Raw genomic sequence first — 72,089 nt, forward strand, 5'->3', positions numbered from 1 at the left:
AATATTAATCTTTTAGAAATAAAAACTATTTTATTTAGATATTTGTTTATTTTTTAAGTTGGAAAAAACAATTAGTTAAAATCTTTATATTTTACTTTATTATTTGAATTGAAACACATTAATAATGTAAAAGAAAGAATTTTTGGGATCCATGTTTGGAAGCAAAATAATTACCATAAATAACATGATAACACAATGTTCGTTCCAAAAAGGTTATAAAACTGTTTGGTGGATGAAACGCCAAATTAAACATGCACTTAATTAGAGGTATAAAGTTATAAAGGTTTGCCAAATAGGATTGGTGTAGCTATTATAGAATTTAAATCTTCTAAATTTTAAATTTTACTTTAAAAGAAAAAATGTAATCTCTTACTATTTATTTTATAAGTGGGACTAAAAAAAATGAGAGAAAAATAATTTAAAGATAAAAGATTATATTTTTTCTTCTAAAGTAAAATTAAAAATTTAAAAGATTCAAATTTGTTATTATGTATGTAATTAGACTCTCAAAGGTCGTCTTAAATTTATTACTTGGTTTTAATAGAATGATAGATTAACTTAATTTTATTACTTAAAAAAGCTACAAATAAAATTCCCTCTACTTGAATGTATAAAATAATTTTACTATTAAATTTCTTGTTATTATTAAATTAGGGATAAATTACACTTAGTTATTATTAAATTAATATTTTTTTCTAGATATTACTTGTGTTTATGAATATTGAAAATTATTTTTGGTTTAATTTATTAAATATAAATATTATAATTTTTGAAAAACTATCTTTCAAAATTAGTTTTGATAATAAGTTAATCTTGAAAAGTAATTTTTTTTTTATCTAACCACAATTTTTTTTTTAAAAAAACTATCTTTTATAAATTAATCGTGAAAAGGAAAAACTTTATCTATCTAATAAAGTGTTATTGATTAGTATCACTTTTTAAATTGATCATAGTTACACTCCTATCTCTTTTAATTCTTTTATATGAAATGGCAAAATATTTCAGTCATTCTTTCTCAGATATCAAACCAATTATCTTCTATATATGTCTACATCCACTCCCATTTAATGGTAGATTAGTGAATCTAAGTATATATTATTTGCTTATATATATCATTGATTATATCACTAATTATATTGCTCATAAAATTTATTGCCACATGAAATGTGTTTTTTCCTTCTGTAAATATATAAAGTATGTATTCCAACTTTTGAAAACAATAAAATGTAAACACCAAGGCCTATTCATTCAAATTACTCCAGCTCATGGATCATTTGATTCAAAACTTTATTTTCTTAATAAGTAGCCATAATTTTTTATTTTTGTGATCAAATTAAAAGTTTTTTCCTTAACAATACGCCAATTCTGACTTGGATAAAATTAGTTAGTCAAAATCAAATTAGTTCTAATAAAGTTAAGAAGCCTCAGCCCAAAAAGTACAAATTTTATGATCTAATATTGAAATTAAGGCAAGACAATGAAGATCTAAAGTACGCAAAATGTCAACAAATAAAAAAAGTCGACTCGGTTAAGGTTAAGATTTGTGTATCTACAATTTCAACGTATAACGAACTGATCCGTTAATTATGCTAATATAACGAAGATGTGATTCTTTGAAAATCATAAACAAGAGTATTTAAATATTCTCATTCAAATAATGTTATCAAATTATTTTCTAAAGATTTAAGTTAATAAAAAAGAGTATATAAATAGTTATATTTTTAATATGTTTATTAAAAAAAATGGTTTAAACTTTTTGTATAGACTTTTTTTATTTTTTTATTTTTATGCTAAAATTCTTTTTTTTAGAATTTAATAATAATCAAATTCTAAACTTTTTAGTTATAAAAAGCTTTATATCCTATTATAAAATTATTTTTTTCAAAAATACTTATCACATAAGTATCCTTTCAATTCCTTGCCATACGAAACTCAAGCATATGGGAGTAATTAAGAAGATTTTAGTGTATAAGGATACGGTCATACCTAATATAATTTAGGGTTTTGTTAGACATATAATAAAAGAAAATATTTTATAAGAATTGTTACAAAAATTTATTTTTTTTATGTTTTCAATAGATTGAATATATAAAAAATATATTATAAAAAATAAAAAAGATTAAAAAAATTTTATTATTATATTTTTAAAATGTGCTTTTAGAGCATAGATGAGTTAAATAATTTTATAAAATTTAATTTAATCAGCTATTAGAAGATTACATGTGGTATATGTTAACTTATTAAAAAAGATTCAATACAATATTCTCTTTGACCCTATCATGAAGGAAAAATATAAAATAAAGTCTTATGGTTATTCAAAACTTAAAAGTGTTAATCACATATAATTGCAACTACTTTGTACATATGTAAAGTGTCTTCCTTTGAATTTGGAAGCATTTGAAGACAACAAATATATACAAAGGCACAGAGGGAAGAAAAGGAAAGTAGTTTTATTTGGGATTCCCAATCTAATGCCATAATAGAATGTTAAGGCTGTGTTTATTTATAGAGATAGAACATTGAGAGAAAAATATAGAGATATAAAATTGTGTTTGATAAAAGCGATATGAATAGAAATAATGTGTTCAGAATATTAAATTAGTATATTTTGTATTCATTCTGATAATAAATAATGTGTTCAGAATATTAAATTAGTATATTTTTTATTTTTTTATTATTTTTGTTAATTTTTTATAATTATATTTTTCATCTCAACTTTTTTGAATAAAAAAAATAAGAATAAATTGAATTTTATTCTAATTTATCACCAAATAAAATACAAGAAATTAAAATTTTATGTCTTTGTTTTTTATGTCTTATTCTCAAAAGCAAACTAGCTAATATTCATTCCTTTTATTTCTACTTAGAATAATTCTTTTATATTTTTTGACAGCTAAATTCAAATTCGAATCTTAAGCATAAACAAAATTCAAGATTTTCTGTTTTTCTAATTCAAAGTTATGCAAAATGTTAGATGTAACAAGTTTGAAAAAAAAAAAATGAAAACCTGACAGCTGTTATTTTCATTGTCAACCCTAACATTCTATTGGTGGCCAAATTTTGACAGGCAAAGATTCTCTTAAAGATATCGACCATTCATAAATAATCATTCACACACAAGGCATAATTTTGGGCTACTCAAACACCCTTTGCAATATAGCTTGCTATTTTACTATTATTATATAGTGGTTACTCTTACCAACATGTATTGTATTTTCGTAAAGATATAGTTAAACTGTGGATATATATTATATTAATTAATTTAATTAAATAACTAAAAAATAAATACTCAAATTAGTTTTAAAAAATTTTAGATTAAATATTTTAGTTTTTTACAAAATTTTATGTATTAAAGTCCTCGAGAATAATTTTCGTAGAATAGATTAGTTTTTTCGTCGTTTTTAATCAAATTTATAATATATACATGTTATATAAATAAGTCTCTAACAAATTTTATTACAAGCCAATTAAATTTCAAAAATATCATTATATATAAGATAAATAAGTCTTATTTTTAAATTACCTGTCTATCTTACAAGAATAATAATTCTTAAGAACCTTTGAAAAATAAAAATTTATTAGAGACTAATCTGATTTAAAATTGTTTGAAAACTAATATGAATGTTTATTCTATATGAAACTATTTAACGATTCTTAAAGTTATCTTTACATAAAAAATATTTAAAAAAAAATAGTTACCTTATTATATACAATTAATAAATTAATCTTACTAATGTGTGCATGCCCTTTAGAATTTTCCAATTACTCAAAAGCAATTCGAACACTATTATAAAAAATATGTAGTGCAGGAAGGGCCAGGATTCGGCTGCTAAAAATATTAGGTTAAATCAATTCATGTCCCTTGTACAACAGTGTTATATACGCCATCTTATTTACTATTACTATATATATATTATTCTTTTTTCATTGAAAAGTGTCTTTAATTTGTATTGTTCATCTTATATTATATCTTAATTAATTAATTATTGCATGGTGGAGAGTATACAATTCCTTGAATCAGCGTCCAATAGCTATCTTTATTAATTAATGTCTACTGTGTAATTTAAAAGTTTAGGAATTATTTTAGAACACTCATATGTTTATTATTATTATATATATACAAAGTGAGATTTGATGGTTTTAAATAATTGATTTTTTTCATAAAGGTTTTCTTTTATTAATAATAATAAATCTTACTTGTAAGTTGGCATGGTATATATATCCAACTAACAAAAAGTAAGTACAACAATTATTATTCTTTGAATAAATTACATTTTAATAATTTTATCAAAATTTATTGTTTAATATATACGTTATTTATATCTTAGAATTGAATATCATCGCATCATATATATTTCAGCCACAAAAAAATGTCATACTAATCCTATATAGTTTGTGAAAGATCAAAATAATATCTTACCATGCATATTCTTCAAATATTTAAAGTTACAACAGTTCAATCCAATTATTCATCATTTTTATTTTAAAAAATCAATAAAAAATTGAAGACATATATTGTTAAATTCCATGTTGAATCAAATTCTTTTATATACATATGTCAGCACATATCACTAATTAAATACGCTATTTTAACTTAAAATAACTCACCGTCTTGTTATATATCTAATTTTTTTTAACAACTAAGTCGAACGCAAGTTATTCTAAATACAATACAAATCAGTTTTATTAGTGAAAGCATAAATACATGTTTTAATTTCCAATCATTAACATAAATGTGAATGCTCATATTATTTTTTTTTCGTATTTTTTTTCTTGTATTATTTTTTTTCTTTGCGTATTTTTTTTGGTCATCATTTTTTTATTGTTATTATTATTACTGTATTTTTTTTCTTTTTTTTTTCGTTTTAGTAATTTTGTAGATTGATTTTTTTTATTTTTAGTTTTATTTTTTTTAAGAGAATAAAATAAGAAGAATTATAAGAAAATAAAATAAGAAAAAGAAGATGAAGAAAAAAATGAAAAATAAGAAGCAGCAGAAAATAAAGAGAAAAAAGAAGAAGTGTTTTAAATTATCAGAATTTATCAGAACAAATAACACCAAAATATTTTACTAATAATATATAAATTTATTAATTTTTACACTAAAATTTTGCTACAAAAGGACAAAAATATTTCTTTAATGCTATATTTTTTTCTTTTTCTTTTATTTTTTTGTTACTCTTATTTCTTCTTTTAGAAGTATTACTTAATATATTAGATAATAAATTATTTTTTAATAAGGAGGATTAGAAATGTGAATATTATATTAAATTAGGATAGAGCTCGTCGAAACGAGAATTTTGACACCGATTTCAAAGAAAACGGTCCAAAATTGGACCGAACGGGCTGAACCAATTAAACTGGACCCAAATCGGACTATCGGTCCAACCATACCTTCTCCTTCATTTTCTGCCGCACGAAGCTGAAAGCTTCTCCAGGGAGGAGAGAAACGAAACACACTGTAACTTTACGGTAAATTTCTAACTCTCGTAACTTCTCCGTCCGAGTTCCAATCGCCGTACCGTTTGTGGCCACGTATTCACCGCGTCGAGCTCTACGTTTCTACCAGAATAATTTTATAGGTAACTCGTTATTTCACACTCAGCTTTTATTTCCCCCAATTTTTGAGTTTTCAGAAGGAATGTTAAATTTTTTTGATTTTCGATGTTTTAGGATCCAATTAGCTTGAGAAAAATGTTCACTCTTGCTTATGTGAAGTTTAGGTAAGGTGAGGATATGATAATTCTATATTAATTTTATTGAATTTGAGCTTTGAGTATTAAATTGGGTATATATGTGTTATAAATGTGTATTAGGTTGTGAATAAATAATTGGAGCTTGAAATTGTGAATACTGAAACTTGGAGGAAGCTGATTAGTTGAGTTTTGAGAGGCTGCATTGGTTTTGAATAAATAGCTTTGGTTGTTACGTGAAAATCGGCCAAGGTATGGTTTAGGTTTCTTGCATTTAATATATAATGTTCTGTGAAAACTTAGGTTAGATGACCATAGGATAAGTTGGAATGCATGTGTATGTTTAATGTTTAGTAATTTATCAATGAATATATTTGGTTGAAGTTTACTAGATAATTAGTTATTAATTTTGGATGGTGAATGTTGTTATGTTAATTTGGAGAGAATTATGGTTGAATGTTATTGTTGATGAACATGGTTAGTTTGGTACTTGTTGATTAACTAATGATTTGGTAAATTATTGATTTGAGGTATAACTATTGTAGAGGTTGTTGTGATAATGAGGTATTTTGTGTTAGAAGTCTAGGATTAGTGAACTATGATCCTTAGTTGAATTTTGGTTGTTGGATTTGAATATTGTATAAGTATAATTGTTGATCTAAGGTACATTTATTATGGTGACTGTTATGATGATGAGGAAGAGTATGTTGAATTGAAAAGAAAGCAGGTTTGGACCCGAAAAGGGTGGCAAAGTCTGAGTTTTAGAGGAGATGCTGGCAAAATTTTATAAAAATTAGAGATTTTGTTTATATGATTATTTAAAAGATTTAGATTGAGAGGTTATATAGTTTGATTTAGAGTCATTAAGAAAATGAGCATGTTTGAAGTTTGATTCATTTAGAAAAGAATGAATTACGTTTTGAATTGGAACTATTAATGGACAGAATTGGAGGTGTGATAACGAAGGATAAGGATTGAATATGATTGACGTATAATGATGAATGAGATGCGATTGAGAATGATGTGGATGTTGATGAATTATAATTGAATTATTTATATGACTTATGAATTTGAATAATCTGAGATACAAGATTCCCTGGATCAAGTGTCGTAGCTTGCCACCACGTGTACCAGGTTGAAAACTCGATACTCTGTTGACCCTACGATGTAAGTGTGACCGGGCACTATATAAATTCCCGGGAATGTTACCCCCATTGAGCAATATTGATTATTTGAGAAAAAGCTATGCATAGACTCTTGGGGATGCACGTCGGGGGACAGTCTAAGGACAATTCAGACTTGTTGGGTTGGCTGGATAACCGACAGATGAGCCTCATCAGGCATAGGATAGGCATGCATTATATGCATATTACTTAAATTACTTGCTTGTGCTTTAATTGGGTGTGCCTATATATACTTGCCATGCTAAATGTGTATTTATTACCTGTAATAACTGTAACCTTCTTGTGTTTGCCTTATCTGTATATTTATCTGTGAAAATGCATGAAGGAGTTCGAGGTGGATGAATGGTAGTATGGGACTTAGATTTAAGGTTAAGTTAAGTTAGGATTAAATATTTTTAGAAAATCACCTTTTATGGCTCTTGTTTAATACTTTAAGCTCTATAATCTGAGTGTCGGCGTTCTAGGATTGCCTCTGGCATTCTCAGAACCTTATATATTATGTGTGTAGCACCTTTACCATACTGAAAACCTCCAGTTCTCATTCCATACTATGTTGTTGTTTTTCAGATGCAGGTCGAGAGACATCTCGTTAGGCGTCAGGACTCTTGAAGCAGAGTGGTTACTGGGTTATTTTGTCATGCTATGATGTATATATATATATATATGTACTTAGCTTTCTCTCCGCATAACTTGTTCTTTTTGACCCTCTTAGAGATTTATAGAGAGGCAGGATTATGCATATGCACTTTTGGGTTTTGGATATGCATGTATCTATGTGTAAATATTCTCCGGCCGGTCTTGACTTCGCAAGCTGAGTTAGGAGCTTGTTATTTTGTATCTTTGGCATTCTATTCCTACTTATGTTATCTTATGTTCAAAGTTATGGTTTTCTTAGCACGCAAGTTAACTCGTTCCTTGAGCGTTGCGCTTTTATTTTGCGATTTTATTTTCTCTATTCTTCAAGGCTCCTAGCATATTATAATTCTTCTGCTATTATATGTACTCATTTTATTTTAGAGGTCGTAATACCACACCACCTCTATTTTACGACTTAAGCGTAAAGCTTAGTGTGGTAAGGTGTTACCGTAGTAGTGATAACGATAATAAAAGAGAAAGATAAAAAAAAGAGAAGAAGAAGACAACGATAATGACAATAATGATAGCGATGTTGATATTGACGATGGTGATGAAAATGGAGAAGAATAAGAGTAAAAGGAATGAGAAAAAAGATATAGATCACATTGCACATGGTGGTTGAATAGGATATATGACTATATGATCTTTTTTTTCTTTGTTCTATTTCTGATTTTATTTGATAAGAGACAAAATGAAATTGTCTCTTACATAATCAATCTAAGAGAAGTCAAAACATCTTAATTCACTAAAAGAAAAGGGTAAAGTACTAAATTGGTCCCCTATGTTTGGGCGCAATTCTGTTTTAGTCCCTAAGGTTAAAGTGTCCTTTTTGAATTAAAAAAAGTTTCATTTAACTTCAATGTAGTCCCATCGTGAAGTCAAAGTTAAATAATTAACAAAATGTCCTACATGATAGTAGTACAAAAACATAGTCGATAATATGAAGAATAAGTATAAGCTCTAGAGACACAAAATTAACCGTGGATGCATCAATACATTTATTCATCATTTTTTTTACAATTTGAATGAAATATTTTCTATATAATTAAGGAGAATCATAAATAAATGTATTGATACATTTACGGTTGATTTTGTACCTCTAAAACTTATACTTATTCTCCATATTATCGACCTTGTTTTTGTATTGTTGTCATGTAGGACATTTCGTTAATTATTTAACTTTGACCTCATGGTGGGACTACATTGAAACTAAATGAAACTTTTTTGGATTCAAATAGGACACTTTAAACCTTAAGGACCAAAACAGGATTACGCCCAAACGTAGGGGACCAATTTAATACTTTACCCTAGCATGTTTGCTCTGTTCTTGTTTAATCATGAAAAGACAACAAAATTATCTCCTGTATTTCCAACATTGCAGATTCAATATACAACACTGAGATTCATCAAGTTTGAAGTAAAAGAACACAAATTTAAAAGAATAGGTGATAGATTCAACCCCTCATTCTCTAGGTTATAGAGAACCTTCAATACTTTTATATTATTATACTCAAATATCATTGTTAGATAAAAATTATTTTTAAATTAGATATCTAAATATAAAATTATTTTTATTATTTAAAAAAAATTAGTAAAAATTCACCTAAACAGATCCCAATATTGTTGATGTTGAAAATTTTTTACATACTCGGACTAAATGAATACTCTTACTCTATATCATTTGTTTTACTATTTTGATGTTAGTTTCTATTTTATATAAAAATTAATTAATTCATTAGCATAAGAGTTCCAATTTACTAGCTATTAAAATACCTAAAATTTTCTGGCTCACATTGATTACTAAAGCGCAATTGGTTCTCTGACTTTTTTTTCAATATATTTTTTTTGAATAATTATCTAATTCAATCTTTAAAAATTTTAAAAATTGATATTTTAATATCCAAAAAATTAATTATAAATTAGTTTTTATAATTTTTCTTCGTCAAACATATCAGTTCTCAGACTATTTTTCGACATGATTCATCAATAGAAATTATTGAGTTAACACGTTAACTCACACATGTAGCAGTTAAGTATCCACGTATACGAAGAGGACAACGTTAAATACTATATTACCGGTTACCTTCTGCTTGATAGATCTTTTATGTGTTTATATACTTGTTGCCATCACTAGAAGAGAAGATATAGACCTAAAATATATGTACACCCACTGCTAAAGATTAGAGCAACACTAACTATATATCAACACTGCATTCAACCAGTTAATTTGTAAAAATATTGGGGAAAGACAATATACATGAATCTGATTCCACCAAAGTTGAAGAGATCAATAGGCAGACAATAAAGAGAAGGAGAAAGGATTCATTTGAGTTAGAAGCTAGTAAAACTAATAGCACCAAAATAAAGAAAATATTTAGGGTCACTTGTAGCAAGTGTGGAGAGATTGACCACAACTATAAGACCTGCAAAGGACCTCCAGCAACAATAATTGAAAAACCAACTAATCCAAACAGAAAAATAACATTGAAAGCTAATTCTAGTTCTGAAACTTCAAACCACAATGTAGATGAGATCAATGTCTCTCAATCAGCTCCACAAACACTGGTAAAATCAAACCCGACCAAAATTGTGTTTTTTAAACTTTCATAGTGAGTAAACTGTCTTTTTTAAACATTTATAGGGACTATATTGAGCTTTCTAATAAGTTATGGAGACTGCATTGATATTTTTTTATTGAACTGCAATTTGAACTACTGTTTAGTCTCTTGTAGAATGTGAATGTGAATGTTAATGCTCATCAGGTTCTTTCAGAAATAGTAAATTCGGATCTAATACCTAATGTGGTAAGTTAAAAAAAACAGTAAATATATTGTTCTTCTAATACAAAAGTTTATATAATCTAATAAGTTGTTACTTGTTATATGCAGATAACTATGAGACCAAGGTCTCACAAATTTTTAAGCACCAATTTCATCTAGTGCTAGAATTAAGCAACCTATTATCAGGCCACATCAACCACTCCCCATTCAGTTGAGCATTCCACTAACGATTTCACCATTTACAACAATTGGAGGGGTCTCAGTTGAAACAATGGCAGCTGCCAGTAAAAGTACTGCATTAAGGATGTTCCAGTTTATTCCAAATCCTCGTTTCAAGCATTCGAGGAAAAGCTGACTAGTATTGCATGCTGAAGACATAACATTAGGTTTTTTAGTGTCTTAGTTTAAACTGTGTTTTCGTGTCTTAATGCTCTACTTTGCTATTATCATATTAGTTTTGGATGAGAGATTGTTGTGTAAAAAACTCTCAGTTTGGTTGTCATTAGGTTTTATGCTGTTGTATGCATGAAGAGTTTGTGTTTTGACACTTCCTAATATCTTATTAGTTTGCTACTATAACATGAATAATTTTTTGGTTTAATTACTCTGTTGGTCCTTATAGTTTTTCGAAATTTTTAATTAGGTCCATATACTTTTTTTTCATTTTAATTGAGTCCTTGCACTATTTTTTTTTTAATTGGGTCCCTATACTTTTTTTTCCTTTTATTTGGGTCTCTGCACCAATTTTTTTTAGTTGGGTCCCTATAAAATTAAACCAATTACTGATAAGAAAGATCTAATTGAAAAAAAATTTGGTGCAGGGACCCAATTAAAAAGAAAAAAAATATAGGGACCTAATTGAAAATTTCATGAAACTATAAAGACCAACAGAATAATTAAACCTAATTTTTTTGAAGACTTGTATGCTTAAGTTCTAAAATATATAATCTACTGTGGTTTACTTATTAGTATTAAAAATAATGGTGTGTTATATTGTTTTTATTTATTTTTCTCATAATGTTTGTGATTGTATATTTAGCCCGACCAACACTGTTTCTTCGTCCTTAGTCTCACTTGAATACCAAATCATTGCTCTTGATTCTAATAGCATCAACCAATTACTTGCTCTTGATTTTAATAAGCATACATATTGCAAAAACCTGCTTTAACTTACTACCATTTATTCCAAAAAAATTACAAATACATTTACAATTTCATCAAAATATTATTTAAATATTGAACTAAAAGTAAACTTACATATAATATATAATATATGTCTAACTCTAAATTTTTTACAAGGCAATAATTATCAGTTATGGCCAAAACTAACAATACCAGAACCATAAAAACAGACACTACATTAAAATATTTTCTTTTAAAATCAATCTTTGAAGCTACATCTTGATGAACCTTTAACATATCAATTTTATTCTGTAAATCTATCAATTTCTGTTCTAAACCATCATCATCAGTCTCGCAAATGGGTGACACATTATCAACCAATTCTGCACTAGACATGGCCTCCACAGCACCATCATTAAAACTGATGTCAAAAATCTAGTCAACCCATGTAAAGAACTTGCAATGAGGAATTTTTTTCTGTCCATCCCACAGACAGATTATTCAACACAATTTTTTTTCTGATTTTAATTAATTAGAATGGCAACAATTATTTACCTTATATAGTGGGCATCCAAAAAATAATTTGATCGAATTTTTGTAAGTTCTTAAAATGGAGACTATTACATACAAACTGTATGAGCATTTTGGGTGTTGCTCCTTCGTGATATCAATGTTCCTCAACTTGCTTACGTCACCATGTACAAGACCAGTATCACTGAAGTCACCGTGTCTCATTCCACGGTAATTCGAAGAAGACAAACTTTCTCTACTTAGCATCATCAAAACTAAACTTGGATATGTCAATTCTGCATATGACAAACTAGGGTTTCATGAGGACGACCTTCAATGATGAAGAACGAGAAAGGAGGAGTATTAATATGATGCCATTTTTTCAAAAAAAAAAAAATCAGTGACTATTTTGTCCTCCTCGCACACGTGAACACTTAACTGCCATGTGTGCAAGTTAATGTGCCAACTTAGTAATTTCTGTTGATGAGTCACACCAAAAAATAGCATGGGAATTGATATGTCTGACGGAAGAAAATTATGGGGACTGATATGTATATTAATTTTTTTGGGGGGTTAAAATGTCCACTTTTAAAATTTTTGGGGACTGAATTGGGTAATTACTCGATTTTTTTCACGGTATCTTTCAACCAGACAAGTTAAAGACTAATTCATCGCCTATTTAAACTTTATTTAAGGATCTGTTGTTGACCAATAGATTACTGCATACAAAAGACGGGATTCAAACCATCCAACACTTACTTAAGTGAATGAATAAGTTGACCACTCCACCAACTCAAATTAGTTATTTCTCTCCAATATCGTTGCTGGGTAATCATTTAAACTTTTTTATTATGTTTAGATGTTTTTTTTTTTTTGATAATTTACTATATATGTTTAGATTTGTAAAAGAAAAACACAAATTTAATTACCTAAAAAAATAAAAAAATTAGATGCTTTTACCTTGCAGGACTTTTTACATTATCCAAAATAAGAAAAAACTCTTTTTCCGCATAGCCAAAAAAACAAAGAAAATTCTCCTCTTAAAAGTTTCGATTTCTTTCTTTTTTATTTCAACTCCAAATATGGTTAATATTTATAATATTGATACAAAAAATCTTTTTACCTTTTAATTAGCGAAGACAATTAAAGTTTAGATGCACAATCAATTATTGAAATAGGTACAAGTACCTAAGTATTATATATATATTATGTTTAAAATGAACGTACGTACTACGTAATAATCCTAAAAGTTTAAAAATTTTGGTTCAATTACTTTTTATAAAAGCTGGATTTGAGAGAAATTTTGCCTCAATTCAGGTCAAAGTTATAATGGATTATAGCCAGGTGAGTCAAGCTCTATCTGCAAATTAAACATTTGCTTCTGCGTTTCATATATATATATATTGGATTTAATTTTTTTATTATTATCTATAACTCATTTACATATCTCATTCTATAGACTCATTGAAGTTGCGTGATTTTTGTATGCTTTTTACCATGATTTTTGTTGTTATTAACAGTGACCCTGATGCTAGGCTCATATAGGGTCTATAGCTATGATTTTGCATGGACCTTTGGTTATTTTTATTTTATTTTTGTTATATAATTCTATATATTCTCAATATTCCAAGCAGGGCGATATGATTGCGCTCATGGGTTGAATGTTTTACTTTCCCAGAACAAAAGTCAGTCAAAGTGATTATTTGTCAAAAATTGTAAAATGTGTCCATCAAACATTACACACACATATATTGTTGTTTATTTGCTTTTATAAAGCAGTTGCAAAATTTAAATAATGGACAAAATATATAATTCTATTTCTAATCCACATCATAAAGGTCCTTAGTGTCTCCTATTTTTTTTTTCTCTATCTTCTTTATGTCATAATCTTGCTTTCTATTTGAGTTTTCCTCATACAATGTTTATTTATGTATATGTGATGAAAATTTTGGTCACATACAAGGTGTTTATATACATAAGTAATTAAAAGCAATTCTATAACCAACAATCCAACAAAAATATGTAAAAAAATTAAAAAAAATCAATAATTATAATAAAAAATGTGTAATAAAATTCCAATAGCAAAACATTAAATTATTTTAGATTTTTTAAGGGTTTAGATATCAACATCATTGTTTATAATATAATATACAGAAGATATACTGTACAATTATTCTTAAAATCTCAATTTGAAAATTATTTTTTTTGTGTGGTGTGTAAGGGCCAAGGGCCACTTCATATAAAAAGATATTATTAATTTTTTTTAGTAATCAATTAATATTTGGATTTTAAAAAAACACACTAACTTTCTTTTTTCTGCCTTAATTAGCGCTCTTGATTGTTGCAATTAAGCCTTTTTATACTTAAGATTTCTAATCCGATCCTCATATTAAGTTTGTCACTGCCACAAACCAAATTATATATAGATAAGGAGAGAAGAAAATAAAACAATAATTTAATTATAGGTAAAAATATGAACTATTTGGCAATGAAGAAACATAATCCATATTGTAGTTTATACCCAGCGTACAATTGCTGTATGCTTACATAAATGTAGCAAGCTAGAACAAAATTGAAAAAAAAAAGGAAAAAATTAAAAAGGCAATTAAAGTAGCTAATATGATGTATTATTGCAATAATCTGAGTGTGTGTGAGTGAGAGAGAGAATTAGGTGATAACCAAAGAGGAGTGGGCTATGATTATTCTAAAACCTAAACAAAAACGACTATATTAGGTGTATACTAAAATTAGTCACTAAAATCAATCATCAATATAAAATATATATTAAAATATAAATATATATTAAAAATAAATTAAATCATATATATATTTATACACAAATACATTAATAACTAATTTTAATAACTAATTTTGATATACAAATAATATTTTAAAACAAAAAAGCTTATTACAAAGCTGTCCCATGACCGAAGTAGTAGTGTAATCAATTGGTAATAAAATATGATTACATAAAAAGCAAAATGAAAACCCCTTCCTTTAAAAAAAAAACTAAAGTAGCTATAGAGTTTATATTAACATGTAAATAGGATTGCTTAAAATTTTGATTTCTTATTTAGAGTTTATTTGTTTAATGAAAAATGCTAATGCGCTAAAAAAATAAGTAATGAATGTAATCTTCTACAAAAATTAGCTTGTTATTAAAAATATAAAAAAGAGAAACAATAAATCCCAAAATTTTAAATTATAAATATTAAACTTTAAATTTAGACTTGAATATAAAATATAATAAATATAGTTAAAATTTATTTAACCAATAAAGAGTACAATATTCTTTGTTTATGTTAGTTTGGTAAAATTTTTTATTTTTAAAAATAGTTTATCAAAGTTGAATAATTTTAAAATCAAACTAAAAATAACCTTTAATAAGTACAAATAATAATTATATTTGATAAAATAATTTTTAAAATTTACAAAATCACAAAATAACTTTAAAAAATGCATCTCTTGATATTTTCAAAAACATCCGTAATTTTCTAAAAATTACAAATAAAAACATATAAAGTTTTATTTATCAAATATAAAATATAAGTATTTATGCAAACATCTCTTAAAAGAGTTTTACAGAATCAAACCTTAGTAAAAAGCATGGAAAAATTAGGGGAAAGAAAAGGAAAAGATAATAAGGAAAAAGGAAAGAGGGGAGTGATGGGGGGGAAGGAATTGAAAAGAGAGAAAAAGAAGACACATATTGGTAATACTTGATCTCCTTTATCCGCCTTTAGCTTTTTTTTTATTTAAAGAAAGAGAGGAATCCATGTTGGTCCAAGCACTCTAAGACAAATTCATCTTCAGAGCAAGAAAAGAAAAGCACTCTTCAGAAAACGAGATTTCAACACCTTCAGGGCTAGCTTCGGAAATTGCATTCCTTATACTAACCCAACCCAACCCCATAACTCAATCATTTCTCTCTCTCTTTCCTCCTCTTCTATATTTAGTGCTTGGTGGAGCTTCAACCTTGCCCTCACCCTCCAACCATAACCCCACATATTCTTCTTCCTTTTCTCACTATTATTAGCCAAACCCTCTTCCTCCCTCCCTATCTTTAGCCCTTTGCTTTTCCTTCTTTTATTCACTAGGGTTTTCAATCAATTTAATTAAACCCCATTTTCATTATTATCACCTACTTCTACTTCTAGATCTCAATTCCTATACCTCAATATATATACCTCCTTCACTCTTGCTCTTTACTTCTAGTACTCTCTCTCTCTCTCTCTCTATGAGATAAGTTTTCTTATATCATACATATCAATTCCAGCTTCATATGTATTCCCATGATGAAGCTAAGAGAATTATAGTATTAATTAATTCTATATATATAGGTTTCATCATCATCATTATACCATGTTTTATCATATTATTCATGTATAGGTCTATAAATTAAGTTAGAGTATGTGTGTTATTACAACTTCCGCCAAAATAGCATTTATCACATGTTTTTATTAGATGTGGATATGTATGTGTGCATCTAATTAACCTAGTACTTAGTCATGGATACACATGATTTCAGGGTAAGTAGAGACTAAGTAGTTGTTGTTGATGTTACTATTGTTGGTGAGCTTTAATAAATGCAATTTAGACATGTGTGTTAAATTTGATGCATCCTAATTTTCTTTGTGTCACATCATGCATACATGTGTGTATGTGCCTGGCTCCCTGTATGCCATTTGTAGAGCTCATCGAAATATCGATAACCTCTGTAGATGGCGTATGAGGAGCCAAGCATATTCCATATACATACATGGAGAAATACGAACACGATTAAAATAAGTTAATTATTATAAATTATCTTCACTAATTAAACATGTATTATTGTACTAACTATATATTAGAGGGCCATATATATAGGTCAATTATTCAACAAAGCACGGCATTGTCATTTTCAAAGTCACAGGTAATGCTTCCTCATTGTTTAACAAAGGTACATATCTTCCTTTTTTCATCATTGCAAGAAAGAAACTTATTATTTTCTATGTAAAGAAGTTATTTATTTTAGGGTTGTTCTGGTATTGTTGATGATTCATAATATGTGTGACACTTATTGAGAAACATATATGTACTACTTATTAGATAGTATTTTTTTTAAGGAGAGAATTTTATTTACACTTGAAACAAGGGCATGGGAAAACCACAAGAAAAACCAAGTTACTGTAAATCTTTAGAACCTGTTGCTGACAATTAACATGGAAGTTATAAAAATTAGTTGTTTCACTTTTTCTTCTTGCCATGCTTGTCTGTTCTCATGGACATTTCATATGACCTCTGATTATACCAACAAATATATATATAATGGCCTCAAAAGAAGATATACTGTGCCATATGTCTATACAGTTAAAATGCATTTATTTTAATCTAGGGAAAAAATTGGTCACGTGATCATTATGTTAGTCTAGAAAAGTTCAAATTCATAATGCAATAATGCAGTTATGATTCTAATAAACTCTTATTATACATTGACTCTTCTTACTGGTAGAAATTTTCTTAATATACCTAGGTTAACTAACAACATATAATGAAACAAATTAAAAAATATCATCATGTACGTACGTGGAATCATGTACATTTAAAAAAAAGGTTTAGTTTTAATGTTATTCTTTAAGAATATATTTTTCAAAATATATTCATATATTATATACATGGGCTTTCATGGTTTTTTTATGATTGTGTAGGTGCATTGTTTTTGTTTTTGTAATTGTTTAGTATGAGCTCTCATATGATATTTATTTTTCCCCATCTTATTTTGAGCATGATACTTTATTTATAAAAAAAAATTCATGTGTTATATACTTTTCTTTTAACTAGTTGTGTTTGAATTTGATCCCTCAATTCCCCATAGGAATTTTAGGGATATGAAAAATATAATTACTTTGAGAATGTCTTTAATTTATCATATTGTTATGTATAGATAAATAGATCCAACACTGACAACACTAACGTTTGATGCTGAGGATGAGAATACTGTTTTATTATTAATGCATAGCTAGTTATTATAAGAATAATGATCATTTTTTTGTAGTTTCATATTGGAGTAATTACTAAATACTGTACACATACATAATGTTATTGTATATATGTATATACATTCTCTCAAAACATTGGTGGTTAATGAACCTTCTGATTAAATATAAGAGCTAGCTAGGGAACTATATGTGTGGCATGGCAGTGGAATGTGAATGTTGATGAATTTGTTAATTATTAAAAGGGGTGTGAACCCATCAATTGGAATATATAGTGAAGAAAATATATAATCAGATTTATAGTGATAAAGGTGTCTATTCCATTGATTTTCAAGAGAAATAGAAAGTATATGCATATGTTTTTTGTTTTAAATTAGGACACATATTGATGAGGTTATTTTTGGTAAATATTTTTAAAATTTTTATTTTAATAAATACATAAATACTTTTTATAATGGATTATTTTAACCATATATTTTTTAGATATGATAAAACTTTAGTACAATACTTAGTTATTAGAATTAAAATATACAATACGTGGGGTATTGTCCCGCTCTTAGAATTTTGAAAAATATTGTAAGATATTATTTATACCAAAATTTTTTTAATATCTAAAAAATAAGTCAATTTTAACTTGTACTCTAGGAATATATATTTTGTTAAACCCTAAACTATTCCAATAATTTTCTAAACTACAACATACTAAAACCTAAAAGCTCACCAATAATTGCTATATATTATTGCTCTTGTTCATTAGGGCATGTATATGCATGATGTATAGTAGTATACCCATGTATAATGTGTAATAGTAAAGTTATTTTTAGGCATAGGAGTTAGGCTTCATTGTATCTAGTAGAGCATATAGTTAGTAAAATATTTTGAATGGATTAAATGATTTAAAAAAGAATTTATAATTAGGAATTGGGGACAACACAGCACATACACACGCATGGGGTCTGGGCAGGGCTTGAAGAAAGTGAAGAAAAGATGTATATATCACGGGAAAAGCAAAAGCATGATTTGTATGTGTGGGAATAGGAGGAGGGGGATGAAGAAGAGAGGGGGATTATGATTATGATTATGGCCACTGGGGAATAGGAATCTCATGCAAAAAGGAGTTGGACCACTCTCTCTCTTTCTCTGAGAAGAGAATATGTTTTTACGGTCAAAGCAGGTCAAAAGTGGGACCACCCTGGGGAACCCTGCCTGCCTCTCCTTTCTCTCTTCCTCTCTCCAAATTTGTTACATTCTATTATTTTCTAGTTCAACAATGGAATATTATTCTACTTATACATCATGGTTTTATTTTGTTAGGATCATATGTTATTAGGTTATTGTTTAAAAATATTAAATGTTTTGTAATTTTATCTTTTTTTTTTATTTTTAATTGATATTTCATTGGTTAGTACTAGAATGTGGTTTGTATAAAAAGAAGGCAATAATTCTAATATTCTTCTAAGACTAGAAGATAAATTATTATTTTTTATATATTGCATATAATAAGTCTGATTGTACATTTGAATTAAATTCTAAATATTTGTATAATCTTAGTGCATTTAAAAAAAAAAAACTTGCTTTTATTCTCATAGGTTAAATATATAAAAAAGAATAATTTATTCTCTAATTTCACAAAGATTAAAAAATAATTACTTTATAAGATTATTACTTGTTAAAACTAATAATATGCTTCCCTATAACAAGTAGTACTTTTATTTAGGTCATGATGGGTTTTTGGTTTTTCTTAAATGGTATCATCAATTGGATTATTATTAGTATCACAATAATCCAATTATGAAATAGATATATAGAGTTATAGCCTACTAATGCAGATGGATTATTAGTGCAAAAAAATAAAATAAAATAAAATAAAAAGAATGAGAATGCAAGTGTGCAATGTTTTCTCAATGTTTGTTGAAGGCAACAGTGCTGATGCAAAGTAACCTGCAGTTTCTTTGTTCTTCACATATGAGAAAGAAAGAGAAAGAGAGAGAGAAAGAGAGAATAAAAATTATTAGAGTAATCATATGATGTAAGGTGCAGGCTAGGCCCGGTTCCTCAGTGTTTGATGCCACTGCTGGCAGATTAATTGTACTCTTCAACTCTGAGAAAAGTAGATTCTATACTATTCCTGCTCACTTTGCTTATGGGAATCCATCAACCACTTCTTTCTCCATTTAATTCTCCTTTCTTTCTTTCTTTTTAAATCTTTTCTTGAATAAATTATTATTTATATTCATAAAAGATACAGACGTTGACAGTATTCATATAAAAATAAAACTACAATTATAACTACGGAAGATAATTTTCGTATGCCAAGAGTACTCGAACGTTGGTTATGCAATTAGTCTGTTAAGATACTTTTGGTATATGTAAGCCATTTTTCGTAGTTATAATTGTCGTTTTATTCTTATATGAATACATTTGTCATCGTACGTATCTTTTATGAATACAAATGGTAATTTATTCATCTTTTTTTCATATCTTATAATGTTAATATTTATAAAAAAAAATTAACAGAATATTTAAATTATTACTTCGTTTAAAAAATTGAGAAGAAATTAAGTGAATAAATTAAAAAATTATGTATACATCATCTAGCTAAATGGCCATGTTGGGAGAGAAGTGACTGGATATGGGAGTATTCACGGAGGCCATGGTTTCGGGGTGATCAATGCCGAGGGTAAAACTATTTTGGACTTTTCCTCAACTTTTGATCTTCTCATCGCAAATACATATTTTAAAAAGAGAGACGAACATCTTATAACCTATAAGAGTGGCATGACAAGCTCTCAAATCGACTTCTTCTTGTTGAGGAGAGTCGACCGGAAATTTTGCATTAACTGTAAAATTATCCCGGGAGAGAGTTTGACAACACAACATAGGGTGCTCGTCATGGATTTTCGCGTTGAGCAAAAGTTGAGGAAAAGACATTATACGAAGAACCCAAGGACGAGGTGGTGGCGGATGAAAGGTGAGGAACAAAGAAGCTTCCTAAGACGGGTAGGAGAAGAGGCAAGGTGGGATGGGAATGGAAGCGCGGAAGAGATGTGGAGGGAGATGGCAGAAGTTATTAGAAGAACAGCAAAAGAAAGTTTTGGTGAATCTAAAGGAATAGGACCAAGAGACAAGGAGTCCTGGTGGTGGAATGCGAGTATACAAGAAAAGATAAAGATAAAAAGAAAATGCTTTAAAGAGTGGTCTTTATGCCGCAATGCAGATAACTGGGAAAAATATAAGGCGGCTAAGAAAGAGACAAAAGTGGCTGTAAGTGAAGCAAGAACAAGAGCATATGAGGGTCTCTACCAGTCTTTGGACACGAAAGAAGGAGAAAAAGGTATATATAGAATTGCAAAGAGCCGAGAAAGAAGAACGAGAGATTTGGATCAGGTTAAGTGCATAAAGGATAAGGATGGAGAGGTGTTGGCTCAAGAGGAGAAGATTAATGAAAGGTGGAAGAGCTACTTCTACGAGTTATTTAATGAGGGACAGAAGACTCTTCCGAGCCTTGGTCGATTATGCACAAGGGAAGAAGATCAAAACTTGGACTACTATCGAAGGATTCGAGACTTCGAGGTAAAAGAGGCTCTAAAGCAGATGAAAAATGGCAGGGCAGTAGGACCTGATAATATCCCGATTGAGGTTTGGAAGGGTCTTGGAGGAAAAGGCATCAACTGGTTAACCAAGCTTTTTAATGAGATTTTAAGGTCAAAGAAGATGCCTAATGAGTGGAGAAAGAGCACCTTGGTACCTATCTACAAGAATAAGGGGGATATACAAAGTTGCGGAAATTATAGAGGGATTAAGCTTATGAGTCATACTATGAAGTTATGGGAAAGGGTGATAGAACGGAGGTTGAGAAAAGAGACACAAGTAACAGAGAACCAATTTGGATTTATGCCAGACAGATCTACCACTGAAGCGATATACCTATTAAGAAGGATGATGGAGAGGTATCGTAGTAATAAAAGGGATCTACACATGGTGTTTATTGATTTGGAAAAAGCGTATGATAGGGTACCAAGAGAGGTCTTATGGAAGGTTTTAGAAAAGAGGAGAGTAAGGATCGCATATATTCGGGCAATTAAAGACATGTATGATGGGGCCACAACTAGTGTGAAGACTCAAGGTGGTGTGACAGAGGAATTCCCTATTGGTATAGGATTACACCAGGGATCATCCTTAAGTCCATACCTTTTCACATTAGTCTTGGAAGTACTCACAGAGCACATCCAAGAGCCTGTGCCATGGTGCATGCTTTTTGCCGATGATATCGTCCTTATGGGAGAGTCAAGGGAAGACCTAAATAAGAAGTTGGAGTTATGGAGAGAAGCTCTAGAAGTGTATGGTCTGTGCATAAGCCGTAGCAAGACGGAATATATGGAATGTAAGTTCAGTCTGAGAAGGGAAAACTCCAATATAGAGGTGAAAATTGGAGAGAACACCTTACGAAAAGTTAAAAGTTTTAAGTATCTTGGGTGCATCATACAGGATAATGGAGAGATTGAACATGATGTAAATCATAGGATCCAAGCAGGTTGGTCAAAATGGCGGAGTGCATCTGGTTTTATATGCGACAAAAAAGTGCCTTTAAAACTTAAAGGTAAATTCTATCGCACCGCTATAAGACCGGCTATGTTGTATGGTACGGAGTGTTGGGCGGCTAAAGGAGAGCACGAACATAAGCTGAGTGTGACAGAGATGAAGATGTTGAGATGGATGAGTGGTCACACGCGATTGGATAAAATAAGGAATGAAGATATAAGGGAGAGAGTTGGAGTAGCACCCATTGTGGAAAAGATGGTTGAATCGCGTCTTAGGTGGTTTGGACATGTGAGAAGAAGACCGATAGAACATCCAGTCAGGAGGGTGGATGAGATGGAAGATAGACAAAGGGCGAAAGGCAGAGGAAGACCTAAGAAGACCATCCATGAGGTGGTCAAACGAGATCTACATGTAAACGGTCTCTCTGTAGACATGATACATGACAGAGCACAATGGCGTCGTTTGATTCATGTAGCCGACCCCACTTAGTGGGATAAGGCTTTGTTGTTGTTGTTGTTTTGTTGTTGATAAGATCTATGCATAATTAATTTTTTTTAAAAATGTGCATATTGCATATTATGAATTTTAACTTTAGCATGCATTCTGATTTGTTGTCCTTTTAGATGGGTTCCGTGAATTGTTGGACTAGAAAATAAATTTGTGTCATGTTATAGATATATGAATTATATGATATGCTCAAAGCTATATAGAAGAGATAAGGCAAATTCTGTAAGATTCTTCACTGCCATATGCAAACTGCGGTGTCCTCTACTCTTCTTGTCTAGTTGTGTGCAAGCTAAGTACGTGCCATTATATTTACATATATGATATAGGAAGAGTTTTAAGTATATCGAAAATAACAGTATTTTAGTTGTTTTAACCGTTGATCTGAATTATAAAAAATATATATAATATATATTAATTGAAATCAACAGTTAAAACAACTGAAACACCAGTGTTCTGGGTGCACTTGAAATTTTTTCTATGATATATATTATATAAGAGATGTTTGGAAGAGAAATTGAAATCGACTTGAGACTGAGAGATAGTAATTGAGTGATAGAGATTAAATTAAGTTTTTGTATTTTGTTTAATATAAAATGTACTAGATTAAGTTATATCTCATTATTATATTTAATTTAAGATAAATATGAAGATTAAGAAGTAGATTTTAAATTTAAAAAGTTAAATAAAAATAAATATTTTTAAAATATTATTAAAATTTCAGTTATTATATCTCTATTTTCTTAAAATATTAAAAAAATTAAAATTTTAGTTTTAATTTTTAATCATTAAACATAATTATTGAGTTTTAATTCCTCAGTTTTAATTCCAGTTTGTAAAACCAAACGCTACCTAAGATATTAAGAATAGTGTATGTGAGTCTCTTTTCTTTTTTCGAGCAAGCAAATTAAAAGGGGAGAGGAAATAACAAACATGGGAGAAATTAAAATCACATTGGATAAGATATCAATGTAGAAAGAAGAGGAAATGAAAAAAATGAAACAAGATACACAAAACAATATTGAATTATTCATTCCTAATGACAATGCCAAAGAGAGGGTATGGCATCATAACGTAGAAACCGATCAAATTGCAATGCTTTAACTCTATTTGTAATGAGGAAAAAATATTACTTATCATGTAATTTATTTAGATAGTTATAATTATTTTTGTCAAAATTTTGGTTCATGCTATAAAACTCCACTTTCCTTTTTTAAGTTTAATACTTACTTATAAGAAAACCCTAATTAGTAAACACATGTGCATTAATTAAAGTGTTTAATTTTAATACATTAACGGTGTAAATCACATATATTTTTTTAATGACTATTTACATGATAAAATAAAAATAATTATTTTTATTAATGTGAAGTTACATTTTTAGATACAAATAAAAACTAATTTACATTTATATTAAAATTAAATTCTTAACTAAATTCATCCAACACAATTTTTTAATTGTGTTTTTGCCGAATATTTTGCTAGAAGCTAAGAAGTTATGATAATCTTCCCTTAATAAAGTGAGCAAAGTATACATGTATAACTAGCTAATATCACTGATTAATTAATATAAGACTACGTGAAATAATCACCACCCAAGTCTCAGTATATATATAAACATAATCAGATTGTGACTAGCTTTTATTTCTTAGCATAATAACATAATACTAATAATAATTCATCTTGAATAAGTCCTCCATGTACCTTCTAAAAAAGACAAGGATTTACAATGAAACATAAAAAAAAATATTTTAAATAAATAAGTAAAATAAAAGATTAAAAAAAGAAGTTGCATTATTATAAAAATGAAATTGAGAAAAACAAAACACTCTTAATAATTGGATGGCGACTAGAGAGTCACAAGGTGGCTTTTATATTTTTTTTTTCTTTTCTGAAAAAAATAAAAAATGATCTTATGGTATCTCATCTCTGCTATTTGTAATTTGTCTTGTTTTAGGGAAGAGACATGGATCTGATGCACAAGGGGAGCCCCCTTATGGGCAAGTGTCACTTCATTCTTAGTTGTCATCTCTTACACATGTTTATACTCACTTATTTTAATTTTTACTATAAATTAAATTACAAACACAATAATCACATTGTTAACAATCATCATGATTATTTTTTGCCAATTATACTCAACTAAATAACATGGTAGGAATAAGTGAAGTAGCTGGAGAGAGGTTAATTAAGAGTCGTTTTCTAAAACACCTTTTAATTTTTGAAATTTCAATACTTGCTAATATATTTTTGTCAAATTATCACATGTAAAAGTAAACGAGTAAATAGCCAAAATCATTTTTTAAATTGATTTTTGAAAGATTTTTTTAATTAAATTCGTCTTTTAAATAAATTTATGCAATTAAATCAAATGAAAGCCAGATTGAAGAGGACTTCGAAACATTGAAATTTCTTAATTTGGAGTTGATTTGATCTAATTTCATAAATTAATCCTATAAGTAGCTAATTAAGATTATCAGGTATGCACTATAATATAACTTAACATGTCATATTAGCAAATTCTAATATCATGAACAATGGAAGTGACGGAAAATTTAATGTGATTAACTTAAAGTATTTTAAAGGTCGAATTTAATTACAAAAATTTTTCGAAGACCAATTTAAAAAATAAGTGATCTTTCTAAGACGAATTTAACCATTTAATCGATTTTTTCATAGGCCAACTCAGAGAAAGAACTGTTGTGACCTAAGCAATGACATCATGGCTGAATATTGATATTACATGCTGGTCATAAATTGTTGCTGCCGTTGGAGTTTCATTTAAAAAAAAAAAAAAAAAAAAAAAAAAAAAAAAAAAAAAAAAAAAAAACTAAATCTTGTGAGCTTACAACGATTCATGGTCTTTTGCCAAATGAGAACATTGAGGTGCTCCTACTAAATCATTGCACTAATCAAGCAATTTATGAATTAATGACTAGTGAGGGTATTAAGATTATTGTAAACATTTAAACATCCAAGTCAACAACTCCGCATATTAAATTTGCCTTCTCACATTTTCTGAAAGTAAAATGATCCTTCACAATAATAAAATTAAGGCAACAATAATAAACCACTCTCATTCCAAATAAACATCTTTCTAATAGTACATGATTTTATTATTATTCATGTAGCAGCAACATAATAGCAGAAACAGTATGAGGCAAAGGTGAGAATATTATATATATGAATAAAATTGTCACCAAACTGCAAGGTAATAATTCATGTATACAAGAAACTGGGGAAATTACAGTATACAGAAACCTATAGTACAATGCAGCCATTGCTACAACAGAATAATAAGACACTCTTCAGATTGAAAAGAAAACCAATTGATTTCTAACCCCAGAACAATTGAATCTAGTACCTAAAACAAAATATTCTTTAATATTCCTTCTATGTAAAGATTAAATAATTAGTGGGATGATATGAAATAAATGCTTTGATTGAAGTTTGTTGGGGGAAGTTGTTGTGTGACTTCTCAAAACTATTCAAAATCTATCACTGCCTTTGCTGGGGCTTTTGTTTTCAGGATCATCTCTTTGTACTCGTCTTCGGGGTTCGACAAAGAAACAATGGCACCTCCAGCTCCTATTGAAGCTTCACCATCATGTATAATCACCGTTCTTATGACAATATTAAGATCAAATGTCTGGTTATACGAAAAAAATCCGATACAACCGGAGTATATACCTCGAGAACAACTTTCAATGGAATCAAGAAGTTCCATCGATCTCAACTTTGAAGCACCAGTCATCGAACCACCTGGGAATGCAGCTCTTACGCAATCTACTGCACTGGCGTCAGACCTCTTCTTCCCACGAATCGTGCTCACCATTGTGTGAACAGTTGCATACGACTCCACATCCATGAGATGTGGCACATGGACAGATCCTGGATCACAGACCCGACCGAGATCATTCCTTAGAAGGTCCACAATCATCAGATTTTCAGCTTGATCCTTTTCACTGAGAGAGAGCAAGCCAGTTAGTTCATAACATATTCACCCATCTTCGTCTTAAACTACCAGCATGTTAAGATTTCGGATTTTGTTAATTTAAGAGTTTAATTTTCTTGGACAGCATATGTCTATAGATAAAATATTCTGAACTACATACACAACTTCATTTGCAACCAAGCATAGGTCATCACACATTTCAAAGAGTCTTGATAGTTTTTCAAATCACAGAGGCATCAGCTAAACTCCGAGAATCAATATATCACATGACAAAACAACTTTCGAGAAAGTGAGAAACCATAGTTTAAGCTTTAGTAGCAATATTTCAGGATATGATGATGAAAAGACCTAAATAGTACCCAGAGAAAAGTGGATCACCTGAGTTGCAATTTCAATTTGAGTTGCTCATCTTCCTCGGCGGTAGCACCACGAGCTATTGTACCCTTAATGGGCTTAGCTTCTAGGATATTATTTCTATCCAACTGCAAGAACCTCTCAGGGGAAGAGCAGCAAATACACAAGTCTTCCTTCGGAAAATTAAGCCACGCAGCATAAGGTGCTGGATTCCTTTCTCTCAAATGAAGATAGAGTCCAAGAGAGTCTAAATTCTCGATCGGTTTCCTCATCTGAGTTGTGAGGCACAACTCATAGCTTTCTCCATCTTTAATGTATTCCAGGCACTTCTTTACATCCTCAATGTACTGCTCTCTAGATTTTTCAGCTGCAAAACCGGCCTTTTGTGAGGAACAAGTTAGAGGATGAAGATACTGCTTTTCTGATCCCATTATCTCAGAGCCATTTAAGTTCAGAAGCTTCTCCTCAGCATCATCCAACCACTGTGTCATGCTTGAGCTTTCTTCATGTATAGCCAATATATAAACATTGTCATTTTTGTGGTCAACAGCTACAAGGCTGTCGACAAAGAAAAAACAAGCATCTGGAGTTTCGGATTTGTAACGATTAGATGCGACACCACATTCACTTTTGAGGTTATACCTGCATCAGAGGAAATTCATAGATGAGAAAGAAAAGGTGATCGCATGCACAAAATAAAGAGATCACAATTAGAAAGGCACAACTTGAAAGAAAACAATGCCATTGCTTGAACTAAGCATTTAGTTACTCAGTGTAGACATACAATAGCTTTGAGTTTTACCACCTACCCGATGTAACCAACATATCCACCATGAAAGTCAAATGGGAGACCTTCGTAATCTTTTTCATCATAGTGATATGATTGAAGCTCCTGCCAAATGAAGAAGGCAATATATTTACATGAGAAGAAAAAATAACATATTGGATTATGATAATTATAAATGAATATAGACCTGTTAATATTGGGAAGATACAAGTTTGTACAAAGAAAAATACAAAGTACACAAATGAAGGCTGTTCAAAGAAAAATTATACTTTTTTGTCTCTGCTCAGTTTACTTTATCCTGCATCCTACACACCCCTTTCTTCAGGTCTAATCAAAAGAGCAAAATTCAAAGCCAAATATGGCATTTTATTGGTCTAAACCACAATCATGCACATTAAGGATCTTTATTATATATGTCATATCTACATATTTCTTGCTTATTAATTGGGATATACACATTCTCTCGGGAGAAAGAAATTTCATTGGAGAAAAAGGGGACAACATTGCAAAGGAAGGGCAAAATATCCTCGAAAAACCAAACCAAAGAAACTAAACATGACAAGTGTCAAGGACCAACTATCTTGAAATCTTAAGTTGTTGGGCAGGAGCCATTGAGCCAATAGTGATTTTATATCTCTAGTTCTCTACCCTCTAGCACTCTCCTTCAGACTATAACTTTTTGGCATTGAAAGATAGGCGTGTGGGCCCATTTTACCTTCTGCTTAAATTCGACGTAATTATGGTACATGGAGATGATAAGGATAGTATTCCTAATGAAGACTCTGATCCCATGTCAAGATCCTATGTTCTAGGAACCTTATGCAAATAGAAAAGGATTAGGCATAGCCCTATATCTCTTAAGGTACAATAAAGAAGTTGATCGGTTCCAAGGTACATCTACCAACCTTGTTCAAAAAATCAAAGAAACCTTCTTCCAAGAATCTTGTTTCAGTGGAACCTTGACAACTTTCCATTGACAAGTAGCCACCACCTTTCGAACACCCATCACTGGAAAAATAATGAAATATACATTATTCATCTAAGAATGTACGGAAGAGTAAAAGGTATGACCATTGTAATGGTAAATAGAAAGGTTTTTTCATGTCAATGCATCAATGCAGATAACTGTGACAATCAATGATGCATAAACTGAAACACAATGCATGATGATGATGACGATGATAGAGAAAAATAATCTATAATAATGAAGAGAATCGATGAAAAGAGAAGAGATAATTACAAAGTAATTTAATAGTAAAGAGTATAAATTTCAAACCTTTGATCAGATAGTCTGAAAGTCAATTGCTTCCAAAGTGGTCCACCTTTTCCTCCCATGAATGAGAAGCGTGCTCTTCCCTAATTAGGATGGCAAGAATAATGTTAAATATAGAACAGTAAGTTGCGGTGGAAGACGTGGCATATAGATTAGCACAGATGATGAGATGCAAGTTGTATAAAAATTAAGAGTTTCATGATCCAAGTGAGAAAAGATCTACCATGTGGAAGATGATTAGAATAAGAGCTTTCTGTTACTTATCCAAAATCACTGAAAAGGAAAGGAGGAGAAAGAAAAACAAGGAATTCATATAAAAAATACCTTCTCTGTGGAAGAACTATCCAACCAGAAAGTGTTTTCAGGTTCACGTCCAAACAACCCACAAAATATACCTTTCGCACCACCGACTTGACTAGCCAGGTGAGTGTATTTCCTCCATTTCAACTTCAAACATTTTCTATCAGTTCTTTCATGATGAACATTTGCAACGTTGAACTTTTCTAAACGAGTCATCTCAGCATTATCATCTACCATATGTCGATGACCATTAACTACCTTATTTAGGTGATCAACTTTACTGTTCTCTGAATTAATACTTCTATACGAATCTCCACAATGTCTACTAGCACTTGAAACCTGCATGTGTGCTAAAGAAAGTTTACTGCTCAAGTAAATTACATGGAACTCAATGGTAATAAAAATAATAGTAAAAACATGGAAACCATGTTACAAAGATTTGAGTCACTTTGGCATGACCGACATACTGGTTAATATTTGTAGCACACCATGCAAGAGGAGTGGCCACACAAAAATAATTTGATAAGCACACGTGTCAGAATGGATTTGCATTTACATACAAAAAGTTCTTTGGTTTACCGTAAGAATGAACACATTTTTCTCTGCTTTGTGATGATCTGTATCTCAGCCAATACTCATTTGTAATATCTCTGAAATTCTTGAATATTTGACTTCCATGGAAGGTTGCAACACTCTCTGGATGAAACTGAAGGTCAAAAGTGTTGAGTTGAACATAGTTCATAAAAAAGATTAAACCAATAAAAACAAAGACCGACATTATAATTAAACAATGTCTGTACATAACACCTGCACGCCATAGTGCGGTCTTGTGCAATGCTTGATCCCCATAAGAACTCTTGGACTTCTCGTTGTTCCATTTTCTGCTTTAGGTGAAAAAGAATCAATGAAGACATTTTTATCTGTTTGTGTTCCAAGAGCATTGGAGATGTTATGATCCTTCGGCCCAACAAATGGATGTGTGCTTGAGGAAGACGTCCAAGCTATTGGAATGAGCACTTCAGGAAGTGATTTAGAATCTATAACCAATGAATGATATCGAACCACCTGAAATATGGGATAAAGAAGTATTACTACTGCTGGTGGTAGATTAGATAGATCTTGTTCAACTTTTGACAAGAATAAAATGAATTAACCATAAATTGCAAGGGACTAATTTACGTTAATAATCCAATCATGGTGCACCATACATAATATTCTGATATTATCAACAAATTATCTAACTGCACAGCCATTTTTTCACCCTGAAATCCAAATTATCATAATGAACTACAATATGGGGCATTTGGTTTGTGAAATGTTCTCGAGTTTCTAAATGCAACAATCTTTGGTTAATATTGAATAACTTTTATGTCTCAATTATGAATATGATAACTTCAGGATTGAATACTACGTGAATATTTGAATTCTTTAAAATGTTTGAGGATTCAAATTCATTATCTTTAGGCTATAGTGGCAAACATACCTTGAAACCTGAATTCCTGCCAGATGGTATGCCATGAAAAAGCTGGCAGCCGCCATGCTCAACTTCACTACATGGTAGAAAGAGATAAAATGCAAGAAGTAAGGAATAAATATTATAATATTATACCTATAAATGACATTTTAATTTACGTGAATTCATCTTCCTGATGATAATAAGTACATAATAATACTGAAAAATCAGCATACAAGTTTCTGAATTTTTGGGTCATACCTCAAACGCCCATGGATTGGTTCGGGCGCATGGACAATGTGAGCTCCATGAACATATCCCAATGCCTACCAAATCATATCATCAAAAAGATGAGTAACAATATTAACTTTAAGATACTATGTAGCAGTAGGTAACATGTGAAAACACGCCAGGATTTTACAAGAGAAATTGGTGAATAACTCCATAGCCAATATCAATTATTTGTGGACAAGGATTAGTTTACCATATTATCAAACAATAGACCATTATATTGGTCCCGGGGAAAGAGGGGAAGGGGGAGCGTAATCAATGCATAAAGTAGGAGAAAATACCTGGTGTCCGAGGCAAACACCCAAAACAGGTATATCCCAGCATTTATGCAGTAGTTGAAGACAAATACCTGACGCATACAAAATCATTTCCTATTAAGATAAAGAATCTCGACACCTCATAACACAAAGATCAACACACATACTACATTAAAATTATAAGATTAAACTATGAAAATTATATCTTTTAAAAACACATATAGGCATAGTTATACCGACAATCCATTCTTTTGAGGATATTTCACTTATATGGTTAGAAAAAGGAGGAGTTGAATCTGCGAATTGGGACTTTGGAGGGGAGGGGAAGAGAAGGAAGGGTTTGTAGCATAAAAATTCATAATTTGACACCACAAACCTTTTCTTTCCTTCCAGAACCCCAACTCACAAACAACCCCCTAAAAAAAATAGAAAAGTCAAAAGCGTATCTGTGGGAAAAACTGAAGTAGCATCCAATGACAATATACAAATACTCGTCTAAGATGATGAAGTCATGCATAAAGACCATCAATCAACAAGTTTAGCAACTTATTTTTCGGTTGCATCTTCCAGAGAAGTAAATAAATGCATAATGGGAACTCCACAAAGACATCCATGTTCTCACCTATATCTTGTGGGCATGCTGGAGAACCAGGTCCAGGCGATATTACAATGTTATCAAATGCATTTTCTTCATACAAGTAATGGCTAAGTTCTTCCCATATCCAATCATCATTTTGGATTACCACAGGAGGGACTGGCAAAATTAAAAACAAAACCAGCTGTTTATTTTGATTCTTAATTACAAGATAATTCATTTCTAAACAAGTGGGAAGCTAATGATTCACTCCAAATATATATATATATATATATATATATATATATATATATATATATATATTTGAATCTATAATTCTATACATAAAACAGCAATTCTAAGGAGAGAATCTAATGATTGACCATTACAACACTACCATTCTGCAGATCTTCAACTTTAAATCACATCCACCTTCAAAAGAAAGATAAAAATGGCATACCTCCATTAACAACAGATAACTCCTGATATATATTATATGTGTAACTGTCATAGTTGTCAATCAACAATGTTCTCACAAAATCTGGCTTCTGTAAAGGCAAAGGCACCTGTAGCCTTTTTTTTCTTTTAAATGACTCTTCTAACTGACTATGCATCAATTGGCAAGATATAGTCACATTCTTTCTATCATAGTTCGATGGCTGCACATCATCTTTCTTAATAAAACAAGAGACTCTCACCGACGGTTTGAACAAAAGAAAGTTCACATTTGCATATTGAATGTTTTCACTTGTTGGACAAGTGAGCTCAGAAGGCAGCAACCGCAGAGCAAGGTTCATTTTTCGTATTGAAAAAGTGTCCGAAAACTGGATTGGATCTGAGCAAGAAGCTGCAGCCTCCACACCACTGCCAACACCACCTTCTGCAGATGAAATATGCATGCAAAATTCTCAGTCTATGCTCTAAGCTCTGTGCTCTATTTTTTTATGTCTTCTAAACTCATAAAATGTCACAAACTAAGTGTTAAGCTCATGTCAGTGTACACCTATCAATTTAACGAGCAATTATATGCAAAAACCAGTTTTTATCACATTATAGCAACTAATAAAACATGTGAACCTCTAAATAAATTGAACATATGGAGAAAAAAATGAAGTTTGAATGGGGAAAAAAGTGATTTTGAAAACAGCCCAGAATGCATTTCAACATGAAAAAATGAAGAACAAAGAAACAGAGACACATATGTAGTTGTTGATAACTAACACAAACACAATTTTGTTCCTGCTATTTTGGATTGTATGGAATAGAAGTTGCAGATTCAAGAGATCACAAAGGGATGCAAAACTCAATGAGCCAGATCACGTAAGAGAAAGAAAAAGATGAAAAGAAACAGAAGAAGAAGAAGCTGAAAGTAACAAATTGGATTTAGAAACAATAAGCAAGCAAACAGAGAGATGAAATGAAAGAAGGGAAAGTGTGGATACCAAAAAGCGAAAAGGAAGAAGGAGGAGAAGGAGATAGATACCGCAGTTTACGGAAGAAGCATGGTTGAAAGAGATGGTGGCGAATGGTGACGAAGGCGGTGAGGATTCGGAGCGGGTGGTGCAGATACATGAAGAAGAATCAAATCACCTCACTTTATTCTATATATTGTGGCCATGCCACTCAAAATGCTTTTCTTTTTTCCTTTACGATCATAGCATTTTTTTTCTTATTCGTGAATAAAGAATTCATTATTTGATGGGCAATTTACCCAAATAAATAAAGTTGGTGAAACTTTTACCCAAATACACAAAACAGAAACATGTTACGTGTATGTGCATTTTCACCTTTCTATGTAATCCGTGGGAAGCAACCACAGTTTCTCATTTCTACATAAACTGTAGTTGCAAGTGGCTGCCAGAGACTGTTTATGAATGATGGGTGTTATGTGTAAACCGTGACAAGCCACTACGGTTTACTAAGGCTGCGAGGTGATGATAAAACGTTGTAGGCTACAACGGTATATGAAGTATTGCCTTCCATCATTTTCACGTAATGTGGCTTTCTACCATTATTGTCACGTAATGATTTATCTGTTGAAAATATAGACCTTCCATCACCATTTTAAAATAATGTTCCATCTGAATCACCTATTGCATATATTCCATCTATTTTTTTTACTACTCTATTTTTATTATTAAATTTGTATTTAACATTATGTGCAGTATAAAATTTCAGTTTTAATTTTATTTTTTTCTATGTGATTTTATTTTTTATAGAGATGCTGTTATTTTTATAGTTAGTTATAGCAAGTTCTTGACCCCAATAAAAGAGGAAGAAATTTTAATAGAAGTAAAAAAAATAAAAAGAAGCAACAAAATATACATTGACACATATTTCACATTTATTTTTTATTTGTATCTACCATATCATACATAATAAAACAGCAAACACTAACTACATAATAATTTTTTTGGCATTGCCATCAAGATTATTGTGAATTAAAATTTTATTACTATTTACCACATACAAGAACACTGTTATGGGTGAAGATGAAGTAGAAGAACAGGTTTTTACCTAAAAAATGAAACTAATAAGAGAGCACATAAATAATTAATTGTCTAAATAATTGTAATCTTAGTGATTAGGTTATAGAAAATCAACAAGTATTTGTTATTATCCATTTCTTGTGAAAAAATTGTATTTTTTGACTTAATTATCAAAACGCTACAACTTTAAAATAAGTATTTTTATAATTAAAAATCTAAACACAAAATAACTTATTTATAATCTGTTATCAATAAAAATTCTTATATTTTAAGCTTTTTTTAAAGAATTTATTTAAATTATTTACCCAAAGTGAGTCCTAATTATTGTAGTCACCAAAAAAATATTAATTATTATTTTGGAGGAGTTTGGAGTTGATTGGTGAAAATACTTGCAAAAACTCTTCAATACTTAAATTATTTTGAGTATGAGATGTACAAATATTAGAGGTTAAGTTACCTTATTGATACCGGTGAAGAAAAGGTCAGGCAGTTTGACGAGACCTGTAGTCTGATTTTTATTTAGTTTGATTTGTTCTGGTCTGTTATACAATAAAAATAAGTTTAAAATTTTAATATATTAATAGAGCAGATTTATGTTGATTAATTAGTCTTATTAGTCTTATAAATAATAATATATATTATTTTTAAATTTATTTTAAAAATTCATATTAAAAATAAAATTGAATACACTGATACGTAATAATATTTCAGTATGTCTAACTGTGATTGGAGTAAAATTTTTTATTTTTTAATAAGATAAAAAAAAGAAAACATATTGGATGAATATCAATAATTATTATTGGAGCTTCAGCGGATTATGTATTTATAGCCCCTAACACGTAAATCGTGGGAAGCTAGAGCGGTTTAAGTTTACTGCACCATTTTCATAAACCGTGGGAGCCGGCCACGGTTTATGCATTGCTTCCTCCCTTTGTAATCCGTTGCGACTTGCCACTGTTTACACACAACACTCACCATTCATAATTCGTCCCTGGTGGTTACTTCCCACGGATTACATAGAAAGATAAAAATGCACATGCACATAACATGTTTCTATTTTGTGTATTTGGATAAAAGTTTCACCAACTTTATTTATTTGAATAAATTACCTTGTTTTATGGTTCAATGTTTGTTGGTACAAATATTTCTATTTATGGTACTTTTGTCAAAAATTCAAAGTAAACTACTATTTTTATAAAAAAAAATTTAAATATTAATAAATTTATTTATAAAAATAAAATTATAATTGTATTTATAAAAGATGAATTTTATATGATATAATTATTTAAATATTAAAAAATTATTTAAAAATTTTAAATTATTTTTTTAATTCTAATATCAATACTTTTTTAAATTTTAATTTTTTTTATTTTTTTATGAATTTCATTATATCACTAATATTATCACCCTTGTCATTACTAACCATCATCTTTACATTCCTCCTTTTTACTGGCATAACTCATAACAATACCACTACTATTATCATATTTGTTATAAAATAAATAAATAAAGAAGATAAAATAAGAAATAAAAAATTCTAGTATTAATATTAGACAATATAATTAATTTATTGAAGATAATTTATATATATCTACTAATATATATAGCAACTTATTTATAAGAGAGAAAGAATAGAAGAGTATATAAAAAGAGAGAATAATTTTTTATTGATTTTATTGTGTATCAAAAGTCTCCGTCTATGTCTCTATTTATACATGTGCAAGGCTTCACTTTTTCAAATTATACTAAATACAGTCATCTTTGAGAAACTGTATCTTATGAAAAATGAGCATCCATATAAGGTGTGATAACGTATTCTTATCACAACACTCCCTCTTTGATAACCATTTAGGATTATTGCATCGTTAAAACTTTACCAAAGAAAAATCCAATGAAAAAAATCTTAATGAAGGAAAAAGAGTACAATATCCTTTAGTGATAGGGACTACCTTATTAAAAATCTTGTCAAGAAAAATCCAATGGGAAAAAAATCTGACCAAGGAAAAAAGAGTACAGTCTCCCCCTCTTGTCGACATCAGTTTATGTCTCAAAATCGGCGCATCCGAATCTCATGTACCAATCTTTCAATGGAGGATTTTGAGAGTGACTTTGTAAATAAATTTGCCAGATTGTCACTTGAGCGGATCTGTTGGATATCAATTGTCCCTTGATTTTTAAGATCATGAGTGAAGAAGAATTTGTGAGAAATATGCTTTGTTATATCACCTTTGATATATCCACCTTTAACTTGAGAAATGCATGATGTATTATCTTCAAACAGGACAGTTGGAGCTATCTTATGATCAATCAAACCACATGATGACAGAATATATTGGATCAAACTCTTGAGTCAAAAACACTCGCGACTTGCTTCATGAATCGCTAGTATTTCGGCATGATTAGATGATGTTGCAGCAATCGTCTATTTCGTGGACCTCCATGATATAGTTGTTCCGTCATATGTAAACAGATATTCTATTTGAGATCTCCCTTTATGTGGATCAGACAAGTAGCCAACATTTGCGTAGCCAATATAATAAAAATTTGTTACCTGAGTCTTCCTAAAATTTGATCTGAGTTTCGTGCTGATAACCTGTTGTAAAATAAATAAATAAAGAAGATAAAATAAGAAATTGAAGACTCTAGTATTATTTGCCAATATAATTAACTCAGTATAATAAAGATAATTTATATATATCTACTAATATATATAGCAACTTATTTGTAAGAGAGAAAGAAGAGAACAATATATGAAAAGAGAGAATAATTTTTTATTGTTTCTGTTATGTGTCAAAAGCCTCAGCTTACACTCTTATTTATACATGTGCAAGGCTTCGTTTTTTCAAACTATATTAAATACAGTCATCCTTAAGAAACTGTATCTTATGAAAAGTGAACATCACATAAGGTGAGATAAGGTATTCTTATCACAACAATATTGCACTATACTCCATGCAAGTGAGAGTACTCCTGAATCTATGATACCTAGATTTTTATATAATTTTATTCGACGTGCTACTTTAATTTATTATGAGTCTTTTTTTCGCTCTGCTGATACACTCAAACACTCCTAATTTCATTTTATTTGTCTCTACTGTTGTTGCTACTCTATAATTTCTTTCCAATTTGACTGCAATATCTAGACTCATAATCAGCTCACATTTTGAAAAAGAATGTTGTTGCAGGAGAATAAAGAAGAAGGTCAAGTAAAACAGATGCTACTTTTCTGTTACCATACTTGATCATCATTGTTGTTGTTGTGATGGTAAAAAAGAAAGAAGGTGAAACTGATGATTGGTGGCGACGATGATGGTAGTGTTGGTGAAGAAGGTGGTGGAATCTATGAAAAGGATAAAAGATGATTTGGATCCTCTAAATTTTGAATTTCACTTTAGAGAGTAAAGTGTGATCTTTCACAATTTATTTCATAGGTGGGACAAAAAATAAATATGAGAGAGAAATCATTCAAAAGTAGAAGATCATACTTTATCTTTTAAAATACAAATTCAAAATTTAGAGGATCCAAATCCGATAAAAGAAAGGTTGAGATTTGGAAAATGAGTGTTGAGATTAGGGTTAGAAAAGGATAATGTAGAATTTTTAGATGATTTTTTAGTGTTTAATTAATTTTGTCGTACGGAATTTATATTTTATAAATACAACTGTAATTTCTTTTTTCTTATGAATAGATTTATTAGCGTTTAAAATTTTTGTGGATAAAAATAATAGTTTATTCTATGAAATATTTATGTACAAAGAAATGAGAGCATTAACATAATTTATTATTTTTAATTAATAGTTAACTTTATATTTAAAAATATAAATAAAAATTATATTGTTAGATTATTAAAATAAAAGAATTGAATGGAAGAAATATTATGGTATTTAATCGAAAGAATGTTAATGTCTTTTGAAAAAAATAAAAATGGCAGTGTTTGAAAATTAATTTGTTATTAAAATATTTTAAAATTTTTCATTTTATATTTTAAATTTAAATTATTAATATAAAATATAATAAATAAATAATTAAGATTTAGTTAATTAACAAAAGAGGTAACTTTCCTTACTTAATAAAAATATTTAAAAATAAGTCATTTTTTTATTATTTTGCTTGTACAAATTAATATCTAAACATATTTTGTGTAGGGGTGTTCATGGATCGGATCATATCTGCAGATTCGCAGTAAATATCCGTATCCGATCCGAAAATTTCGGATACGATCCGATCCGCAAATTGAACATATCGGATCGGATACGATCCGCACTCTTTGCGGATCGGATCGCGGATATATGCTCTACATCCGCGTATCCGATCCGCGGATCCGCAAATTTGCACAATAATAAATAAATAAATAAATAAATATATGTTTAGTATTATATTTTCTTGTTTGTATGTTTTAGTTAGTAATTATTATTCATATATTGTATTATTTTATTTTTGTTGAGTTAAGCCTCACTTTGGTACCTGAGATTGGTGAGTTGCATTTAATTAGTCCTCGAGATCCTAATTGCACTAAATTAGTCCTCCAGATTTGAAAAAATACACCACGTTAGTCCTTCTCCTAATTTTCGTCCCCGGAGCACTAACGCCGTCAGTGACGTGGCCAATTCTTGCCACGCTGGACAAAATGAGACGACGTCGTTTCTAATTTGGCGCTAAACACCCCTTTGAATGACGTCGTTTGTATGTAATGATAAATAAAATGTTAGACACTCTTTTTTGTTTCTACTATTCGTCTTCTACTTCTCTATCAGTGACGCATAGACAAAAAGGTTTCTCTTCCATGAGTTACCCAAAGTAGCAACAAGTGGCTGCAGTAGGATTTCTCGAGACCATTGGAACACGACGTTTGCTGTGCAGTTGTCGAAAAATTATGTTTGCCACTACAGGGATCTTCTGTGTCGTCACTGAGGTTAGTGAGGATGAATTTTTTTTTTCAAATTTAATGGAATGTTATGATGTGTGTTGATCATGGTTAAGTGTTTTGTATATTGTCAGTTCACAAGTTTTAAAGCTGATTTTGTGTTAGGATTTTATTTTGATGTTTTGTGGGACTGTGTTTAGGAGTTTCTTTTTATGCTCTGTTCCAATGGTGGAAGAATCAGCACCTTCGCATGAGTGACCATGTTTTCTTTTTATGATATTTTCTATGGCTTTTATGAATGTTATTGATGAAAATTAGCTTAAAGTTATCAATGTGTGTTACTGTTGATGAAAATAAATTCTTTTGAACCATGCAGATGGATGTGTAGTTAGATATTATGTTCTACCATGGGAGAAAGTTTCAGAAAAATGAGAATGAGATAACTATTTATTCTCCTGATAAGAAGGCTTGTGTTGGTGACATTGATCAAGATACTTTGGATGTATTCTGGGTGAGGAATTATTATAAAGAACTAGGATATGATAAGATAGAAGAATGTTGGTGGCATGTTCCTAGGAGGAGTTTAGACAGTGGTTTAAGAGCTCTGAATTCTGATGATGAATTAAGAGAGATGTGTTTCATGGCTCAAGAAAATGATGGACTGATTAATATTTACTTTGAGCATGTTGAAGGAGATTATTCTGTATGTTGAAGATGAGCATGATGAACTCAAAAAAGATAGCCCTGCCAAACCTAATCAGAAAGATATAACAATGCCGGGCAATGAACCCCTAGCAAGCAAGATCCATGAACAAGCTACCTACCCCCTGTTTGACAACAATGAACCCAGAACCACATCCAATTCTAATCCCATCGAAGGCAATAAGCCCACTGCTCTGGCTGATAACACTTCACCACCCAATTGTTATATTTGGAAACATTGTAAGGTTGATGGCACTATTTGTCTTTGTTATTGGTGTATTTTGAATTAAGAACTAGCTTTTAATTTGGTTGGGGAGGTGTCACTGATATGGAAGTTGTTTTGCTTGTTAATACTCATGTTGGAAACTCATTGTTATTTGGTTGGGGAGGTGTCACTGATATGACAGTTGTTTTGCTTGTTAATACTCATGCTGAAAACTTATTGTTATGTTGCATCTTATTATTATAATGACAAGTTGTTCTACCTTTAATTATGCTACTAATAGGTTCTTTTTTACATATTTTTCCATCATTTTGTTGGATGACAAAAACAGAATTTTTGGTTTATATTTATAACAACACTACCAACTTTAAACAATTCACAATGACACTTTTTCTTTTGTCTACTTTACAATAATCCTAATCACATTAAAACATAATCATCCTCAAACCTTAAACACCAACATGAAAACAGCAACAAATATTATAAACAGAGCCAACAATAACATGTACAATTTATGGGTCTTAACTTCAGTTTCTAACTTTCCAATTCTCCAAGCCAAATTGACCCCCAGTTCATCAATATTCTTGATAGCAGTCACCCTTCCAACGATGTCTTCTTCTCCAATGTCAACCCAGACAAATAAATCACACCACGTCTTTCTACTGACATTGTAGTTAGGACACCCAAAAAATGGATTGTTAGGGTTAGCCTTTATTGTGGACCACCGGAAAACAGGGCGGCAGCCACACCCACACCACTCTGGAACACTCGATGCTCTACTGGTTTCTCTGAAGATCCTTCTGTTTGACTGCAGGAAACTCTAGCTCCCATTTGCACTCATGATCCTAAACCCAGAAAGCTACACAGCGAGGAAGAAGACGAAGAACCGGAAAAAGTGGGTAGAAGAAGAAGAGGAAGAAGTTAGGGCAAAAATCTTGGTTATAAAAGGGGATAAGGACTAAATTAGAGCTAATCAAATTTATTGCCATGTCATCTAACCGTTGCTGGGTCCAGGGTGGCAAGAACTGGCCACGTCACTGACGACGTCAGTACTCCGGTGACGGAAATTGGGAGAAGGATTAACGTGGTGCATTTTTTCCAATATGGGGGACTAATTTAGTGTAATTGGGATCTCGAGCACTAATTAAATGTAACTCACCAATGTCAGGAACCAAAGTGGGGCATAACTCTATTTTTGTTATTTAGAAATAGTTTGATTAAAAATATTTTAGGAATAAATAAGTTTAAAAGTATGAAAAAATGTTTTTATTGAATTTTTTAACATAGAAATATGATTAAAAAGAGAAGGTTTAATTATGCGGATATCTCTGATATTTGCGAATCGGATCGGATCGAATCCGGCACTAAAAAGCGCGAATATCATATCCGATTTGATCCGATCCGCGTACACCCCTAATTTTGTAAAATATCCTAATATATAAATGTGTAAAATATATTAGATTTAAATTTAAAAATCTTCGGTCATTTGTTATTATTTTCAATTAATATAAAAATTCAAGAATTTTATTTGTACAAAAAAATTAATCATTTAATAATTATTAGTATAAAAAATACTAAAATATAAAATATATATTAAAAATAAATATATTTATACACAATATATTACAACTATTTTGTGATTAATTTTTTGAGTGTCCTAACATTCTTAAAAAAAATATTTTTACTAATCTAATAATATAGGTCGAACCCCTATTAAAGGATAAAAAAGTTACAAGGCTCAACTTTGATGATAAAAGTTTCAGCTTTCATATCCTACTTTATTAACAAATTTTCTATTAAAAAATTAATAATTTTAAAATTATTATTTTTAGAACATTGATTAAAACAATAAATATAAAAATTACAAAAAAGAATATTATTAAAATTTTATAACCATAATTTTTTAACTACTTTCTTATTAACAAAGAAATAAGAAAAAATATTTTCAGTTCCTCTAAAAGTCCAGTGATTTAGTAAAAACAAATATTTCAATTAATCTATATATAACCTATAATTGTAATTTTGTCTCTTGGGCAAATGTAGGAGCAAATGAACCACTTTATCGTATTTTAAAAAATGTTACTGACTAAACAAATGGCTATTATTAAGACTCACAAATATATATATATATATATATATATATATATATATATATATATATATATATATATATATTGTCATTGAGGTTGAGTATAAATTAATTGGGGTGCTAAAGATTAATAGAATCACCATATCTCTCATAATTATACTTGTCATAATCAGATCGAATCAGCTGGTTCGACCCAAAAATCGATCACAATGCCATTCAAATTGAAGGATCTAATCATAGAAAGAAAAAAACTAATTCGGACTGATTTGGACTAGCCAATTTTAATAAAATTTGATACATTGGCAATTTGAAAAGTAAAAGTATTAGAAAACTAGGATAGGCAAGTCCCATACAGCATCTTCAACGTTATTATCATGGGTTGCATTTGTTATAACGATGAAATAGTGAAATAGAGATACAAACACACAAATTTATATTTAGTAAATAAAATATAAATAAAAATATTATATCTAAAAATAATAAATTAGTATAATTTATATTCATTTTGATAAAAAAATTAAAATTTTAATAAAAATACAATTTTTTTTATTTTTTATCATATTTATGAATTTTTTATAATTATATATTTTAATTATTATATTTTTAAAATGTTTTAAATGAAAATAATAAAAATAAATTAAATTTTCTTAATTTATTATAATTTAATTATCTAATAAAATATAAAAATATTAATTTATATTTTTATTATTTATATCTTATTTTTAATGTCTTATTATTCTATTTTCATAATAAAATACTGTCATAGTGATATCCATAAAGAGGTTGAACAATATATTAATTTTTTTAAATCTTGTTAATAACTTAATATATGTTCTTGAAACACGTATTATAAAAATATTATTAAAAATATTTTATTAAAAATTATTTAAAAAATAAAATTTTTATATTTTTAATACATATATATGTAAATAATTTAAAATTTTTTATTATTATATTATTAAAATGTGTGCTAAAGATAGCTAAACCCTAAATTTTATTTCCCTTATACATTAGATTTTTATGGAATAAGACTCCGGGAGGAATCCACCCTTTAGCCGTTACCAACCCTTGAGAGTTGACAAACACGTGCTGTCAAACATACCAAACGTGGATTAATGTCAAAGAGAACATACGCGACACCAGCCCCAAGTCCCCAACAACAAATAATAGACCCTTATTTGTAAAAAAAAAAAAAGATATGCATCAAGATTCAATTACTTTTTATTATATAAATTTAATTTTCATTATTTTCATACAAATTTTTACATAATTATTTAATCTAATTATTTGTATACTAAAAATTAATTACTAAATAAATTATTTATATAAATTATATATTAAAAAATATAAAAATATATATTTATATATAAATATATAATAATTAATTTTCCTTTACACATATCATTTTGGTATTTAATCATATATTATTTAAACATATAAATTTAATTGAACCACAATATTTACCTAGTAAGTGCATTTGCTTAAATGAAGAAAAGAGAAAAATAAAATAAATAAACGGGGAAGGAGGGAGGCGAGGAGGGAGGGTAGGTGAAGGAGGAGGGGGTTGGGAAGGTGGGCAAAAATTTGAATATAATTACAGAAATTGCCACCACTGAGACTACCAACACCACCACCAACCCCTTTCTTTTGTATCTCAAGTTTCAACCACCAAACCTCAACCGCTCCCTCCTTATTACTCATTTCAATTCAATTCACCAATTTTCTTCTTCCACCTGTGTTTTATTTTCAATGGCTTCTTCTTCTACCTCTCTCTCTTCGAAGCCATTCCTCGGCGGTTCCATCTCTCCCAATTCCAACATCCGATCCCTCTCCTCCGCCTACCTTCAAGTCTCCCTCCGTTCTCGCACTCCCAAAAACCTCCGTCAGTTCTCTCTCTCCTTCCATCTCTTCGTTTTTTTCTTCATCGCATAATAATATATAAATTTCTCTTCAGGTTATTATTGTTAGTTGATTTTCAGATCATCAGCTTATTCTTGTAAATTCGTGTTCTCTATTGCGTTTATTTATTTGCTTTTTTGTGAATGCACCTTTTCCAGCTTAATGATTTTGAATACTGAATCTGTTGCTGTATTTTAACGTTTTTAAGTTCGATATAGCATGAAATTCGCTGTAATGTGCTCATTGTAATTGGTGATTTCGTTTTTAGTTCATGTAAGAACTCCTCGGAGGGGGATTACATACATGTTTCATCTTATGTGAAATTGATTCTTAATTTGATTTATTTATTTATTTATTTCCTGAAACTTTCTACCTAAGTACCTATTAGGATTTTAGATTTTAAGCTTCCTAGATGACGTACACTTAGTTCGAACTGCTTCTAACTTAGGTCTGAGTGTTTCTTAAATGATAATGAAAATTAAAAGAACTGGTTGGTTTGTAATCTAATGCCAGTTATACATTTAAGAGTTCATAGTTAATGATATTGAGATGGACATTGTTTTGAGTTTCTGAAGTCATTGGTGAATTACAGAGATACGGGCGGCCGGGAGTACCTATGGAAATCACTTCCGTGTGACAACATATGGAGAGTCTCATGGAGGAGGTGTTGGTTGTGTCATTGATGGGTGTCCTCCTCGCATCCCTCTCTCCGAGTCTGACATGCAAGTTGATCTTGACAGAAGGTACTGCATAGTGGAAAACACTTAACAGGCTAAAGATGAATATCTTTTAAGATAGCTTTTCATTGTTGTAACTATGAATGATAGGAAATGTTTGTTTTTTATGCATCACAAAATGTCTCTAAAGAGTAACATTGTACAGTTCTTGTGTATAGGAGGCCAGGCCAAAGCCGAATTACAACTCCTAGAAAGGAGACTGATACGTGTAAAATATTTTCAGGAGTCTCCGAAGGTTGATATTTCTTCTATATATTAGTTGGGAAGCTGTATATTTATTGCCAAAAAAAAAAAAAAGAAACACTGAAGTATAATTTGTTAATTGCAGGACTTACTACTGGAACTCCAATCCATGTATTTGTACCTAATACTGATCAAAGAGGACATGTGAGTATCTAATGATAGAGCTTATATTTATGTACAGAAGAGTTAATAAAAAACAAGCAACACTTATTGTTTATTCTAAACTTGCTGTTATAATGTTTAACTAAAGGGAGATCCCCCCCAACCCCCCAAAATTTTCTTTTTCTTTTCTTTGCACGTGTGTGTGTTTGGGGACTATTTATTATTCGGAACTTGCACTTAAAACCTGCCATATATTTTTTGTGTACTTACTTTGAATTGGAAATGCTAAGACTGACGTTAGATGGGTGTTTTCTTGGATGACACATTTGTGCTTGAGAGGACTCTCGGCTCTCCTATTCCCTTCCTACTAAGTGTTAATCTCCCTAACTCTCTTTTCCACCCAACTTTTATACTAATTCTTAACTGATTCAAGGTCCAATAGCCTTGATTCCTGTCATACTCAATCTTTTGGTACATCTATTATCCTTATTTGGCAATTGGTTAGATGAAGTAAATAACTTGTTAGTTGTGAGTCTTGATAATAATAATTGCTTATGATTTATGACTGAATCACAAGTTCATATTTGGTATTCTTTAGTTGATTCTGTAATGCTTATAGCTTTGTTCATTACATTTTCTGGGTTTCAGGACTATAGTGAGATGTCATTAGCTTATAGGCCTTCCCATGCGGATGCAACCTACGACATGAAGTATGGTGTCAGATCAGTTCAGGTATCAACTTTTATGATTTCATGAGTTTGGCATTTTCTTTTAATCAGACAGGCATTAAACTTATGCATCAGGGCTCTTATTTTTAAGGGTGGTGGTAGATCTTCTGCAAGAGAAACCATTGGAAGGGTTGCTTCTGGTGCTGTTGCTAAAAAAATCCTTAAGGATTTTGCAGGAACTGAGGTGTGTACTTGTCTTGTGGTTTAGGCTAGAGTTTTCTGCTTGTTTTACACAATGAAGTTTTTGTCCCTTATTTTAGCGGTCCATTGCTTATTCTTAGAAGAAACTGTAAAATTGTACCAATAGATATTAATATGGGATAAAAATATTTCGAATCTAATTATCCCCCTTTTTCCATTGTATGTCACGTTTTCTATTATTCTTCTATCAGTTTCCACCTTCGAAAATATATGCAGAGAGTACATATTTTCTTCTTCTTGATAGGCAAAAAGTTTTTAAACGAGAAAAGAGGAAAGTACAACAAGGGAGAGGATAAGAGATCCTCTAAAACAAGAAAAGAAAGATGGAACTTTACCCAGTAAATCAGCAAAGTTGTCCAGCATCGATTATTTCTATATGTCTATTCATAGTTGGTGTATATTTATGTGCATGTATCATGTTTTTATATGCCAATTCCTTCACGATATCCTTTGCTAAAGGTCTCTTACTTTTCAGATTCTTGCATATGTGTCTCAAGTTCACAAGGTTGTTCTGCCAGAGGATTTAATTGATAATGAGACTGTGACACTTGATCAGGTATTTTAAAGTGAATATTCACATATGTTTATTGGTGCCTTCTGTAAAATTGAGCCAAACAAAAGAGTTTAAAGGAGATTTATTGTATCCTATACATAGAGAATTGAAGATGACTATTTGTTTTAAATTTTAATATTTTTAAATGGATTTTGAATGGTACTAACTTATCAGGTTGACATCTTCTCAACCCTCATCTAAAGGATTGTCTTTGCATATCATGTGTATGCTTTTCTTTACAATTTTGTGTTAGGAAAATAAAAATGGCATTTGTAGATAAAAAGGCCAATGCCATAATGTTTTACTGACTGCAGTAAGCCAAATTGGTGGATATTCTCTCTAACTTGCTTTCATAATTGGTTATTACTCTGTTACATTATTGCAATTCTGAAGCTGAAATCTTGCTTTGGTATATATTCTATGAAAACTTTCCAGATCGAGAGCAACATTGTTCGATGTCCTGACCCTGAATATGCAGAGAAGATGATAGCTGCTATTGATGCTGTCCGAGTTAGAGGTGATTCTGTTGGTGGTGTTGTGACATGCATAGTGAGGAACTGTCCACGTGTAAGTTTTCTACCTTTTTCTGTCTGCATAAAATTACTGCACAAGTTAGCAGTTACAATTTAGGGTACAAGTAAACTTGTAAAATTGATTAAATATATAACACAACGGTTTTATGGGTGAGTGTAAGGTACTCGGTAGTTGGTACCCATGGATAATAATAGTACTAGTAATAACAAACACTGAAGAGAATTTCTGGATTTAACATTGAATTGCAAGAATACAAGGGGTATGGCATTTCAAGAGGCCAAAACTCTCATTGTTGAGTGGTTGTTGATTCTAAAATTAATCTAATGAAGGCATGACTTGAATCTTCTATAAAATCTAGAAAACACTGGAAGGCCTTAGTTGAACTCAAACAAGCTGTGCTAGTCATCCTTGGGAGGTTTAAGAGCTTGCTTTCATGTGTAGCATGTATCCATGATAAATTTGTATCCCATCAATGTTAAGAGTGCTCTTTTGATCCTGCTATTGGTACTTTAATAATTAGCACGCAGAACAGAAGGAAGACTGCTTTAATTTATTCTAGTGCTGTATTATTTGATTTTCAATATACTTTCCACCTAAGAGTATAATTGAATCTATTATATATCAGGGGCTTGGTTCACCAGTATTTGACAAACTTGAAGCTGAACTGGCTAAAGCTGCTATGTCATTGCCTGCAACCAAGGGCTTTCAATTTGGTAGTGGGTTTGCAGGTATTTCGATTGTTTATGTTATTTGACTCTGATTGAATGTGTTACGATATGTCCTGACTATGGCAGAATTGTTTTAAAAATGCTATTTTCGTCAATTACTTTTGTCTGATGATGGCTTGATGAAATCATTACAGGTACCTTTTTGACTGGGAGTGAACACAATGATGAGTTCTATATAGATGAACATGGAAGGACAAGGACAAGAACAAATCGTTCTGGTGGGATACAGGTATCAGTTTCCATTCTATTATTACTAATTAGCTGTCTCTAGATGTGCAGTATGATGGTCACGTGTCTATAAATGTTTTACTTACTATTGTCTGTATTGATAAACAGGGTGGAATTTCTAATGGAGAAATCATAAACATGAGAATAGCTTTTAAGCCGACATCAACTATTGGTGTAAGTCCATTCTCTCTCTCTCACACACACATTTTTGTGTGGGAAAGTTAATCAGTAATTGAGGTAGTTTACTATATGTTCACTAGATGTTTAGCTGATCAGGCGGTCTTTCTCATGACAATTTGACTTTGTGTTTACTTAAGTATTTTATCCGAAGTGAACATGGTGTTATGCTTGTGCAGAAGAAGCAAAATACGGTGACCCGAGATAAAAAAGAAACAGAGCTGATCGCTCGTGGTCGTCATGATCCTTGTGTTGTCCCAAGAGGTTAGAAACTCGGCCTTTTGCCTTCCTTATTTCTTCTTCTTGGAAAGAGATTATGCTTCATATATTAATTCATTTAAGTACATTAGAATTAACTGAAACTAAGATCAGATAGTTCGCTATGTGATGAAACATTTTCATGTGTGTTATACTGTTATCTTCAATTACAAAATATAAACATTTTGTTTGCCTGCACATCCATGAGTGGAAAAATGTGTGAAATCCTTGCTTGGACTGTTGTTGCAGCTGTACCCATGGTAGAGGCCATGGTAGCTTTGGTGCTTGTGGACCAGTTGATGGCGCAGTATGCGCAGTGTAATCTGTTTCCTGTAAACTCAGATTTGCAAGAGCCTTTGTTGCCCGTATTAGAGCCAGAAGAAGTACCCTTTTGAATGATATAATGTATTTTTTTGTGAGTGCAATGTATCCTCCTGTATTATCATAAGGTTTTAGTTTTTAATTTTTTTTTCCCCTTACATTTTGCCTCTGAGGATTGTAGAACGCTTAGCTGCAAAAGCGGCAAGATAGATCTATATTCTTATATTGAATTGGACCGTATCCGTATGACTTTTTCCTGTAAGAAATGTAACAGATTTTGGAGATCTTATTATCTTATCAATAAATGAAGCTTTGGCAAGCTTGCATGTTCATATTGTAAACTGCTGGTAATTCTGGTTTCTGGGTGTATAGTGTATACCTTTTGTTTTGGAGGTCGATCTAGGTATACACTCTTTATTTTGTTTGGGTCTTGATCTAGGTATACACTTGAGAACACTTAGCTGATTGTGGACCGGGATTGTTGTTTGTTTTTGGTGTTCAACTGTGGGCCTTTTTGGTTGTTACTGTTAAGGATTCCTCAATGTCATGGCCCAAAACCCACATCAAACTGTCTCTTAAACCTCTGCAGAACCTTGACCAAAAAAAAAAACCTCTGCAGAACAAGACCAAAAAAAAAAACTTACTGGAGAAACAAAATCAGACGAAATAAAAATACCTCATAAAGAATCAATTTGGGTTGGTGTTAATAGTTAGTATACAGTATACTAGTATGTTTAAATTGGAAGTTTGAATTTCAAGTATGCAGTAATTTATCAGCCAATAACGAATCCTTAAATGTAGAAAAATCAATAAATAAAGGTCATATTTGATTAAACTTTGCTTAAGTCTATATAACTCAGAATTCAAACATGTCAGCCAATCTAATAAACCTAGGTTGTTGAGGTATCATAGTTGGGTTATCTCGGATTAGGTTACGTAATAACCGAAGCTTTTATACAAAGGAAAAAACCAATTATTTATTATATACCCTTCGCCAAGAAATTATTGTAAATTATTTACGAAGTCTCAGTTTCTATCTATCATATTCAAGACAATAAGTAATAACGTTTAGCAGCAGGAATTGTCGAAAAAAAAAATGTGAAAGTGAAATGTCGTTAGTGCGCATGGTGGTATTCAATTTTGCAGTGTACTAGTAGTGTTAATGCTTATTTATCCATAATAATGACTCTTTAAGAATTGACATCATAACAATACAAATACCCTAAATCATAATTGTGTTTTTTTGAGCTAATTAATAACATGTCAAAATTAAAATCATTTTCGTCGAAACAGTCGCTAAATAGTGATCCACTTTGTATGGTTATGAACTTATGATCACCATAGAACCTTTAACTTTGAAGCTTATCAAATTTATCATCCACTAAAGCTCCGCATGGGAATGTTTGAAGTGATCAAAGTCAATTCATAAGCCATTCACAGCAATAAAGAAAAAAGAGGTGAACCATTAAAAATGTCCTTAGAAAAAATTAGGCACAGGTAAAAATATTAGAATAACAAAAATATTCTAAAATATTTAAAACATGACAAAATAATAAAAAAATTATTTTTATAACAAATAGTTTTTGTATTTAACAAACTATTCTTATGTATTTAATTCGAATTTTGGGAAAACATTTCAATAATTTAAAAGATGCATGTAAAAAAGGGGAAGAAAAAAACTCAATCTTTTAAACTTCTTTTTTCATTTTTTTTAAATTCAGCCATTCACAAAAAAATCGCAAAAGAAAAAAATAACTGTCTAAAATAATCAAATTTAATAATAAAATGCTCTCATTTTTTAATCATACTCATGAACAACTATATCAAAATTTGATTCTTAAAATTAATTTTGTATATATATATCCAACTTAATTTTTTCAAAAAAAAAATCCTGAAAAAATATAAAAATCTTCTAAAGAAAATTCACAGGTACTATTTAAAATTGACACCTACTTTTAGGTGTCCCCGATAAATAATGCCTAGAAGCTATGGATGTACAAATAATAACATCACCATATATGAATTCTCCACGCCTTTCCATTTAGTAAATTATATTCACAATTTCACCATTTAGATCCTTTAATTTCATAGGTTCCTTGTTCATCAGTCCTTGTCTTCCCAAAATTTATCGAAAATTATGCACACTTTATTATGAACCAACTAATAGTCCACGTTTCATGCCATTTATTATCTCAATAGTGCATGTGAAAGCGAAATATCAGTCCACTATATTTTCAAATCTTGGGAAATTCTTATTATTAGTATCAACACAAATGCAATTCCTGCTAAAATGGGACTCTCTTAACTACTAAACAAGAATAAGAAGTTTATGAGAGCACGCCTCCTAACTAAATGGACTTAACTTTTAATGAGTATTTGCATTATTGTTATATGTATATTCTCATTGTTTGGTGTCTATTTTTCAGTTAGCGACCCTTCTAAATTATTATTCCATAACTTTGAACCGTATGTGACTGCCTTTAATTTCATTATCATCATTTGAGCTCATATTAGATGCTGATTGAAGAGAGAAAGATAGAGATTGCAAAAATTATTGACATAATAATAATAATAATAATAATAATAATAATAATAATAATAATAATAATAATAATAATAATAATAATAATAATAATAATAATAATAATAATAATAAATTTATTATTATTATTATTATTATATATTAAAATTAATCATTATATATATTTATTTATAAATATATGTGTAATTTAATTTATTTTTAATATATATTTTAAATTAATAATTAATTCTGATGACGAATTTTAATATATATTTAATATGGTTATAATAATAATAAGTGGAATAGTTTTAGGTTTTGAGTAGTAAAGAACTCTTAAAACGGTACCTTTCTTTATTTTCGTTATCATCATTATATTGTCGTTATTAGTATATAATCCAATTTAATTGAGTTTAGTAGGACGTCACATTTGGGACCTATGAGCATTTCAATCAATCAAAATAATAATGATATATAAATTAAATATAATGGATGGTTCATTGGGATCATTGAAGATAGCAAAATTGGCCACCAATGGTGTAATATAAGGATAAGGCAATAATTTTAATTTGATTAAGAAACTAAAAAGGAGAGATTCCATTATGATAAAGTTTGGTCATCCAATAAGGCCATGGAACAGTATCTTTTATAGGGTGCATGAAAATGGAGGGTGAGGGTGGTGCCCTATGGACAAATTAAAGATAATGAGCATTGTGGAAAATAATAATAATAAGGTAGGCTAATAATAAAAGACTACTTAAGACTTTGGAAGAAAAAGATGAATAGAGCTAAAGAACATGACAAAAAGGAACGCACCGACTGTTATTGTTTTTCAAATAAGGACTTGACACCAGCTAGAGCTAGCTACCTACAATCACTTTATAAGCTACTAATTTATGAAGAGATAGATTGTCCTAATATACAGTATAGGAAAGTTTTTAAATATAACGTTATATCAGTATTTTAGTGATTTTTCACCATTAATCTTAATTATATATTATATTTTTTATAATTAAAATTAATAATTAAAAATTATTAAAATATCGATATATTAATATACTTAAAATTTTTTCTATAATATACTATACAACCAATTTTCAGATTTATATTCTTATTTTTTGTTATTATCTCTACTGATTACAAATCACAGTATATCTTAGTTTATAAGTTGCATTTTTTTAAGATTAGCTTAAGATAAAATATAGGTATTGAAAGTTAAGATTTTCAATAAATTCACTAAATTAGTGTTTATTAAATTTGTTTTGAACAACCTTCTTATCTATTATTTGAGTTTATATAAAATATCAAAAGATATTATAAAGAAATTGATTTTTTTACAGAAAAGATTTCTATGGAGTAAGAAAAATGATAGGAATGGTATGGCTATGGCAAGAGGGGAGGTGGTGCAAACTCCCAAAAAATTTGATGGATTAAGCATCGAGGATGTTATGGTACATAACACAGCCCTTCTTTTTAAGTGGTGGTGGTATTTTTCGAAAGAGGATTGTCTGTTATCAAAAAAGGTGGTGTGCTCTTATAACAATTTGAATCCTAACCCTAATGTGATGCTGTCATCCCAGGTGCTACCTATTCGAGAGGGGCCATGAAAAGATATACGCCATATATAGTTCAAAGATCAACAAGTAAGACAGAAGATGTATGGCTGCGTGGCGGTTCTTTAAAAGACATTTTTTCGAGGCTTTTCTCAGTCAAACCAAAGAGGATCCGTTATAGGGGATTGTGGGTGCTGGAACGGGTTAGATTGGAGATGGAACTTTCAATAGAGACGAGAGCTTTTTCAATGGAAGTTGAACTTAGTGAACCAGTTGTATGAAACTTTAAGACTGGTCAAACTTGCACATGACAGAGAGAATAGAGTTGTGTGAAAATTTGATAAACAAGGTATATTTTCTACTAATTCTTTTATGCAGGTGTTGCAGGTAGAAATGATGCCGGAAGAGATAGCGAGTTATAGCTTTACTAAGTCGGTTTGGAAAGGTTTAGTCCCACCAAGAGTTGAATTGTTTGTCTAGTTTGTCTTGACTGGGAGGGTCAATACGAAGGAGAGACTGAGTCGGTTGGGAGTGATTAATCAAAACGATGATGTATGTGTATTATGTAATAAAGGTGTTGAATATGGTCACTACTTATTTCTTGGTTATGATTTTTCGTGGCAGGTTTAGTATGCATGGCTGTCATTTGTTGGAAGACAATAGTCGTGCCCAGGAACGCTAAAAGAACATTTTTAAAGTTGGACTGAGCTATCAACTAGTAAGTAAGAGCGCAAGAGGTGGATGGTATGCTTCTGTTCGATTATCTGGAACATTTGGTTAGAAAGGAATAGAGAGATTTTTCAGAATAATTAAAAAGGGGTCGACGATATTATCCATCAGTCCTTCATGAACTATAATGAATGATTAGGTATGAATCCCTTCTATTATTGATGGTAATATCAAAGATAACAAGAGATATTAATTAGTGTCCTTTGCGTAATTTACTTCTTTGACTGATTGTTATTTCTATTTTTGTTTTGCTTGCTTTACATATTGTGTTGAACTTTTTATTTCAAAAAAAAAAAGATATGCTCTTCAAGGATTTAAATTTGTTTGGATGGTTGTTATTAATAAAATATTTTTATTCTTGTATGTGTTTTAAGATTTATTATTAAAATTTTTTTAAATATTTATAGAATATTAATATTTTAACTATTTTAATAATTAATTTTAATTAATATATTATATATTTTTTATAGTTAAAGTTAACAGTTAAAACTATTAAAATATCAGTGTTCTAGAACATTTAAAATTTTTCCTTTATTAAACATTTAAAATTTTTCCTTTATTATTATTGGTATTTTTGTTTACCTAAAATATATACATAGGATATTAGCAAGGATAGAGAATTTTTTTTGTTCTACTATTTCAATGCTTTTGTATTGTGTTTTGGGACATTGAGGTAGCATTTTTTTTTTGGTGACTTCATTGAGGTAGCATTTAGATAGTGTATTAGTCATAGACACTATAATGATAAATAAATAAAATTGTTATTTTTTTGTGTTATTATTCTATTTCAACATTTAAAAGTATTTTCATCCCAAAATCACATTTTCTTTGTTTCTTTCTCATTCAAATAAATTATCATATTTCTCAAATAGAATGTTATCTTGTGAAATGAATGAGGCCATAAGAATATAAATTCAAACACTCCTCCATTCTCGTTGCATTAAAATTATTTTTTAAATATTATATGCATACAAAAAATAATCATTTTATTAATATTTATAATTTAACTTATTTTTATATATATTTTGTATTTTAATTTTTAGTTTATATAAATAACTAATTTTTTATGTATATTTATTATAGTTGAATTTTTTAGTAGATATATCAGTATTGAATTTCATCTAACTTTAACTAAATAGAATAATATATTCAATAAGATATCCAATTCCCTCTTATAATTTCTCCTCAAAAAATGAAGAAAATTTTTTTCGCTTTCTAAACAAGAAAACAGGAAAGTAAGGGGCTTCTCTTCTAATAACGATAGCTTGTATCTTTGTACCTTCCCCTATACTGCTACCATTGTCACTTGCCTTTCACATAGCTTCACCGACTGATCAGATGACGACATTTTTGTTTCATTTATGAACATTTTTTTTAATATTTGAATGTTCTTTTAATTAATTTCTTTTTTCAAGTTACATGCTAGGGCTTATCTCAATTAATAAAAACTATAAGGTTGTATATAGAAGAGAGATTAAGACAAAAAGATAAAAATTAAAAGACAAAGTGAAGGTTGTGTAGGCTTAGAGAATGGGATTGAATCTATGCCTTTCTTTTAAGTTGTTGTTATAATTTTTTTAAATCAAAACTTTTAACTTTAATTCTGTTTGTACTTAGCAGCGAAAATTTATGAGACAAATTATTTTTGTCTAATGAAGAGAAAAGCTAACACCAGCATATATCCTGGTTCGATTGTCTTGTGCTATCCAACCTACATCCAATCTCCTCTACAACAATGGAAGAATTTCCACTATAGTTAAAAGTATTACATACACCAATTTCACACTCAAGTTCTAACCTAACTTGACATTGGCTATGCTAACACCTAACTATTCACTCTTAGTGCTAACCCAACTAAGAAAGGAATACCTAACAGGTACAAGATACAAGACACTTAACCAACCTAAAGAAATCAGAAAATAACTTTAGGCTTTTCTCTCAAGTGTATTACTCAACCTTTTTCCACTCATGGCTTTTACTTGAGCTTTCTCACAATGCCTTTTCTTACAAGAAATTAGAGAAAGATAAACATAGAAAAGCACATTACAATCAGTAAAACATGAAGGAGATTGACTTCATCAACAGCCTTTGTGCTATGCGAAAAACCATATTAGCAAGCCTCTGATTCAGTTTTTCATAGTGGCGGAATGCACCTTTGATTAGGTTACACTGTCCAGTTAGTTGAACTTTTTCAAAGAACACTTCTCAGAACAAACCCTCAATACTCTGGTTATATCTCCTTGGTTTCTAAATGAATAGCAAACCTCTTTTATCTCCTTGTATGTTGTTGGGTTCTTCTTCCAAAGTCAACACCTTGAGTCTTGAGTTTCACCAACCCACAGATTCACTTTTTCTCATTAAACCTTAGAGTAGAAACTTTACTTCTGACTCTTTCATCTTGGCCAAAAGCCATAAAGCAGCAACCACAAAAATCTTTTAGTGGTCAACTTAAATCTGAACCCTTGAAAACCAACTTGGTCCCCAAGACAAGTTTGAGACTGTGGATACACAACAGAAAAGAACGAAAAATAACTTTCCTTTGTATCCCATTTCGGATTGAGCAGAGAGTTGGAAAAAAGAGAAGAAACTAAGTTGCATGTATGAGGAAATGGTTTACCTTTGATCTTTTCTTAAGCTTGATTTGGCTTGAACTTGTTGATTTGATATTCTGTCTTTTAAGCTTAAACTTTCTCTCTCTTGCTTCTTTGGTTACTAGCTTAGGGAAGAAGCTCTTTCTCTCTTTCTTACTTTTCTGAGTTTCTGACCAACTCTTCAGAAGTGAACGTTGCTTTTGATAAGATAAAAGAGAGGGATTTGCTTGCTGAAATAAAATTAAGCTTGAATCGGATAGTGATATGCTTGGCCCGTTATGATTTCTTCAACTTTGATTCCTTAGGCTTTGTTTATTTTATTGACCCATCATTTTTTGTTTTATTTTCCATTCCATTTGGGTTCCTTAAATTTAATTATGGCCTACAATATATAGTAAACAATTAGCAACATATACTTATTAATTTATCAATACTGATTATTTATTTTTTCTAAATATAATGTTTGTCATCACTAATTAATTTAGTTAATTTCTTAACTCAACACAAAAATTGGAAGATAAAAATTAAATTAAGTCAAATATATTAAATTGAGTTGTATTTCAGTATCACGTTTGATTTAAGATAAATATGGAAATTAAGGAGTAGTTTTGGAATTTTAAAAAGTTAAATAAGAATATTTTTGTAAAAAAAAAAATATAAAAATTTTAGTATCCGTCTGTTTTGTCGATTTTTAGCAAATCGAGTAGTTAGATTCTAATGGTCTAGGAGCGAAACTAACTCCTCTTTTACGAATACCAATTTTTTAAAAGTACATAAAAACCTTCGACAAATTTTTAAATAAATTTTAATCTACAATAAATTAATCTATTAATCAGACTAAGAGATAGCATAAAAAAAAATGCGATCAAAACATGCAAAGATGTCAAAAAGCAACAATTGACAAGAAATAAAATGTCTTTTTGTGCTATTTAATTAAGAGAGAGTACGTAAAGTGCTATTTAATTAGGTGGGAAAAAGGAACAAAGAATAGTTTAAGTGAATATTTTTATATACAATTATTACTCGAAATCGACAATAGAAGTGGATTGTTGACATATTTAAACACTACTTTAATTAACTTTTCCAGTGGAACGGTATAACATAATTCATGTCTTTTTCTTGCATGTGAAAAGTTGGTAGGGTCATCTTGCAATATGCATGGTTTATTTAGCCTTAGTTTTAATTTACAACTTGGTTACTCTCATTGATATTAATATTATTCCTCCTAATTCAGTCTTATTGGTTCGATTTACTATCTTATACTAGATTACTAGCTTTGTTCGAATTAATTTAATTGATATTATACTAGATATTTATGGATTATATCCGATTCATATATCTACTATGTTTATTCGAATTCGATTCGAAAATTACGGATATAGATTCGATTTGCAAAATTATTGGATTGGATTAGATCAGATCCGCACACTAATAAAATTGGATTGTAGATTTTGTGTAGGTATTTGCATATCCGATCCGCATATTCGCGTATTCGCAAAAATAAATAAATAAATATTTTTTTTATGTTTTATTTCAACTAATAATTATCATATATGTTGTATTATTTAAATTTATTATTTAAAAAAAGTATTTTAAAATTATTTTAAGAGTAGACATACTTAAAAGAATAGAAAAAATAAATTTTATTGATATTTTTTAATAAAAATAATATTTTAAAAATATTTTTGTGTTTTGCATATATATCCGATATCTGATTCGATTCGTACATTTGCGGATCGGATCGGATCCAAACTTAAAAACCGAATATTGGATCCGATCCGATGATTTTAGTGCAGATTAAATCGAAATTTTGGTCATATCTAATGCGATCCAATCCGTTTTCACACATGGGCGTCTAATTATTTTTGTGTCCCTATTAATAATTTAATGACATCTCCCAAATGAAGAGGCAGGACCCTGCTAGCATTTGTAATACATAACAATTTAGATATAGAGAGCACAATTTAAAAATGGAACAATGCAAGCAATGAATGAAACTTAACAGAACTTTAGAAATACCTACCTGAAGATATCATTAAGAAGATCTTAGCACACCCTCCACCAAAAATTATGAACGGAGAAGACAAACTAGGTTGGATTCATTCGGAAGATAGTGAATTCTCCACTGGTGCGACCTTTAAGGCACTGACAGGGTGGTCAAAACCATACCAATCGAGTTCGATGACCATATGGAATTTGAGAAGGCCGCAAAAAACAAAGGTTTTTACTTGGAAGATGTGTCACAATAGACTGCTCAACAATGTCAGAAAAGCCAGAATGTATAGAGGACAAGAAGATTTTCCTTTTTGCGTCGGAAAACAAGAAGATGCGCTCTATGCTTTAAGGAACTGAACCAAAGTTACGCAAATTTGGGTGAATTTGTTAAAAACCCAAAAGAAATACCTAAAATTTTTGTCCTCAATTTTAAAGATTGGACACAATTCAACTTATTCAACCAATTGAATATAAACCCTAACCTTAAGTGGAAAGACATCTTTATCGTCGCCGTCTGGAAGATTTGGAGCTGGAGAAATTGGAAGGTCCACGAATAGAACTAGCGGAGGCTGCCCCACCTTCACCTGCAAAATTTGAAGGAAGCAGAAGAGATTAGGGAAGCTTTTGACAAATTAGCGAAAAAAAATTTTTCCGCTCTTATTTTAGCTACAGAACTCAATTTGCGATAAACAAACTAACTCGTAAATCTCTCACTAATTAGTCGTTATTCTCAAGTTCGAATATTTTGTGACCGTTCATTAAGTTTGTCGTTAGTGCGTCACTAATTTCTAGCTAATTAGTGATGAATTAGTGACAAAAAAATTTTCTCGCAAAAATATGTCCCTAGTCTATTAAATTCTTGTAGTGAAAGAAGAATTCACAAGAGACCCAGAGAAGAACAACTCATTAGATGACATCCCCCTCCTTTTGATTGGATCACTCTCAATACTAATGGGTCTATGAATGGGTTCACCAAAAAGACTGGCTGCGGGGGTTTATTAAAAAATGAGAATAGTAAATGGATAGAAAAATTTCCATTTAACATAGGCAGTTGTACTGCCTTCAAAGCAGAGTTGTGGAGAATAGATCAGAATTTCAAATTGGCTTAGACTATGGGTATAAGGAAAGTTAGAGTGGAGTGTGGCTTAGAGACTGTCATAGAGAGTATTAACAGTCCCAAAAACAGAAAAAATCATCCAAATATCTTTACCAGAAACATTCACAATTGGAATAACAGAAAATGGAACATTCTTCTTGTAAATATTTACCGAAAAAACAATAGATGTGCTAATTGTCTAGCGCGTAAAAATTTAGAATTAGATACTAGGTTCCACTTTTGGAATACTCTTCTAAATGAGGTAGTAACTTTTTTATCTAATAATGAACAAAGAATAGCTTTACTCCACTTAATTTGTAATTAGGACTCTTTTTTTTGTTTTTTTTATCGCGTTTTTAAAAAAATTGACATCTCCCAAAATTTGGTTGATATTAACTCAATATTTATGTATTTGATAGTATGTGAATATATATATATATATATATATATATATATATATATATATATATATATATATATATATATATATATATATATATATATATATATATATATATATATATATATATATGAAAAAATTTTAAGTGTACCAAAAGTACCGATATTCCAATTGTTTTAATCGTTGATTTGAATTATAAAAAATATATATAATATATATTAATTAAAATCAACAGCTAAAATAATTAAAATATCAATATTTTTGATACACTTAAAACTCTTCCTATATATATTATTGCTGGCTTAGGGTTCAGAATGGAACAGGTGAACATACACTGAGGATTGCATATCAAACAAAATATTTAATTTATTTGTTTGTGAATGAAAAGCTAAGGGTATTAAAATTTTGGGTGATGTAGTGTAGGGTACTACATAATATTTCTTAAATATTATGTGTGGGTCGCGTCTAAGCCATTATTAAAGGTTTACAATTATAGCCTGACTTTAGAATGAGAAAATTTTCCAAATCTGGAAAAAAGAAAGGGACTAAAAAAGGAGCTAATATACATATTATGATAAAGCAAATTTAATTTATCTTATACAAAAAGATATATATGGTCAACAAATTAAAGTCCCTAATTAAAAAACTCATAAATAAACGTAACAATAATCAATCAATGGTGCTTTACTCTCCCCATCAATTACAGATAATAGTTTTTTTCATAAAGAAATAAGTTAGACACAGAAATCTAAATTATTAAAATTTAATAAACTGATAAATAGAATGATTTTTTTTTTAAGAAAAGAGTTTTAAAATTTGAATCCTCTAACTTTATATGAGTAAATTTAACCTAAATTTTCTTTAAATAAATCATATTAGACATATAATACAGAGAATGATGAAATTGTAATATACTTAATTTGGAGTTTATTACCTCACAAAGTCTTGAATGCTAAGAAAGCTACATCAGTCACTTTTAATTCACAGGATTGAAAATGGAACGAAGTAGAAATATAAAGAAACAAATCATCCACTTTTTGCTTTTGTGATGAATGCATTATTATAGTTTATTACCCTTCTTTGTTTGGGTATATAGTAGCTTTTGACTTTTGAGGACGGAAAGAAATGTTAAAATCCAAGGTTGCAACTTGCAAGAATGTATATATATGGAAGGATTTCATAGCTAGAAGCTCATTGCCATGTGTTTACTATTATGGAATCATGCATGATTCATGTGAATTAATAAAATAAATATGATATATTTGATAAAATTGTGAAAGAATAAGAAAAAAAAAAGAATGCAAATTTTTTTTATTGTTGACTAATTGAATTGAATTTGTGTATTTTCTTGGATTAAATTTGTAAGTCACGAGACTTCTTTATTATTGTCATGGAATAAAGTGGAAAAGTAGTTTAATAATATTTATACATGTTTGTATATGAAAAGAAATTTATATTTTTATTCCTAAAACATGTCTCGTTTCCACGTGTTGCAAATAAAATAAGTAATGTAAAATTCTCATTTATCTCATTTGCGAATAAGAAAAGTGCCTATAAATATTTTTAAGTATTTTATTTGCACACAAGATAAATAACTAAAAATTATTATTTATTTTGATGGCAGTGTAAATGAGATAAAATTGAATGATACCTGTTTATATTGTTGTTGGAATTTAAATTGTATTCATTTGATTTTATTTTATTTTTCCATCCAATTCAAATATTTCAAACTATTACTTGACACATTGTTATTAGTTGTATTTATATACATGAAGTGTAAATAGAATTAGTTAGTTTTCTCATGTTAGATAGTGCTATATATATATATATATATATATATATATATATATATATATATAGTAGATTAAGAATTAATTTATTGTGAATCTGAGCTTTATTTTAAAAATTTGTTATTGGTTAATGAGTTGCTATATTTACAAGTTGGGATTCAAACTTTCAATACTTGCTTAATTAAGCATATAAGTGAGTTAATTATTAAATCAAGTCGATAGTATTACAGTTTTATATGCTATCTTTTTTAATTGAGTAAAGTGACAGTTAGGTTCTTGAAGATTTTGACTTCGTTAATTGATCCTCCACGATATTAAATGATAGACACGTTATGTCATTTTTCTATCAATTTATCACGTAAAATTTAAGATAGTATTTAGATGTACCATTAATTACTGTAACGTGTCTATTTATGAAAATGTTATTTTTAGAACAAAACTTTATCTGTTTTAATAATATTCGTGATAAATAAAAATCAATTGATAAAGATATATAGAAACTCAAAAAATAATAAATGTTTAATTATCTAAAATTTCATCATTTTCAGATTTATGTGACAGCAACAAAACACATATCATTATAGGTAACGAAATATATTAGCAATTTTATTTTATTTCGCACTATTTATCATTAACAGAAGGATATATGTATGTCTACTATTTTTTATCATAAAAAACTTAATTCGTACTTTTTTTTCAAAAACTAATTAATTAATCTTAAGTTAAAATTTTTGAAGATCTAATAGTCATTTTACTTTTTTAATTACAACATAAAAGTTCAATTGTTGAAGAAATTAAAGGTAGTTGTAGTTGGTACAAGTCAAAAGATAGATGAGTTGAATTTCTTGAGAGAGTATAGCACCCACACCAAATGAAGACATGAAAGGTCTCATTCTGTAGTTGCATGCGTATGCACAACCTACTGTGCATGGACCACGTACGTTGAATTTTTCATCCTTAACCACTCACTCATTTGCCAATTGCCAACGCTCCAATTTCACTTTTAGTTATATATAGAGTTACAAGAAAAATTAACATGACTCTCTTTCAAAGGACACATATGATGGAGCACCGAAAATAACGGATACTTGTCTAATATATAATTGGAATTTAATATCACTGCTTTATTATTTATACAGTTATCTAATGTTCTTTTTTCTTTTTTTTGTGGGGTGGGTACAGTAAATGATGTTATTAACTAGGTACTGATAGATAAAGACACAAAATTTTGTGTTTTTATATTCTGTTTGGTAATAAATTAGAATAAATTATGAAAATCTAATTTATTTTCATTTTTTTATTTAAAAAATTTGAGATAAAAAATATAATAATAAAAATATATAATTATAAAAAATAACAAAAATAATGAAAAAAAGAATGAAAAATAAGTTGTATCTCTTGTTAGTGTTTCTGTGTCCTTCCTGTCAAGATGGACACAAAATACACTAATTCAGTGTCTCTGAACACACTATCTATATCCATATCTCCTTTGTCAAACATAATTTTGTGTTTCTGTATCTATGTCTTAACCTGTCTCTATAAATAAACGCAGCCTAAGGTCTTTAATATTCGATTAAAACCTTGATTATATAAGACTAAACAATTAGTTACCAGTTAAGAATGTTCGTTTTTGTCATTAACTATTACATTTAAGTCATTAAAATCTAGGTCTTTTTAGTTTTGGTACAACTTTTATAGGTCTTTCCTTTAATAAGATAATGATATTTGACTACTATCCTCTATCACCCAACATCCAATCTCTTGCAGAATATTGTCTTGGCCTTCAAATGTGCGCCAAATTAAAATTTTTACTCAATTAAGGTTGACCAGTTTTACTGTTTTATCACAAATTAAATTACACATGAGACGCTTACATTTCTTTCACTCATCAGTTTGCATTGTATACTATAGTTTCTTCTCCATCTCTCTTTTCTAATTGTTATGGATAATAAATCCAAAATATTTAAATAATAATGTAATTTGTACTACAATATTTTCCGTGACTCTCACTTCTAAATTTCCAATAAGTGAATAGTTCGTGCCATATACAATCAAATAGAACTTTCATATTTGACTTCAATTTTTATTTTCAATTTTAATTATAGTATCATTCAATTCATATATAATTATTGATACTACAAGAAAAATTATTTTTAGTGGCATTTATTTTATTTTTAGTGACAATAAAAATAGTTGCTAATAAGTGTTAGCACAAAAAATCGGCAGTATAGATAGTTCGGCCATGATTATTTGACCTAAAAGTGAGCTCACAATATTTAAGTCGAAATATCAAAGTATGTGACTTGTTCTACGAGAATGTAGGTTGAAGTATCACAAACAAGAGTTTGACTTATCTTAGAAGGAGTCAAGTCGATAATTTTTAAAAATCGAAATGAGATAATTGCACTAAGGCATCATCCAGAAGCACTTTATAAAATATGGGACTTGGAGACCAAGGTAAGAGAAGATGTAGTATGTCAAATTTGGGTGTCAAGATTCTTCATGGTCAAGACAGTGTCGTGACCTAAACTAGATAGTGGGAAGAGAAAAATACTCTGCAAATCTATTCTTGTGGCGGTCTATAAATAGACGAAAAGCAGAAGTGAAAAGGAGACTTCAATTTGAACACTACAACATCACACAAAACTCTACAAAATTCAAAGTCACACCGACACCAAGAGAATTTATGAAATGCAAGTGCATTGAGTGTCTAGAGTCAATTTTCTTTTTGTTCATTTTATCTTCATTATTTTAACTTTCTATTTTATTTTATTTTATCGTTTTTAATTTCTTTTCAGATATTTTAATTTATTTTGTTCAATATTTTAAACTTCAATTACAGTTTTTATTTATTCCATTTTTTCCTTCTTGTTATTCTGCTTTACGTTGTTTATTTTTATTCTTTTTTTTCAAGCATTTTATTTTTAGGCTTTTACTTAGTTTTATTTATTTTTTTACTTTATGCAATTTATCACAAATTTCGACATACACAGTTTCAATACCTACGTTAAGTAATTTCCGAATCGAGTTTATTCTTTTTTAGAGGAGTCGTATCTGCTATCCAAATTAAAAATTTGGTACAAATTTAATTCGACGCCCCGTCGAAGTTACAAAAAAATCAAGCAAAATACTAACATATTTAATTTATCGGTAATTAGATATTAGTCGTTTTATATTTTATTGCTAAATTATTTTAGCGATAACTATAACAATCATCATAAAAACTGTGTGGCCATTAAAAGTAATACTAGAATCTTTTAGTTATCATTCCTATTATCGTTAAAAAAATCTATAATTTTAATTAAGTATATTCAATCTTTTTAGTATAGAAGGCAACAACCTATTTTTTCTTCTGAAGTTTTAAAATTACTTTTGGTGATAATGATTATTATTTTTAAAAATTGTAAATATTCAATTCGATATCTAATGTTTTAAGTGCAAATTAAATTAAGATTTTAAATTATGAGATTTTTTTCATATTCAATTCGATTTGGGTATATCTTATTTTTTGGGAGAAAAAAATCCTAGCAGTTAAGTGAAAAACACCAAAATATTCCGTTTTAAACAAGCATAAATATTATGTAAATAGCACTATTTTGAAAGATATAGGTCAAAACAAAAAACAAATAATCGATATCTGCCTGTAAAATGGTTCGATGCACGCTGTGTACACAAAGATGAGAAGCACTCCAAAATATTCAAGCTGTTTTTACTTTTTATTATCATAAAAAGAGATAGCCCGTTAGCCACAAATCATGAATCTTTTCCCTAGTCTAAGAAGTAAAGAAAAGAAAAATAAAAAATTTAAAAATAGAAAGCTACACTGAAGAGGTCAGCCACAAATATGGCCACGTTTCTGAAATTCCATAAATCACAATTCGATACTAGTAGCCAAATACCACCCACATATTCTATCCGAAGCAGGAATGAATAATCCTTTTAATATATTTAAACAAGAGAAATCTTTACAAACTATAGTAAAACTTTCAAGTGTTCTGATATATCAGTATTTCAATCGGTATTTCAGTGATTTTTAATCGTTAATCTTAATTTTTATAATTACTGAAATACCAATGTACCAATATACTTGAAAATTTTTCTAAACTATATATACTTGGAAAAAAATTAAAGAAGAGAAATAAAAACTTAAAATCGAAGAATGTAAATATGTAATCCAATATTCCACCCTGAATTCTTTTAAATGAAAAGAATTCACACTTGATTTCATGTTTGACCCTAAAAAACTTCAAGCCTTCAACTCTGTTTTCTTTTTTCTTTTTCTTGGTATCTTACCTCATAGAAAGGTTTTAGTGGAGACCACATGTCTGTCCTATGGAGAACAAAGTATCCCACAGAGATTTTCCACCCTTTTTTACACTTACACTACTTGTCCTTTTCACTCAACTCCCTAACACTTCTTTGTCTATTCTTGCATATTAAAGCTGCTAAATATTACTAGTTTACTACCCCTTCAACCTCTTCCTTTTTTTTTTCTTTTTCTACTCCTCCTGCTTCTTGTTTTTCCAGCTATATATATCTTGTTTTTCCCCTGCAAGAAATAGAAATTTACATCAACAATAGAAAGACTTTTAAATGCAATTAGGTTGAATGAGATGCAGGTGTACAATTATAAGTATGATGCAATTCATATGAACAAATACTATGTACTTTGAGAACTAGAGCTGTGAAAATAATCATTCAAGATTGAGAGAAATTAAAAATTAAAGATGTTTGGAATTTGAGCTTTGTGTTGAACGTTCTCTTTCTCACTTTGGGACATGTGAACAGTCTTAATACTTCTTTTTGGTCTGTTATTTTCTTTCTTCTTTTTTTGTTTTAGAAAAAGAATAAAACCCTGCCATTGCTTTGTGAAGTTGTCCCCATTTCAATGTTCCATTAATAATTAGTCAAACTCCAAATCAAGGAGAGACTTTTTCCTTCCAACATTTTCTTTATTTAGTCAAAATTATGTAATAAAGTTAGCATCACACATGATAGATTAGAAAGACAGAAATATACTCATCAAAAGAGCTACTAAGTACTAAGCCAATCAATTGAAGTATGAAATTTTACTGGAATCTCACAGAAAATGCATGTAATGGAATGAATAACAATGATCTACACTCTAAGATATATTAAAAACAAAAAACAAAAAAAAACTGGATTAGATTTAGCTAGGAACATTAAAAAAGCTTTCTAGTTTATTTATGTAAAAAGTGTTGTTAAAACAAAGACTGAACATAAACCATTTTCAACCAGATAACCCTATAAATGCGGTCTCAAGAAGCAGTTGAGTACTGTAGAACAATGATGAATAGTAACTTAATAACAGTCAACCACCCCAAAACTTTTGTTTTATTTTTTCAGGGGACGAATCTTTAAAAACCTACCACACTTCAAGACATTATTATTACATGAACTACTTTTCAGGACTACGGAAAACACTTTTATAGGGGCTACCCCGCAATGATCTTAATTCTTTTATAATGATCAAAATATACCCTATAAACTCTAACCCCAAAAATAAAAAGTGAATTGACCAGAATGTCCTTTCCTCATGCCAACAATGAGTGTCGGTGGGCCGACATCACATATTTCTTTCATCTTTCTTCCCCATACATCATACAACTACAATTTCTTCCCAAGTCCTAACACATTTAATCATACATCTATATCTATAGATTATATGAACTGACAATATCAGCACTCCTGCTAAAAAGGCTATGGTAGTCAATGAAAATTCAAGTGTAGTCAAACCATAACTAACTTTTCTTTCTTGCAGGAAATTAAAGTTTTAATTTAGGAGGCATGAACTATGCTATTAAATTTACCTAGACCATGCTACTCATCACAAAAGAAAACAATTAATTAAATGAAAATGCTAGTGAGCAAGCATGTCCAATTAAAAAGTGGGATTTAGAATAGACGTGTAGTTAAGCAAAGTTGGGGCCATGTTTTATTTATCAAAGACATCTGAATAAAATCAATGTCCATGGTTTTATGTTTATCATTGTTTTAATTAAGATGCCATCCCTCTTGCTAATTCATTCAATGGGTCCAAGGAAAACGCTTTCTTTGAAAGGATGTCTATAAATGATTGAGGGTAACACAAAACAAAACAAATAGATACTCCATACCTTTTTTTTTTCCTCTTTCATTAATTTTTCTTTATGTTGATTCTTGCAAGTGTTGGTCCATGAATTAGGTCGCTTTTGGGGTAGCTTGCTTGAAAGCAACAGTGGGAGCTATTCTGCAGCTCCTCCTCTGATGCTCCTGGACGAGTTCTCCGGCGAACCAGTCGAGTTTCTCGAAATTACTTTGCTCGCCAATCCGCTTCCCTCCAAACAGCACTGACTCTACATTCTCCTGCTTCAACATCTCCTCCGCCATCCCAATCAACATCTTTACATTCTCAGGACTTGAATCTGTATCCACATTGGGTCCACATCGCCCCATCCTAGACCCGTTTGCCTGTCCTCAAGTTTTTAAATTGCTTAGAAAATCTTTCAATTTGAAATTAAATACAGTACCCGAATTTAAGTACAAATGAATGAATGAAATACACAGAAAAAACAGTTAAAGACATGTAATAAGATGAGAAACACACATCCATCATTAATCATGAAATTAAAAGCAACCTAACAACTTCTTCTGGTGATTAGAATATGATCGAAATTAGAATAGGCTTTATTAGTTTACCAAAACAGGTGTATGCTAAATTGCTAACACAAGGCTGCAATAAAGAAAATGTCCCCCACCCCCACCCTTTTTCTTTCTTTTAAGTACTACTGACAAACTTTGAAACTCAATGCTGCTTTAGTGCCTCAGCAATAACAAACAAATGCTATTATTACCCTTTGATCCTAATTCCTACACACAGTGGGTAAAGCAATGTATTCCATATTTCCAAGTTGCAGAAACTGAACACATGGCAAGGGGGAACAAGCATGGTGGCAAGGCTCTTTCTTACCGGACAAAATGCACAACATTAATTGTCCCTATTGTACAGATATCCTCTTTCCACTCCTAACAAGTCCAAATCCAGCTATCCATCCCATACTCATCAAGTTGCTACTTACAGACAAGGCAAGAGAATCATCCCCCAAATGGAAACCCCACAACACCCTCCTGCTGGTGAGAAATTGACCCTATTTATTATGAGATCAACATCACCCTCACCCTCATCACCTCTGTGTTTGTGTTCCTAAGCTGGAGCATTCACAATCCACAAATCATCATCTCCTTCCGGTTATGAAATATAATACTACTTTTTTTAAATTTGAGAGACATCTTTCACCTGTAAGCAGTTTAATTTCCCTTTCCTATTTAAATTGACACTCCCAACAACAACAAAATTGACCCATGCTCATTCACACTCACGTGCCAGTGTGCCACCCCCAACCATATAATAAAAACAAAATTCTTATTTTGCAATCAACCACATTTTAAATTCAATCCAGCAAAATTCTCATTCATGTCTAGTGTCACGCAAACATCAACATGAACATAATTGTAATTAAGTTGCCACATAACAATATTCATAATTAAAGGAATTAACTTAAAAAACTCTACCTGAATGCGAACATAATTTGTGCTCCGGCCTTGTCCAAAAGCCATGGCAACAGCTTGGTCGACTAGGTCTGCTGAGCCGTCGCCAGAGATTCGGGACACAGGCCGGGCCCAATCCTTGGGCTTCCACTTCCTGACTTCCTCGTAGTCGTAACGGGCTTCGAGGAGCTGGCCGGTGCCGAGGGACAGCACGAGGAGGTCCTCCACGCCGCGGACGAAGGGGAACTCCTGTTTGTTGTGGAGCACGTGCGTGATGGCGGCACCGGTGGGGTTGCTCATGGCCAAACCGCCGTCAACCGCCAAGCAACTGGTCTGGCCATCAACGGACCGCATCTGAAGCGGCTCAAACAGACCCGGTTCAGCCGAAGTGGCCCGGCACACCTCCCAGAGCCGAAAGTCATAGCTGTCGGTTTCTAAGGCGTCAGCACGTGAGAACAAAAACGGCGCCGTACTGGACAAGTCATAGCACGGAACAAGAACCGGCTTCAGCGTGTCCTTCAACGTTAAGCTTCGACCATTCTCGCCCGTAAACGCTTCCTTAACGGTTTTCTCTAGACCGGAAGTCGCCGAACCGATTGAACCGGAGCTGGAACCGCCGAACAGCTTTCGTAAGAATCCTCGGCGGCCGGAGCATGTTCTGGTTCCGGTGTTAGGGCGGTAGAATCGGCGACCTTGCTCGGCCAGCAGCCTCCAGGTGTCTTCGGCGGCGAAAATCGGACGTTTGTGGTCCTTGGTGGCGAATAGCATAGCGGTGAAGATGCCTCCGACGCCGGCACCGGCGGCGACATCGAAGTAATCGGCGATTGTTGCGTTGGCGTCGCCAGACTTGTTCTTGAGAGCATTTTCAAGGTAGGCTAGGGCTTTACCGGCGAGGATCCCACGCATGGCTCCGCCGCCGTCGATAGAGAGGATGCATATCTTGCCACGCTGGTTCTTGACGGAAGATACGGCGTCAATGGTGGCGACGGTTGACGGTTGAAGAAGCTCCGGTTTGGGATCAATAGAGGTAGGTATGTGCTTGGGGAACCAGAGCTTCTGTTGGTCGTAGCCGAATAGAAACTTGCTCTCCAGAATGGAGAATATTTCGTAGCTTAGCTTATCGGTTTCAATACTCGGCTCCTGCATTTCCACCTCACTACTTGAATCCATTCTTCCGATTCACACACAACAAGTAAATATTATTTTATTAGTGAAATGTTTGCAATGAGAAGATTGGAAAGCACGTTTGAGAAAGAAAAGAGTGGGCGTGTTGAGCCTCTTCTATGCTGGTGCTACATGTATAAACACTAGTAAAAATTAAATAAACGGAGTCAAAAGTTGTCACAACTCCTTAGCTGCTGAAAGGAAAAGGGAAAACTCGCCGCTCCTCAAGTCCTCAAAGGCAGCCAACAAACAACCAACCAACAGCAACAAGCACCGAACAAAACCACAAAATGCCAAATCACCACCCCCATATATCTATGCTATCTATGCAGTATGCACCTCCTCTTATATATATTTTTAGTTTACTTTATTATTATTACCACTTACCATCACTACTTAGTACTTAATGTGCGCTCTTCTATTTTATACATCACTCACTAGTCACTACTGCCCTTTTCTTTCTTTATTATTATTAATTGCTTACCCCTGGTACTAATCACAAATCACAATCGTGTTTTAAAACGTTAAGCTTTCATAACACCTAATTATGTGTTAATATTTTACACTCACCATACCATCTTCATTCCAATGGTTGATGATGTAATAAATAGTCTACTAATGAGAGAGGGTCTCCTAATGTGTGCCATATTGGTCTGAAAGGGTCCCGCCGTAGGAATTACTAATTAGGGAGGGTGGAGGGAGGATCACCAATGGGTCACCGACACTTGTAAACCGTCCATCTAGCTGACCACGATCAACGGCGGAGACTGAATCCGCCGATTACTATTCCTTCCGTGATCAACGTTGCGATTTCGGAAATCCTAGGTGGCCTCCATGGGAAACTTTGTCCCCTACGTAGACTTGCGCAATTAGCAATTCCCATTTCAATCACGAAGAAGGGAGACTCGGTCAAAGACCTTTAAAATGTCTGTAAATAATATTTGATTTTGTTTAGAAAAAAATTTTAAATAACTCTAATAATTATCTCAAAAAATAATGAGGTCTCTAACTAATTTTTTTTTTATATATGAGATTGATTAATTTTTGTGCTAAAAAAAAGTTAAATATTATTTTTTTTTTGCACAGAAATTAATTAATCCAAAAAAAAGATTAGAAGTCGGATTAGATATTTTTTTTAAGAACTTCGTAGTCCTTTCGAAATAATTGTCAGAGCCTAAATAGAATATTCACTCTTTTGTTTATTAAATAAATGGCCATTTATTATATTTTTGACACTTGACATAAATTAAAAATGTTATTATTATTAAAAAAATTTATTGTATTTTTAAAATTATTATTTTAATTTTGATATTAATTTTTAAATTTATTTAAAATTTATATTTTTAACAAAAATTTTATTAGAAAAATATTTTATCCTTTTATTACTTTTTTATAAATTTTATAATGTTAGTTTATGCTTTTATTTTATTATTATTTT

The 72,089-nt window shown here is 30.3% G+C and overlaps 3 protein-coding genes and 1 long non-coding RNA gene across 5 annotated transcripts; 2 read left to right on the top strand and 2 right to left on the bottom strand.

Annotated features, from left to right (window-relative positions):
• Window positions 1–15,903: 15,903 nt before the first annotated feature.
• LOC140175394 (uncharacterized) lies at window positions 15,904–19,403 on the top strand. The gene is made up of 2 exons (XR_011866132.1): window positions 15,904–16,864; window positions 18,819–19,403. It is a non-coding gene; the product is annotated as an uncharacterized lncRNA (long non-coding RNA).
• Window positions 19,404–26,102: 6,699 nt separating this feature from the next.
• On the bottom strand, window positions 26,103–33,832 carry LOC112712590 (aminodeoxychorismate synthase, chloroplastic). 2 transcript variants are annotated; one of them, XM_025765519.3, is made up of 14 exons: window positions 33,674–33,832; window positions 32,651–33,070; window positions 32,239–32,370; window positions 31,641–31,708; window positions 31,330–31,394; window positions 31,099–31,165; window positions 30,423–30,680; window positions 30,195–30,321; window positions 29,640–29,965; window positions 29,319–29,398; window positions 28,948–29,050; window positions 28,065–28,147; window positions 27,280–27,897; window positions 26,103–26,911 (listed from the first exon to the last, which is right to left on the bottom strand). In XM_025765519.3, the coding sequence occupies exons 2-14, from the start codon at window positions 32,985–32,987 to the stop codon at window positions 26,431–26,433; spliced, it is 2,745 nt and encodes a 914-aa protein (XP_025621304.1). In that variant the 5' UTR covers window positions 32,988–33,070; window positions 33,674–33,832; the 3' UTR covers window positions 26,103–26,430. The 2 variants fall into 2 exon arrangements, with proteins under 2 accessions (XP_025621304.1, XP_025621302.1); XM_025765517.3 differs by having other exon boundaries at window positions 33,633–33,802.
• A 10,213-nt stretch (window positions 33,833–44,045) lies between these two features.
• On the top strand, window positions 44,046–49,586 carry LOC112712591 (chorismate synthase, chloroplastic). The gene is made up of 13 exons (XM_025765520.3): window positions 44,046–44,440; window positions 45,050–45,200; window positions 45,353–45,429; window positions 45,523–45,581; window positions 46,188–46,271; window positions 46,359–46,451; window positions 46,944–47,024; window positions 47,457–47,588; window positions 48,181–48,283; window positions 48,418–48,512; window positions 48,620–48,685; window positions 48,868–48,952; window positions 49,196–49,586. Exons 1-13 carry the CDS (start codon window positions 44,308–44,310, stop codon window positions 49,339–49,341), a joined length of 1,305 nt encoding a protein of 434 aa, XP_025621305.1. The 5' UTR covers window positions 44,046–44,307; the 3' UTR covers window positions 49,342–49,586.
• A 16,262-nt stretch (window positions 49,587–65,848) lies between these two features.
• On the bottom strand, window positions 65,849–71,543 carry LOC112712593 (patatin-like protein 6). The gene is made up of 3 exons (XM_072203979.1): window positions 69,512–71,543; window positions 68,077–68,410; window positions 65,849–66,488 (listed from the first exon to the last, which is right to left on the bottom strand). The coding sequence occupies exons 1-2, from the start codon at window positions 70,655–70,657 to the stop codon at window positions 68,141–68,143; spliced, it is 1,416 nt and encodes a 471-aa protein (XP_072060080.1). The 5' UTR covers window positions 70,658–71,543; the 3' UTR covers window positions 65,849–66,488; window positions 68,077–68,140.
• Window positions 71,544–72,089: the final 546 nt, after the last annotated feature.

This window comes from Arachis hypogaea, chromosome 9 (assembly GCF_003086295.3).
Source record: "Arachis hypogaea cultivar Tifrunner chromosome 9, arahy.Tifrunner.gnm2.J5K5, whole genome shotgun sequence".
Taxonomy (NCBI): Eukaryota; Viridiplantae; Streptophyta; class Magnoliopsida; order Fabales; family Fabaceae; genus Arachis; species Arachis hypogaea.

Coding starts and splice junctions, on each gene's coding strand:
- LOC112712590 (XM_025765517.3), bottom strand. CDS start 33,762: ATGTATCTGCACCACCCGCTCCGAATCCTCACCGCCTTCGTCACCATT. Junction 33,071..33,632: donor TTCTTCCTTTTCGCTTTTTG/GTATCCACACTT, acceptor TTTCATCTGCAG/AAGGTGGTGTTGGCAGTGGT. Junction 27,898..28,064: donor GGATATGTTGGTTACATCGG/GTAGGTGGTAAA, acceptor CCTCTGATGCAG/GTATAACCTCAAAAGTGAAT.
- LOC112712593 (XM_072203979.1), bottom strand. CDS start 70,657: ATGGATTCAAGTAGTGAGGTGGAAATGCAGGAGCCGAGTATTGAAACC. Junction 68,411..69,511: donor CAAATTATGTTCGCATTCAG/GTAGAGTTTTTT, acceptor ACTTGAGGACAG/GCAAACGGGTCTAGGATGGG.
- LOC112712591 (XM_025765520.3), top strand. CDS start 44,308: ATGGCTTCTTCTTCTACCTCTCTCTCTTCGAAGCCATTCCTCGGCGGT. Junction 45,201..45,352: donor CAAGTTGATCTTGACAGAAG/GTACTGCATAGT, acceptor TCTTGTGTATAG/GAGGCCAGGCCAAAGCCGAA. Junction 48,953..49,195: donor TCCTTGTGTTGTCCCAAGAG/GTTAGAAACTCG, acceptor CTGTTGTTGCAG/CTGTACCCATGGTAGAGGCC.